We start from the raw sequence: 70,182 nt of genomic DNA, 5'->3' as shown, positions 1-70,182 counted from the left end.
AATAATTTTGTAAAAAGTATTATTTAAAATTTATATTTACTACATACTATTAACTTTTATTGATAGTTATAATTTTTTTCTACAGCAGCTATATCTTAAAAAATATTGCACATCAATCTTAATCAGGACTTAAGACTAAAGAGTCATGCTCAATGTTTCCTCACAATTTCATTTAGGGTGGCAACCTCAAATTTAGATCCATCCAATCTGACTTTGAATTGTTCGGGGTGAAACAAAGATTATCTGAATATAATCCGAACTTTAAATCCAATCAAATCTAATCCGGTTAAGTTTGGATCGAATGAATATTTTGAATTAATTTGGGTTAGGATCGGATCAAATTAAATTCATATAACAAAAATCAGTTGAATTTGGGGACAAAGTTGATATGGTTGCCAATAGCCAAAGAAGGCTAAGATTGTCAAGCCAAACTGTGTGCAGAAGCAGAATAATAAGAGCAATAATGAGAACAAAGCATTGATTTCCACCAAGTGTCAATCCTTCGAGTTCAATTGCCATATTTGGAAAAAGATTACCCAAGTTATCTCCTTCCAAGATCAAGAATCAATTAATAGAGCTATGTGTTCATGAAAACTGAAACAATTAGTCTCTCCTTCTTCCCAAAAGCTCAATACTGGCTGGTTTGTGGGTTGATGTGTATCTGTGGCTGCCGGCTGGGTTCGTGGTTGTTCAGCTCGTGGCTATTGGCTAGGTTCGTGGCTCGTAGTTTTGGCTGGGTTGGTGAACTTTTTCTAAGTCAAGTTAACTAGTTCTTTCTTCGATCGTGAATACTGAACTGAAAAGCATATATAATTTATTAGGGGTGTTAGAATTCAATCTAATTCCCTTAATCTGTCTGATCTGTAAAAATTTAATCCGTAAAAATTCGATCAGTGAATTGATGGATTAGATTGGATTGAAAATTTAAAAATCTACAATCGGTGAATTGGATATTGATTTATTTCTATGAATCCTCAAAAATTTACAAATCTGTAAAAAAATATATTTATTTAATAAAAAATTAAATTGGTAAATATGACATTTACTAATAAATAAATAAGTTAAAATATAGCTACATTAATACCATATTATATCTCATCCAATAATAATATAAAATAAAAATAATTAAAAAATATATACAGCTTCCTAAGCAATTAACTTTTATGTACTGATCTAAATAAATGAGATTTTTTCTTTTCTATTTGGGTGTGTTATATTTTGAAGTTTGAAGGTATTTTCTAGCTTTATTTAAAAAAGTAATTTATTTAAATCATATTTAATTTTAAATTTGATCGGTATTAAAATTATTTTTACATTAATTTTTTTATTTAATTAGTTTATGGATAGGACATGATAAAAAAAATTTAACCCGCAAATCAATCTACAAAATGATAGATTAGATATGGATTGAATCAAATCCGCATCCGATCCACAGGTGTATGGATTGAATTTGGGTTGAATTTCATTGATTTGTGGATTAGATTGGATTAAAAATTTATAATCCGTAAAATTATGTATCAGATATTAATTGATGTATAATTTACAAAATCTGATTTGCAAACACCCCTATAATTTATATTTTAGATATGAGGTCTTCGGGTTTGTGAACTTCGTATGAGGCGCGGTTGAATTTGAGTATATGGAACTTAGGTTTTGATTTTCTAATTTGCTTTTGTATTTTAATTTTTTTATTTTAAGCGTAATCCGATCCGATTGTTCGGATTATACAAATATTATCTAATGTGATATTGGGCAATATCCGAATTCGCTTTAAACATGTTTGCATTGGATCGGATTGATTTTATAGGAATACGATCGATGCCAAACCCTAATTTCGTCACTGAAGCTGACAAGAACCTGAGCGGCTGGAATCGAAACCTTACATGCTAAGAGCCTCTAGCCTTGGAAAGCCCAATAAAGAAGACTAAAAGCCCAAGACTGGTGCTTGTCCCATGAACTCATTTCATGTGCGCTCGTTGCATGTACATTAAATGAACACGGCCAATGTAAAAACAATTTACACCCGTTTATTAATCTCAGAAAACCCCTCTTTCTTCCAATTATAATAAGGGTGGATTATTTGCATTCTAAAAATATTTTAATTTTAAAAAAATTATTATAAAAATTATTATTATTATTATTATGTGAATTACTATATGAGACAATTAATTATAAGTCAATATTACATAATTATTTTAAACATTCATACAATACACTTATTATACAATGTCTTAAGTCCTAAAAATTTTATTTTTAACATTTTAAGCCATACTTAGATGAACAATAAAGAAATCAATGCTTTGAAAAAATCTTGACTACAAAATATGTGCAATACTTTTATTTTTCAAAAATAAAATAAATATGGGCATGATAAAGAAGCCCCTTTTTTAGATTGTGTCCTTTTTTCTTTTTCTTCTTCCTCTTCCATTTTTTTTATTTTGGTTGTATTTATAGAATATTTTTTATTACTTTGTTCTCATTGTAAGTTATTTTAAGTACAAAATCCAGTATTGAACATAAATAAATAAAATTAATAACTAAAATTGTGTTAAATAATTTGTTTGCAGCTTAACTTGATTATTATTAAAAGTGAGTGTTAAATCTCTTAAAAATTTAAGGGTGTTTTTATAATTAAAGTGAATGTTGATAGCAACAATAGATTTTGCGTATTAATCAATGGGGTTTACTTAAAGACGGAGTTTCAAGAGATATTTGAGCGGTGACAATTCTATATAAAAGAGATCCGCCATATGCCTGGATGTGATCTGAGCTCAACGTTGCTCATCCAAAATGCTAAATGATTTACATGTCAATGCTAATTTCCGTCAAGTTTACCACAATGAACTTGAAAAGTTCATAGGCAATGGTTTAGCATTGCTGAACTAATGCCGATATCTTCGAATTTTGAAAATTTGTCTTAAAAGTACCCAATGCAATAAAATGACCGCGTAAGATGATACCAAACAACAATTTGCTTCTACTTGATTTGTGACCCCAAATTTCCTCCAAGCAATATTGGGAAATAAAGCTGCACCCAAGAGCAACATCTTATAGTTGGCTATTTGTATTACCTTGTGTAGTCACAAGTACAAGTACAAGATTTTCTCGGCCCGAAGAGAGAGTGACGAATCTGTTTAGCCGTTGATTGTCCTAAATTAACCCAATTAAAAAAAATGTAAATATATATGTTGTATTTAAGAGCTAGTTCGTTGGCAACCCATGCCTCCAATAACCTTTGGTGTATGGGTTCAGCCATTATTGGGAGCTTAACTGTCCTTTTAAGTAGGAATTTACTTGTTCCCGCATATTTAGAATAAAATAAATTTTATATATATATATATAAAGCTAGTTGTATATTTTAATACCATACTTGGACATCGTAGGCCCCCTAGGAGCGGGTTTTGAGACCATTATCTAAATAGATAACGTGGCAGGAGGTTATTTGCTTGTAACCTTGAATGCCTGGGTCAGCGGTCGCCATCTGCGGATTTAAACTTTAAAGTAAAACGAGGTTGGTAGCTAATAAGCCAGTGGTTTTAATTCACCACCTTTCTCAACCATATCCATATCTACTTAAGGTTTCATTTTAATTCACTGTTGTTGATAATCATTGTCGAGTAAATGTGAATCGTTGCACTATCATGCCCATCGTCTTTATTTTCCACCAACATTCGTAATTATTGCAGTAAAAGACCCCGATTCTTTTACTTTCTTAAAGGATGGGCACGTGATTCCTCTCTGTAAACTTGATATGACCGGCCCGGGTAATCCAATTTTGTAATAAAATATAAGTTGTTGTTGTTGTTATTATTATCATTATTATTATTTTAAATTAAAAACCACCAATGAGATGAGGGTTAAGCGAGATAACAAAAAAGTTGGGATCAGGATGTTAAAAATAAGGGTTAATTTTGTCCTGCCTTCAAATGTTTTAATATTTTTCGCCACGCACCCATATGTTTCGAAAATACTCACTCTACACTCAATTCTGTTATTTTGACCGTTTATTCTAACGGTCAAAGGGTAAATTTGAAAATTCATATCCTAAATATTATTTGATGACGATAAATTAAATTTATTTGATAATTTAATTGATGGAATTATTATTAATTACCTTTAAATAAAATTTTTTAATATAAACATTAATTATTAAATTAACATTTTATCTCATTTTATTTTTCTATAATTCAAGATAAGGGGTATTTCGGATATTTATTTAAATTTCAAATAGCTCCGTTAAACATAACGGTCAAATTAACGGAATTGGGTGTGGAGTGAGTATTTTCGAAACATATAGGTGCGTGGCGAAAAATGTTGAAACATTTGGGGGCAGGACAAAATTAACCCTAAAAATAAAGATTCATGCGGATTCACATTATCTTTTAGTTAAATTATTTATTAAATTAAATTAATAAAATATACAAGTTAAATGAAAAAAATCAAACATATATGGATTTGTGGTGTTAAACTTAGATATATGTTATCTTAATGTTTAATTCACATTGTAGTACTTTTATTTGTGAATTTACAGTGTTGTTGTATTTAGGTGTTGAGTTATTGATTGTTGAATTATGATTAGATTTTATTTGGTAAATTTGTTAAATTTTAAATGATATTTGAATTGAGTAATGATACAGCCACAAACTTTTGTACAAATTTATTTTGTACAAACTGATGTGGCATGATAAGATTGGTTGAATTAAATATCACTTGGCCCGCATGATTTGTTTTTATTAATTTATATTTTTATTCAACCAATGAATTAATGCCACATCAGTTTGTATAAAATAAATTTGTATAAGAGTTTGTGGCTGTATCATTACTCATTTGAATTTAACATCATGCAGATTTGGATACCTGGAAAATCCACCTGCAGTCTACATTGGTATTACTACATTAGAATCCACATATTTTTTTATGGATTCGGATCTCAAATATAAATGCATCAGGATGCTTCTACATTCGGATTCAGATCCGGAACTAGATTCTGCCATCTCTAGGTGAGACCCCTACTTGTAAAATTAAATAAATCACATAAGAAAATTCTAGATGAGAGATGAATCGAACCTCCAAAGAAAAGAATAAAAAGCCAAAGAAACAAAACTACGACTAAGTCCCCCCCAAAAAAAAAAGAAAAATCCCTTGAAGAAAAAAGGAACTAAATCTTGTATTAAGACCAATTGTCATTAGTTTGAACAACAAGATCCCAAAAAATCGAATCGTCATGAATCATATGCTCAGCAACCAAATCAAACTCAACCTGGACCTCAATATCCTACAAACTATCAACTGAGGCCACAGCGGGAGAAACAACAGGGCTCACAGGCCAATTATCAGCTATAGTATTATTACCCTGCAAATCTGTATCAAAACTCTTATCATGAATCAAAGGAGCTTGGGTAGAAGTATCTAAATCAGTAGATGATAAAAAATTAAGCCCCTGGGGCCGATTATCAGCAATAATAACAAATTGAGGGGCAGATTCCACTCTGGGTTGAACATTAGCAATACCCAATAGACACGAGCCTCTTCCTTTTATCCCAATTAACCCTATCCTGAATCACTCCTGCAAGCTGTTGGGGCTCATGAAGCCTAGGATTGGCCACATAGTATGCGATAGCAGAATGGCTTGGGTGCTTGAAGAAAGCACAATAATCGAAAACCCCTCAAATATAATATCTTGCTAAAAGCCAGAATCTCCCTCACTAATTCAATACACATTAACAATAGACACGACGCATCATACTTCACCAAAATTCTAGTAACTGAGGGCCTATTAATAAAGGCCATAACATAGTCTACTGTTAGAAGTTTACTAATGATACCAACAACATAAAATAAAGCTTGTTTACAGTGAATAAAATGAAAAAGTAAATAAGATAAAGACACTCAAACAGGCATAACAAGAGATTTCTCCGAGCAATAAAAAGTAGGCAACTGTTTAAAAACACGTATATTCCTGCAATTAATATACAAAGATTGTTAATCTAATTATGGGAATGATCATCTTCCATCTCAAGCTTAATTAAGACATGTCTATTATCAACGAAAGACACCTGGGAGTTCCCAAATGAAGAAGCAATGTCAGTCTGGTGTTAAGTCACATGTTAATAATGCCAAGTCAGTAAAGCTAACTGTCATAAGTGCCAAGTCAGAAAAGCCAGCTCAACAGCAGCAATCATGGCTTAACTAATTCTATTATGCATATTCTGCTCGTGTGCATTATGTTAGATAAGTTAGAATTGGCTGTTAGTAACTAATTAGTTAGCTTTACTTGTAATAAATATAGACAACTTGTATTTTGGATTGTTCTATTATGAATAAGAGATTATAATTTCAGTAAAAAAGTCAATTTTCTCTCATTTTCTTGGCTGCCAAACAGTAGCTTCTTCAATCGATTTACATTTCTTTCAGTATAGAGGATTGGTGCGAGGGACACAACAATATAACACCGCTGGCCGGTAGCTATGAGGGCTTGTTCATGCATCTGCTTCAAAAACGAGCAAATGTACGCTTCATCGCTTTATCCACATGCTTCACCACTTCATTGATGTTCTTGTCTCATCAATTTCACATGCTAGCTTCACTCGGTTCATATATAAAGTATAAAAAATTAGAAAGCAACTTTTATTTGCTTCATGAAAAGCCGAGATAAAAACATAGGGTAAAGAAAGAGAGAGAGCGAGGAAGAGAGAGAAGAAAACAAGAAATAAAATAAAAAAGGGAAGCCGAGAGTGACGAAAAAGAGAAAAAGGAAAAAAAGAGAAAAGAAATTAAGAAGGTGAGAGTGAAAAAGTAGTTGGAAAGAGGAATTGAGCGGAACTTTATAGAAAATGGAATTGAGTAGTTAAATTTATATTGAATGAATCAGTGAATAATAGATTTATGAAATTTCAGTAATTATGTTACAATTTTTATGATACATATAAAATTTTATATTAATTCTAATAATTAATCTTTAAACTCCATGCTTAAGAGAAATGAGAAATCCACATTCCCAATAATTAATAGAAGCCCCAATAAAATAGTAACTAAGCATCAATCTGTGAGTGGATTCCTATTATTATTATGTATTTCATGAAACATTTATGTTTGATAGCATGTTTAATTTAGTATCATGTTATGATTTTATGTATGCACATTATATGATTGATTAAGTCATAAGATATGATTGTTAGTCACCATATATGTACATTTCCTATGAGATACTTTATGTATGTGTATTGAGAGTTAAATTGCTCTGCCTCCACAATGATGTTAATTCTACCGAGTATGAGAGGCATGTTTCCTGCTCTGCTCGTTCAATAATGATCCCGGTGAGTATTGATAATTATTTCCTTGGGTATTATTTGACATAATTTGTCTGCCTATACAATGATGTTAATTCTACCGAGTATGAGAGGTATTTTTCTCACTCTGCTCATTCAATAATAATCACGATGAGTATTAATAGTTATTTCATCGGGTACTATTTGGCATAATTTGTCATGTATGCTTTGTATGATTTCATGTTTGCTTATATATTTTGATTAGTGCAGAGTTATCGCATATAATTATGTATACACACACACACACCCCACCCCATTTCTTAAGTTCCCACAAGATTTCATGCAGTATAGTTTTTTTTTATCAGTTAAGGATGGGCCACGACATGCATTGTTGCATGATTTGTATTTTGATTACGTTTATATTTAAGATGCATGTTTGTATAGTGAGATGTTAAAAATGCACATTTTGAATATGTTTTACAAATGAGACCCTGCGTCTCTTTATATATTTATAGTGGAGACCTGAGACCATTTTTTATATATATTAAGTCATGTTACGAGCTTTAGATACAAGTATGAAACATGTAATACAATAACTATCACACAATTCGCCTCGGATCACAATAGAAGGGTCGGTGCAGGTTTGGGTGGGTTAGGGGCTGCCGTCTGATGGAAAGGTAATAGGTGTTCAGGGGAGGGTCTGGTGGTGGCGGGTCACCACCACTGGCGGCTCATGTAGCCATAATCGGTCGGTCAAGGTGTGGTCAAGTTAAAAATTGAGATCCATCATTTAGTTGCATAATATTAGTTATTGACTTCAATGTTTCATTGATTCATTCCATACAATATAATGTCCTTTTTTTTTTTTTCATATCTCATTTTCCCCCTAGTTTATTTCTTTAGCTACTCAGCTATTTTCACTTCTTGAGAATTAATAACATGAATAATATTAAACGTACGTACTTGTAGCGAATGAACCCTTTGTCAACTTCGAGACGGAGATATATGAAGAAAAAGAAAAAGAAGAAAAAGAAAAGGAGGAACATAAACAAAAAAGTACTCTTCGGTCGGTCACATGCTGAACATATACATGATCAGAATGGAAATGCTTTAGGACTAAGATTCTCTTTTCAATCTTTTCTTGGCTATGAATAGTTCACCATTTGTTGTCCTTGTACATTTCAATTTCACATCACAAATCTCATAATATCTTATTGTACGTGTTGCCTATTTGGCGTTTACGCAACAAAAAAGTAAAAAATAAAAGATAAGCAATGGTAGATAATTTTGCGCACAAGCTCATCTCCCTGCATTAGATTTACTGATTTACAAAACCTATGCATAACAAATCATCATCCATGTTTTCTTTTCTCAATTTCAGCTAAAGTTGAAATCCATGATTAAATTGTCGTCTTGGTCTTGGATTTGAACTGAAGGAATTATATATGTAGGGTCATTTGATTTTTTACAAAGGGGTATTATTTCATTAAACAATAATTAAGTGGGGGACTACTTTAGTGGAGACAAACATTTTTTGTCTGCAGATTCTGTTAATCATTAATTATTCCATTGAAGAGGGCCCGGAAATGCTCTATATGATATCCAACTTCACTTGTAAAAGATGATAGGAAACTGTACCATGCTGTAGTTAATTCTAATAAAGTTATATAATTCATCTATCATCAAAATTAGTAACTGGTTGGGTTGTATAGAAGAATAATGATGTTCTCTCTTTCACCAATCAAGAATCAAAATCATAGAGCTTTTCGGAATCTTAAAAAGATATAATGTGCTGTGCGTGCACGCGCGCGCTTGTTTTATTACATAGGATGAGCTAAGAAGTTTCTGCATACTGAGATGATACAAACGTATGAAGGAAGGATATGAGATAAGTATATACGAATTCTTTTGCAAGCCCTTGTAGCAGGTATAATCCTTTGTGAATATTCGGCTCTGTATTTTAAAAAGTTAAGGTTGTGGATGGGAAGAATTGTTTGCCTTCAAAAGCACTTTTTGATATGATTATGATCTCATTGTGAGCCAATCTGGCACTTAAGGTTATTCTATATCTTTTTAGTTCATATATGTAATTATGGGGGCTCATTTTCAACTAGCTAACTTGTTAATGTTCGTGAACGTGCATGCCTTAACATCACGGAAAGCATTTTTGGATTTAACTCAAATAATTAGTATCACAATTTTTTATGTATAAGCAGGAACCGATATACAAATATTGGTGGGCACGCAAAATCTTTTCTAAATTATATGACTAGATATTTCAACAACCATAAAAAACTGGGGATAGAAATTCTTACGGGCAAAACTGGACCCATTTGTCAAATGTGGAGACTTATAAAGGAAAAAGAAGATGAAATCAAAGCGCACCGAACCGGCTTTCTGTTGAAAGTGGGAGCTGGCCCCACTGATATCGTCTCGCATTTTAATTTGAGAGCAAAAGACATCTACAGAGTACAAAGGTGTTTCAACCAAATTAAAGAAAGAGATTGCTTTGTGAAAAAGATCAGACTTTTAGGCATTCCCGAAGAAAGGAAAAAAATGGCAACACAATTATTGTTCAGCCTATATATTAAACATATATAGCTTCGATGCATTAATTTCTAGCAACAATGCACGTACGCAAATTATTTCAACTTATATACAATAGATATAATATGTGGAACACAATTAATATTCATATCCTCAGTCGTCGGTTTAGGGTCACGTTAGTAGATCGGGATTCTCCCTTAATTTGATCATGTCTTGAGCAAATAATTCAATTACTGATTATTAGTTAATAAATAAAAAAATAAAAAAAAAGTTGAATCTTATCCATACACTACTACTAAAAGACACATGACAAAAGATCTTACAAAATTCAAAAGAGATCAGATCAGTAGATGATCATTTTACCACGGTAGCTTGCATAATATCATTTAACACATAACTGACACAAGAGACAGGAAAAAGGGAAATTTTTTCAGGACCTACAAATTTACGTAAGCTTACAAAATACAAGTCTACATACTGACCTGCCGCTTAAGCAAACTCAACCAACTAAACAAGCTAAATGAACGCAGTCTATTAAAAACCCTCAAAATTAAAGCACACAACGAACCTTCTTATTAATTTTACAAAACTAGTTAGTTCTTGCTTCCACCCCAACCACAACGCGTAATAATGTTTGTGTACATATATAGAATAGAGCTATGCATGATGAGATCACTCAGTCTATAAGATCACATAATTGAGCATCCAGCAGTTCCTTCATCGTTGTCATAATAACCATGATCATCTTCAGTGAACTTATGGATAGGATCAGGCGGTATGTATCTGCCCGGTCGGTGATAGGAGGAATTATAATAGGCATGCATGGAAGGGGCGTAATACGATGTGCTAGCAGTAGGATATGTCGTATTGTAACTTACTCCATGCAATGGAGCTGGATGAGGTGGATAATACATGGGCGGGTGTTCCTGTTGCATAAATGACGGGGAGGGGTATTGTTGCTGATGACGTGGAATCGGGGCCACCTCCGATGGAATGGGATCTACAGCTGCCGCGACCGCCGGAGAACCAGTAATGCCTGCTGCGGGTTCATTGCCAACATTTTCGCCGCTGCCGCCAGTACCGGAGGAATTACCCTTCTTTTTCTTCTTTTTCTTGCCTCCACTGCCATTCCCACCCTGACCTTCTATGCCGGTTCCCGGTGGGTTGTCACCGGATTTTTCATCAGGCTTCTCTGCTGTATCCTTATGACGATCATCAAGTACTTCTTGGCCATCCTTGCTAAGTTCTTTTTGTTTGTCATTGTTTTTCGACTTTCCAGATGTTTTGTCCTTCTTCTCCGGCCAGAGCTCGGCGTGTTTTCCTGATCTCAGAAGCTTCTTAATGAGAGTCTCTGCGTCAACGTTGCCAATCACCGTAACCTTATGCTGCTGTGAATCTATAACCGCGGTATACACACCTGAGTATATATATCATCAAGAATCATATAACTGTAAATTTAAATCAAATAAATATAGAAACATGCACCTAGCTAGCTACTTGAAAATTGAAATATTAAAAGAGTACGTATTATATGGTAGAATTGTTATCTAATACCTTCAATCCCTTTAAGAATTTTCGTGACTTTTTTCTTGCAGCCTTCGCAGTGGATTAACACTTTCAACACCCATGTCTGTACGTAGTTAAAACAGTGGAAAGATTAGAAAGAAATTAATGAATGTTTGGTTTGAGAAATGAAAATTAATTTATTAACCTGAAATTGAAGCGGATGCGGATGTGGAGGCTGATCATCAGCTACTTTGGCTGCCATCTCAGGGAGTGAAAGAGAGCGCTTAACTGAAGAGGAAGGAAAGGGAAGCTGCCTAATTTGAGAAATTGAGTTTGTGGGCGGAGGGTTTAGAGGAATTGAGTTAAATAAATAAATAAAGCCAATCAGAAAGTATTTGGTGTATGGTTGCCACGTCATCTTGTCCCCTTGCAACTTGTTTGGATTGATTTATTTCTACCCCGTGAAATCTAACTAATTTTTTTATGGTTTATTCGAATTGAAAGATATAAATAAAAAAAATTAACAAAAAAATTTAATTAATTTAAACTTTAATGAAAAAATGATATTATCTCCATTTAAATACTTTGATGTATTCAAAATTGTTGAGTTGTGTGCTACGTTAACTATTAAAGGAAATATATTTGGGTTTATAAAGAGAATAGATCACTTCACCAAATAGATTAATATTTCAGATTGGATACCTAGAAATCTTAAGCTGTTTCGTCTGAGAGGGGCTAATAAGGGAACTTTAATTTCTTCCCCTCTGTAGATAAATTAGCTCATCATCCGATTGGCTATTATTTTTTGGTGTAGAAAAAATTTGAGAACTTTATGCAAATACTTTCTCCCACGAAATTTTCTCTTTTGCATGCTAAGCAAGAATCCATCAACGAGGAAAATATATATATATATATGGCTAATGCTAAGTTACATGCATGTATCTTACACCATTCTCATATGAATAGTGAATGATGTGGGTCCACTCACTATTCGTGTGAGAGGATTGTAAGGTACATGCATGTAACTTAGAGGGATCCTATATATATATATATATATATACATACATACATACACACTAATAGAAAATAGAAAATAGAAAATATCTATAACCTTTGCAACTCAAATTCGCTAGGACTATGCGTGTTGTGATGACGGTAGCTCTTAATGCCTCAATACAAAGTTGATACAAACCCCATCAAAACTTTTCAGTCATACACTGAGAAAGTGAGAATCTTTTTGTTTTTCCTCTAAAAAGACATCGTTTAGTACCTAATAGCAAGAGAACAGAGCATTTACATAGCAGTCAATTAATTAACACACACCGCGCCCCGCGCCGGCCCCCCCCCCCCCACACACACACACTTTACGATGATCACTTCAGTTTATTGGGGCTACTAACTAAGTGGTTCAAGCTATCACAGCTTTGACAGTTCAGCTTTCATCGGACGGTCCTTATTAAAACCTTTATGGCTTTATAGTTAATCAAGCTAGCTAGTTTAAAAATTATTACTTTTTCTGTTATCAGCGAAAATGATAAACTTGGCTCGTCCTATTGTCAGTAATAATATGGAAATGGGGCAGGGGAATCGTACGTGCTTGGAAAAATTGTGATTGAGAATTGATAGAGATTAAGAAAAGACGACTGGGGCATCTTCGAGCAAATGCTTTTGCTTCACTTTTTCAGAGCTTTAGTGGAATTACGGACTGGGCAAATAATGATTGGAGAAAATAAAAATTTAGCAAATGAAGAGTAACCAAGCATGGACAAGACCTTGCTCTAGTTATCTGACTTCGGCAATTTGTGCTTATTTGATTACAAATCTGATGCATGTATTTTCGACAGAGCAGAATTTCGGGTTAGCCTGGGAAAGTTGTAGAGCATTCATATATAAAACAGTTGAATGTCCCACCTCCGTTAAATTAAAGCAGCTAGCCATCCAATTTGTGGACATTATCATATCAATTCAATTCAGTCCAACTAATTGGTTCAGAAATTTAATCTTCCAACAATTCAATTCATGTTTGAAATCAATGATGATTGGAAAATTAACCAAGTGCGCATTATACAATTAATGTTGCTATACCATAACCTATTTCCATGATAATATTACTTGCCACACTTTGGTGTAATTTTTTTTTCCAAGGAACTTCAATTACTAATTGACCATTTCGAGTAATTAATTATTATACTCACCCCATTACGCAATTGTACTATGATGTTGTTGAAGCCAGAAGTTTAATGGACCAAATTAGAATATGTAAGTGATAAGCTCTCAAGGACATTTTATCTGCAGTTAAAAGGAGATAAAATAAAATAAAAAAAATTAGCTGTAGCTTCTTTGTCTGCTATGGAATAAAATCTATATTTTATAAAAATATATTAAGGAGATAAAATAAAAATATTTTATATTTTTACTAAATTAATACATAAATAATGTTAAATATTAAGGAGTAATTTTGTAGACTCATTTATTAAGTGATCAAATATTATATTAATGAATTTAATATTGTTATATCCTATATGATAATATATTATGATTAAATATAGCTTTTAATTGTATTATTTTAGCTCATTATAGGATGAACATTTTTATACGAACATAGGAAAATCTCTATACTCAGCCAAAAATATACAAGTGGTTATGGCTCATTGGGAGTTACTGTTCACTAATTCATAAACTTGGAAACAGTGTGGCATTCTCTCTTCTCTCTCGTTCTTGTCTTTTGTGGGTGTGCGCGCGCACGCAATTTGTGGAGACAAGTTGCAAACTGCGGTAGATCCGATCAAGGCAGCAGCAACTAGTTGAAGCTTTCACAGCAACCTTGAAATCTTTTCCATGGCTAGAGGTGACAATATAAGTTAGAATTTCTTTATTCGATTTGAATTAAATGGATTTAGATTTAAATAAGTTAATGTGTTTAATAAATTAGTTGAATTTGATTTGATTCGCTACCTAAATAAATCAAATATAGGTTTAAACTGACTGATTCGTTAGTTTAAGATTCATTATTGATTGATGCAATGAAAATTTTAAATTATGCAAAGAAGTCACTATGTTTCACAATATTTTGTTTGAAGATTTTAATTCTTACTATAACTTATTTTGCTTGATTTTTATTGTTTAGAAATTATTATTTGATATATAAATGTTATAGTTATAGATAAATGTATTTGAACAAATCTAAATTTGATTCAATTTAATTAGTGATTTTGTTAAATGAATCAAACTGATATTCATTTATGATTTGTTTAATAAATGAATCGAATAGTAATGATTTGTTTGAATTCAAATTGACAGAATTTGACAAAATTCGTTTAGGATTCGTGAAAATTCGATTTGAAAATTCGTTTTGCCACTCCTAGCCATGGCTTAAGCATGTGTCTGTTTAGAAACGCAAGATTAATGGCTCAAAACTTAAGATTTTCTTAAGCATAATATATATATCTGGAGAATAAATTATTATAGCCTCCACAATGCTTGCCAACTCCGGGCTGATGCTGGACATGGCTTTATTAAATGAAGCAGCAAATTGCTTGCTATCTATCTGTTAATACTTTCCAGGAGAAAGCCTCCATGTAACAACGAAATGGAAAAGCAGGATTAGATAAAAGATGACAATGAAATTTTCAAGCAAATGCGAAGACAACAAAAACTTAGCACTGAACTTTCAAGCTTATCTCCCACTTTTGTATAAACCAATGGTTTTGCCAAGCTTTTAGGCTAGAGTGAGATATGACAACACTTGCCACTTTGTATAACTATTAATTTATTTTCTTTCTAAATCAGTAAAAATATAAGAAAGGTATCCACATCTTAAAATGAAAAATGAGAGAGAAAAAAAAAAAAAAAAACAGAAGTTAATATCTGATTGCTGCTATGATCTTAATGCTGTACACAAGTAACACAGCCTTGTTTGAAAAGGACTTGGTTGACTAACAAGTATGAACTGGAACAATCCCGGAGTATTAACTGCCAAGGAAACGGTTCAAAATCTGCGAGGCGAATATCAAAAGTAAGGTTTAAGTTAACTTTGAATTGACAACCAATGCACATAAGCAATTGCTTGGAATATAGCCTGTATAGTTTCAAGCACAAATGAACTAGTAATTCATTTCAAGGAAAAAGGCTGCCTGCGGATTAGTATTCAATAGTAATTATAGAATGCAAACACCACGGGATACTGAACCAGCATTTATTTAACAACAAAATCAATCATAAAACCTGTTTTGAGCTATATATCTGTTTTTCATGAGTTAAAGGCAAATACAAACAATTAGTGGAGAATTATGTTAGTTACTAAAAGTTAAAAGAACTTCACTTCTCTTCATTGAAGAAAGCAGAGAAGAGATTCTATTCAATTCTGTCCAGTCTACGCTTCATTGAAAAGAATGAACAGAAGTGCTCCTCAATGATAAGAACTTTTTTCTTCATTAGACTTTCACTTAAACTGATACAATGGCATTTCATCTTGTGTTACTCAAGAAGCACATCATTAAACAGGTGTTTCACATGCACAGAATTTCTCACAATCATCTTATTTTTCAAAGACCATTTAGTACCACTAGTCTTCGTTAGTCATACACAATCTGGCTTGGAACTTAAATTAAAAGTCCTACGAAAGGGAATTAAAAGAAATTTCAGTAATAAGACCCACATAATTGAACAAATGGAAGCATTTTAATTTATTCAAGTGAACAAAAGAAGCACAAATCACAAGCCAAGACGGAAGATAAATCCTGTTGGAATGAAATTCAAACAAAATACAATGGTAAGTGTCAACCACTATAAGTTTGAGATGATCATCAATGGCGTAAAATATTACCATGAAACTTTTCTGAAAATAAGAACACCTACAACGACAGAAACAAGAGCTGATAAGGCTCCCTGTCTTGAAAGCCAGAATTCAGTCCAATTCAGGGGCCTCTTGATCTCAAATAATACCTTCCGGACCTGTTCATTCAAGTCATCAAGTGTTCCAGTGTTATTGATCACTATGTCCGCATTGTTCCTTTTTATATCTAGTGGCATCTGAGCATTTATCCTATTTCTAGCATCCTCCTCGCTCGTTCTATCCCTGGCCATAAGTCGCTGAAGCTGTGTATCAGGATCAACCCATACAACGACAATCGGCTTTGTCCACTTATCCATCTTGGCCTCAAATAGCAAAGGTACATCAAGGACAATTACCTTACAACCCTTAATCCAGAGCTTCAGAACTTCCATGAAGATACCCAAGGATATATAAGGAGCCAACAGCCTACAAATATGATGACAACAAAATTTTAAAACTAAGGCAGTTTTGCATTTCTAACAAATTGTTGCTACTAGTAACGACTTGTTACGATCTATTGGTTCATATAGAATCCATGTCCTAGGTGTATCAAAAAAAGGAAAATTATTCCCTAAGCGTACATAATAAAATACAGTCAAAGGGTCCACCCCGAAACCAAGGGATACTAACTAAGAGATCAGTCCACCTGGAAAAAGGATTCTATGGCGTCTCACATTATATAATTCATGAACCCTTAAATTTAACCAGTACAGTTCAGAAGAAAAGGCATCAGAAATTTAAGGGATATGGCTTCATGATTATAAGGAAACTTCAAACAATGGCGCCAAGTTTAATGCCATCAACACCAGGTGATTAAGAATTGAACTCAATATAGCACCATTATGAAAATGAATGCTAGATGCCGCTTTAATATAAATTCTAAGCACCAAAGGCAGCCGAGTGATTAATGCAGTGCAGACTGAAACTAGGATCCAGTTCGAAGTCACCAATTTGGAACTAAAACCAGTTTAACATGTCCAGAGAGAACTGCTTCAAACTAGACATACAGATTAGAACCAGTTGAACAGTTTTTTTTTTGCAGAATGGAAATCCATACCCATTAAGAAGCTGACGTTTGGAAGAATCGGAGAACACAATTTGACCGAGCTTTGACCTATCAACTTCTCCATTAGGCAACAATATATCCTCTCCGAACGCTGCAACAACCTTTTTCCAGCCACCAGTGCCTTTCTTTAACACATCCTGCCAACAAATGATTTGTATATTCAACAACCAAATTAACTCCAACCAGAACTTTTTCATAACACTTCAGAAAAGAAAAGAAGTACCAAACGAATAGAACCTCCTCTCCCAAAAAAGAAAAAAAATAAAAACTTCAATTAGTTGCAGAAAATTGAGAGGAAAAAAAAATTTACACGAGCGATGATGTCGGCGTCGACGACGGGCACATCATTGGCCTTGAAGAGATTGGAGACTGTACTCTTCCCAGATGAGATTCCTCCAGTTAGTCCCACTATCCTCATTTTTGTCTCCTGCTCGCCGATTTCTTGCTTGCCTCCTCCGCTTTTGACATTGGACTTTGACTTAATTGCTTTAAATAGCTTAAACGTTTGTCCTCGTACAACCCGCGCATCTGGTGTAGTGGTATCATAGTACCCTCCCACGGTACTGACCGGGGTTCGATTCCCCGGATGCGCATTTCATTTGTTATTAATATCTTTTGGCTCTGAAGATTACAAATTCTATATTTTCGTGGTTGATCCATCTTCTTATGATTTATTATTTACTTAAACATTCCGTTCTAATCAACGTTCATCAATGCGAGTAACAATTCCACAGCTTAACAGCCCGGCTGCTGAAAGAATCATCTACTTTTTAACCACCTGCACTTCCCCAAGTCACATTCACCAAATTCAAGCTCAACTTATCCTCCAAAACTTCCATTGCAACGCAACTGTTGCCTCCTACTTTATAACAGCTTGCCAATCTCTGAACCTCTTAAACACAGCACACTTGCTCTTCCACCAGCTGCACGTACCCCATGTCTTCGCTTGCAACTCTCTTATTAAAGCCTTCTCTCACTCCCAAATCCCTCACATTCCTTATTCTATATACACCCACATGCTTAGAAATTATGTTTTGCCTAATAACTACACCTTCCCTTTCGTGCTTAAGTCTTCGTCTGACTTTATGGAGTTTAAACAAGGGCAGGCAATTCATACCCATGTTGTAAAATTTGGTCATTTAAATGATATTTATGTTCAAAATTCGCTACTGAATCTTTACGCGTCGTGTCATGATATGGACCAGTGTCGTAAAGTGTTCGATGAAATGACTCAGAGAGATGTTGTCTCATGGACTGTGTTGATTATGGGATATAGGAGTGTTAAAATGTATGATGATGCACTGATTTCTTTTGAGCAAATGCAATATGCTGGCGTGGAGCCTAATCGTGTTACGATGGTGAATGCATTGGCTGCGTGTGCCAGTTTTGGTGCTGCTGAAATGGGTGTGTGGATACATGATTCTATCAGGAGAAAAGGTTGGAAAGTGGATGTGATTTTGGGGACTGCTTTGATTGATATGTATGGAAAATGCGGGAGGATTGAACAAGGGCTAAACGTTTTTCAAGGCATGAAAGAGAAGAATGTATTTACATGGAATGCAGTTATTAAAGGGCTAGCTCTTGCCAAGAGTGGGCATGAGGCAGTTTTGTGGTTTAATAAAATGAAGCAAGAAGGGTTTAAGCCTGATGAAGTGACTCTGGTTTCTGTTCTTTGTGCTTGTGGCCACTCTGGTTTGGTGGATGTTGGCCAAGAGATTTTTAGCTCAATGATTCATGGGAAGTATGGTTTTTCACCTGGTAAAAATCATTACGCATGTATGATTGACCTATTTGCACGAGCTGGATATATTGAAAATGCTTTCAAGCTAATAAACGAAATGCCTTTCGAGCCTACAAAGACTATGTGGGGATCGTTGCTGGCTGGTTGTAGAGATCAGAGAAGTTTTGAATTGAGTGAGTTTGTTGCAAAGAAGCTTTTGGAACTGGAGCCAGATAATAGTGCTTACTATATCATGTTATCTAATTTATATGCGGAAATGGGAAGATGGAGTGATGTTGAAAGAGTGAGGGAATCAATGAAAGGGAGGGGACTAAAGAAGGACCTGGGCTCTAGTTATGTAGAACTGGAACCACAAGAACTATTAGCGCAATAAGTCCCTATTTCATTTGCATGTTCAGAGATAGTAAACCTTTGGGCGGAGCTGTTTGCATAGATTTTATTGGCGTCAATCAAGACTGATCATGAATGTTGAAGTTATTATAAAAGGGGCTTAGTTTCTGTTTGCCGTCTTACACCCAGCAGATGGGTTACTCTTTGTAGCACAATACTGATGGACTGATAAAATTATCTAACTAACTGTCATCATTTTGCGTCAGTGGACCTTCGGTTGCCTTTTGTTACTGTATAGAGGAGGGCAGTGCAGTATGTCCATATCTTCTCAGCCAAAGAAGCCTGCTTCAACATTTTGCCTACTTTCATCATTAAGAGTTGAATCTCAGGCTAAAGGTACTCCATATTTTCAGATTATAATTTTAAATGTATGTAATACTGATGACGAATTATGTATGCTATGTGAACCTAAAATACAAGTTCAGATTATTCAAATTCATTCCTCTGGTCATACTTTGCTCTCACAAATAAGTATCATGGAAATGGGCAATTGTTTGTTTAGCTAGAATTATGGTCTTGGAACTAGCAACTTTTAGGTCAACACAGCCTGCATAGTCTCATGATCATGGACATATTAAAGCTTGACCATTCTCTCTACCAGGGGAGGACCTCAGCCTTGCCAATAATTGGCTTCATAGCTAAATCCCACATTGTCTTTGAAGCTGTTGGTCAATCACTGAGATTTAATATGGCCATCTGTTTGCCTAGGCATTCAGCTGGGTTCATTCATCAGTATAACCCACAGGCTGAGAGATCCAAACCCGATGCGATGTGACTTGGGCAGTTTTGATGTAGGACAGGATGTGACTTGGGCTTTTTTTTTTCTTTTTTTGTGCTTTATTTTAAGTTTTTTCTAAAATTCTGTCTTTAGAATTTTATTATGATAAAATAATTTGAATCTACCCAGCTTGGTAAATTCATGTTATTTAGGATTTTAGTATAAAATGGGGTTGAATTCTATTTATTTGGTTGGTTGATTCATAATAAAAGAATTCCTTTAGAGAAGATTCGTTCTTCTTTACTTTCGTTTTGCATCAAAACCTTTGTCTTCAAGAAGCGAGAATTGACAGTTAAATGGCTGATCGCCTAGAATAAAGCTAACCCAAGAATCATTAGGCATGTGCCTATATCAATGGTAAAGGTGCATATCACACCCTGGTTTTCATTTTGCATTAGGAGCTTCAGCATTCAGTATTGGCTATTTGAAATGACCAGTCGCTGAATCCAGGGGTTCGTGTTTTCTTGTCAACCAAAACATACACAATCTTAGGGTCTCTTTCAGTGAGAAAAACGAAAACCTACATTGTAAAATTTAAGAACACACTTCCAAGAAAGTAAAAAACTGGGAGGTTGCCTTCGGGAGGAGGATATGTGAAAAGTTTGACAGGAACTTTATCTTTTCTTGATATAGAGAGCGTTCTCCCCATGCTATATTCTAGGGGATATTCCCCTGGAATATAAGGTGGAGAGCAGCTGCGTTCTGGCAGCGCAGCTGCCCAAACGGACGCATAATACCCTTGCATTTCCATGATATGACAGACCAATCTAACAGAATGATCAAGTTTTGATTAGCAAACAATTTTTTCCCCCAACGAGCACTCGAGTGCTTAAAGTATGAGTGATATGATACATACAGTTATTTGTGCGACATGCAGGATGTTGGCTTTTGGATGTCCTGATGGAGTACTTAATTACACTTGAAGCTAAGAGCTGCAGTAAGAGCCATCCCGTCCAGTTTCATCATATCATACATCAATGGCATAGCTTGCTGATTTCAACTGGCATCCTCAGTTAAAGGGTTTTCAACGCTCCTATGTCAAAACACGCTCTTCAATGATTTGTCTTCAACCCAGTTCCGTATCCACGTTCCGTAACAAAGAAAATCTAAGGTGTTGAGATTGAAGAATTTTTATTTCTTATCTTTTGAAAGGGAGCCATTGCATGGTCAAGATCTTGAAACAGAAATTGATAAACCCATTGGGACAGTCGTTCATTGAATACTAAATTTTACACACAGGGCCATACGCAGAATATCTCCAGCTTCGTTTTATTAGGGTACATAGATAAAATAAAAACCTCAAGCCATCAACATCAAAGTTGAATATGAGGCAGTGCTGTTGAAATACAAAAGCGGTAGTACAAACTACAAAGCATCAATATTCTGCAGAATATTGATGACAAACGCCAAACAAGAGAATACGAACTCGAAAACCAGCCTAATAGGTATTACAAAAGATAAGTGACCACCGAGGAGCGACTAACGTCTAGTAGGTAGCGGGCAGAGTGTTCAGTGTTTGAGCAAGGCAAGGACCTTAGCCCAAGCCGGTCTGGAAGTGATATCAGCTGCCCATGCGCTAACATGGGGGCGTGCATCAAACAGCTTCTTGACAGGCGTCCCCAACAACAAATTAATATTGGGGAGATGATGCAAATCGACCAAGGTGAAGCTGTCGCACGCCAAGTATTTGGACTGAGACAAACGGGCCTCGTAAACATCTAAAATTTTGGCAAGCTTAGCTTCATTTTCTTCAACCGCAGCTGGATCAGTGGTCATTCCAAACATTGGCTTGTACACGAGCTCCCAGTTGAGCTTCGATGATGGGGGGTCGAACTGGAGTGCCTCCACCTCCTTCCATACCAATAACGGGGCGATGGGCTTGCCTGGGCATGTTAACTGGGTGCCTTTGTCTGGAAACTCCTGGGCGATGTATTGGGTGATTGCCCTTGATTCTGTACATCATCCAAAAGAACTTTTAGTACTATGCAATCTAAGTAAGGAATAAAATTTAGCACCCACTAATTAAGCAGAAAACAATAATAAGTATGAGTGAGTGGGCGTACCGAAGAGCTTCTGGTCGCCGTGTTCAAGCACCGGAACTTGACCGAATGGCTGCATCAATCAATTAACGAAACTAATGAGTATAAATTGATTGTGCTCCCATATCCAATTAATAGGAGGATCTGAGTTAGTAGTGTCGGTATTAACACAACTTACATTCAAAGAAAGGAAGGCCTCCTTTTTGTGTTCACCAGCCTTCATGTCTACGGGGACAAGCTCGTATTCGAGCTCCTTCTCGTAGAGGGATGCGAAAACTCGCTGCGTAGCAGTTGAGAAAACAGAACCGTGGACCTTGATGCCTGCCATCTTTGGGTCTTCCTTCCCTCGCTTGTTATTGTGAGTTGTGACTTGACTTGTGAGAGGTGCCTAAAGCCAGAATACCTTCAACATTATTTATAAAGGAATGGAGTATTCACAATTCTAGAATGCTCTAATTGATAAATAATAAATAAAGCCGTAGTTGCTGGCAACGACGCCGTAGGGTCCAACTGGGGTAATTTTTAAAAACTTCTCCTGAGGTTTAAGCTTGTTACAAATAGATGGCGAGAATCTGTTTATTTGTAAAAAAATTTCTACTGTTAATTAATTTTAACATTAACCGTTAGTTGACTGTACAAAGATAATATTACCCTTAACAACAGTTTGTAGATTGACATAACTAAAAAAAAAATTAAAATTGTTGGCGCGAAAAAAACAAACCCTATTTTTTGACAATTTTATCATTGTCAATTCTAAAGATTTACAATATCATAGGTAAAGATTATGACTATTTTATTTTTAAGTTTTTAATTTTATCTTTCTTGTAGAAACTTTAAGGAAATATCAATAATTTAAAGAGTATTTTTTAAGTTTTTAATTTTATCTTTCTTGTAGGAACTTTAAAAAAATATCAATAATTTAAAGAGGGTAAAATAACCAACAATTTTAGTTTTTTTTAGTTATTTTTGTCTACAAACTGTTGTTAAGGGTAATATTATCTTTGCACAGTCAACTAACGGTCAATGTTAAAATTAACTGACGGTAGAGAGTTTTTTTATAAATAAACAGATTTTCACCGTCTACTTGTAACAAGCTCAAACTTTAAAGGAGATTTTTAAAAATTACCCGATCCAACTGTTCCTTCTCTATCATTTATTTAATCAAAAGTTGTGCACTGGAAGTGGGTCACCAGCTGATGAGGCATTCTTTTGATATTAATCATACAATATACCAAGGGGAGGTCACCAGTTGATATTAATCATACAAATCAAACGGGCGCCCACCCCTGCGAGTAAAAATTTAAGTGGCATAGAGTACAATTAATTAGGTTTATTACAAACAACGAAAAATTTAGTTATATACTAACAACTAAGCATAATTTCTAGATTATGCCGATTTGATTGATTTTACGTAAAGTCTTACGTCATGCACTTGGGGATCTCAAGATTTTTGACATACCCTTCGTTCCGTAAAAAATGTTACAATATATTTCTCCATTTTCTAGAATAATAAAATAATACACATTCCACCGCATTTATTTAAAATGAGGGATAGTGGAGAAGTCAAAGAAGAGTAGCTACCGAGCTTGTTCATGTGTCGGTCGAAAGTCTGCCTCAGTCATCGTTGATCTTATCATTCTACACGTTTTGGTGTTAGATTGGTCCGCAGAGCATTGCGAACAAGCTGTTGCATGTAGATAATTTTAATCAAAATTGTTACATGATGAACAGGTGTTTGAGGTCAGATAAAGCAAGTCGCCATCATATGCAAGTTCGCAGTAGACTTTAAACTTTAAAGTGACCCGGTCTTTGTTTAATGAAATATAGGAGTTGGTTACACATAATTTCAAAAGATGGATGTCTGGGTGCCGATGCACGAGCTTGTAATTATGTGATGGTTACAGTGGAGTTGGTTGTTTAATATTTTAGGTCACCAGTGTGAGTAATATTTAACACAATGACGGTGCATGTTACTGAACGTCATTCGCGGCGACTTTTGAGGGGGACAACGCGAGCCAGTCTCAATTTTTTTTTTTTAATAATAAAAATGAAATAGATTTTTTAATTGGCAATTGAAAATGGGCTTCTTAAAACCATAAAAAGAAAAAGAAAAATAAAGGGGGGTATATATAAATTTGCTAAATTAATTTAATGACATAATTTCAATGAAATTCAAAGTTTCCGAACTTACTCTTTATTTTTTTTAATTATTTGTCTTGCGATTCACTGTCTTTAATTCCTCTGTTCTCTCTTGAGTTTCATTCGCCACACTGCCTCACTGAGGTTGCTGAACAACATGAATAATTGGATAACTATGCATGACAGGGTCAAAGAATTTCAAGAAATTAATTATAAAGGCCTGCTAGTTAAATGCTACAGTTTTGCATTTGCATTAGCAGCATATCACCATTTACAATCACTACTCTCTCCTCCTACAGAAGAGTTAATTGGATTGATACTGAAATCTCACTATTCGTTCTGTTAGATTGAAGTTAACCTCCTAATTTTCCACTTTATTACATCACTTCACAATTTTCTTCCCACAAAAAAATTATCTCTCAAACTAGATGCCAAATTTACATATGTAATCAATTTCAAAAACTTATTACCAAAAACAATCATACAGCAAAATTTCTCACATTCTTAACCATTTATACTCATTTTGAACCAAAACATCCTTAAAGCAAAACAATGGCTTCAATCTCCCATGTTAAAGTCAAATATGGACGATGGCACCATTCTACCTGACGATGGTTCCATCTCGTGCAACCATCACTTGGGCGATGGCACCCATCTATCAAGCAATTGTACCATTATTCATTGACATCACTTGGGTGATGGTACCATCATCGTAGCACTGGTAACGACAACTGTAACAAATTGAATAAAATAATATCAACAAACTTCATTACAAATAATTTTAGATTGAATATCACAGAGAATGGCAGCACATTAAACCACAACAAAAAAAAAAAAAAAATCTTAGAGACAGTTTAACAAACATTTATTGTGTCATATTTAACAAACACCATTATGATAAAGTAATTATAAATCCTCAAGTAAAAAACAAATCTATTGCTCATCTATTATTTTAAAAAAAAAAAAATCTCCAACAAGCCATTAAACAAGATTTAATCTTAAAAGCAAACGACAAAAAATGAAGAAAATGTAATGCTTTGTTAACCAATTGGACATTGGGTGAAAGAGACGATTGGGCCAATGAATTTCTGAGCAAAGGGGATGGGACTGATCGTTAAACGAGACGTTGTTATGGGTAATGAAACTTACGTGGAATTTGGATGTTGATTAGGATTGTTTGAAAGGTATTTTAGATTAAAATGGATATAACTGATTAAGAATGTAAAAATTTTTGATAAGTTTTAATAATGAATTTTTTAAATTGGTAACACAAGTAAATTTACAAAACTAAATCCCTCACTTCTGCTACCAATCTTCATGTATTTTGATTCATCTTAGAATTTTTATAATAAAGAGTTGGCTTTAAAAAAATTTGTATAAATGCATCTTATATGGGTGCTACAAAAATTCACGATTTTTCTATTCAACACAATAGGGGTTTTTTTATTTCTTCTTGTTCCTTTGCGTGACATATATTACACAACATGGAATGTGTCAAATTGTACGACAGTTTTATTTTGAAATTGCAATTTATCATTTCCAGACGGTGTGATTTTGAGGGCAAAAACTGAAATGGGGTTGAACAAGATTATTACGCTTAACTAATAAATAAATAAAATGTGTACAGAGAGAAAATAATTTTGAAATTTGATGGTTTAGAAAAGTCAAAGAAGAATAGACATCTTAGATTGCTCCACTTTGATCTTCGTTCATCGCGATTTGAAATTTAATGTGAATACGACAATCATTTTGCCTTGGGGTTGTTCAACTAAATCAACTATTTTTTTCTTTTTTCTTTCTAAAGGACCCGACCAAATATATATTTAAAAATTCACACATTTGATGCAACTTTTATCTTTGGATGAGTATTTATACTCTAAAAAATTATTTGGATACTTTTTTATTGAATAAATTCTATGCAGAAATTTTAAAATTAAGTAATTATTCAACACATTCTTAAAAATTTTAAAATAACCCCATATTAAATCATTATGTACCATTTTTTTTTCTCTTTACACCCTCATTAAAATCCAATCTTTTTCTCTTCAACACTTAATCAACAAGTAAAAGAACATGCTCTTCATTTTGGTTGATTTTTTTATATATAATCAGAAGGATAAAAAGCTAAATAACAAAATCTGTAAGCCATAATCAAAAGCTATTTAATACAATGAATATCCAGGATCTTAATTTTATGAAAAATATCGATATACCAAAAGAAACTAGAAACCGTCAATTTTCCACACTTTTGATCGATAATTAATGAAATCAAATTGTTCGCCATGAAAAAGTGTACGTAATTCTAATAAAAAAAAAGTGTACGTAATTGTTAACTAAAAATGGATTTAAAAATTGGTGGTGAATTCAAGAAATTAATTTTTTTAATAATAAAAGAAACCTGGATTAAAGTATAATAAAAGAAAGCTGGGATGTGAGTTGCTAAGATTAAAAAGAAGAAAAAAAATAGAGTTTATTAATAAATTGTTGATGAGTGTAATGAGTGGGTGTCGAGAGTATAAATTTCATTTAGTTATCATAAAGCTATCCTTAAATAATAGTAAATTAATAAGTGGGTACTTTGGTGATTTAAAATTTTATTTGAATATGATTGTGCAGGGTATTTTTTCGAGTGAGAAGGCTTTATCCTTTATCGATTTACATTTTTTTTTTTTTTATCGTTATTCGATTTGCTTTATTTTCTTTATTATTGCTTTTTGCTTGTATCTGGTCAGGGGAATAGCATTATGCTTTCCTTTTCTTTTCTTTTTTTTTCACTTAATTTTTTAACAAATATATGAACACTCAAGAAAAATAATTTACATTGATGATCAAGTACAGTTGTTGAAAAGTGTTCTACCGTCACCACAAGCTGTCGTAAATACGGAGGTTGAAAATGCAATTATTTTTCTAACAATCATCTTAAATGCAATTATTTTGAATGAAATTTGTTATCACGAATAGATTAATGCAGATAAAAAATCAGCATACGACTAATGAATGATATTTATCATCATTTTGAGCCGTTAAAAGTATTATTTTGGATATGCAATATAAATTTCAACTAACAAAAAACCATTGAAAACATATGAAGTTTGATGGGCAAGCATAGTCGAAAAAAACTTTTAAAAAAAAAATAATAATAATAATAAATTTTAGTTGGAAAAAATAGTAGCCCTAATTGATTACGTTCAACGATACTATATGTAAGGCCAATATAAATATGTTACTACTTTTGGATTACAAATAATTTTAAATCCTATGGACCGAAGATGGATGCATGTTAGAATAAGTAGACCAGCCGTTCCGGTAAAAATGGATACATGTTAAAATAAGTAGATGGAAAAAGAAACATGTTAATGGACAGAAAGTTCATAGAGCTAGGTAGGAGCAACATCTTGGTTAATACTATTAAAGGTAAGAAACAATTTTCTGCACCGTAAGGGCAAATAGTAGGTTAAAATTAACTTAAAAGGTGGGAATAAATAGTTGGTTAGCAAGCTGATTAATATATTAATTTTTGTTCCTAATTAATTAGCAAAGCATCTTATTTAATTGGAAATCACAATTCTTCACTAAACAATAGAAACTGTGATTTTATCGTGTTACTACAAAAGAAAATTATTTCATTTCTTTCATTGATGAATCCTCAAAATTCTAATTACAATTACTCAAATCATGCAAAAGGAAAAAACTGTGTGAGATTGACTCTAAAAAAAATAAATAAAATAAAGAAATAACAACTCAACCTTTACAGTATACTGGAAGTCACGAAAACAATATTTTTGAGATTGTCCCTTAAAAATTAGGGTAATTTTTAGTTTCTGCCCCTGAGCTTTGGGTTATTTGTACTTAGATAGTGAAGATCTGTTAATTGGTGAAAACCCCCCTGCCGTGTCGTTAGTTAAGTTTGAAGTCAAAAAGACTAAAATACCCCTCATTGGATTTTCAAGAACTTACACATCTCAACATTTGGCGCCAATACCGTCAGTTTGTTATACCCTTTAAATTTGGATTTATTTACAATTGCATTGAAAAAATAAAAGGATAATTGTAACCCTAACAATGAGTGTGATGTGCTTATGATTTATATATTATTTCAATGCTGTCTAACTTAATTTTATGTTAAATTATATTTTGTAATATTAATTTTTATCTTATTTTTATATTTTGTTATTGTAGGATTATATTGGGAAAAAAAGTTTAAAAAGAAAATAATCAAAGAATAATAGAAAGAGTCAAAGATCAAGTAGGAAGCATTAAAGAAACTAATAATTAAAGTTTTATTTTCATGATTAATTTGGTGGCAAGCAAAACACATATTGTAATTTATGTGTTTTACTCTGTATAATGGATGTCATGAATTAAACGAAAGACAGAGATGTGCCTATGTGATTCGTGCAGTTTTATCTAAAAATTTCCACTGAGATTAATGAATCGTTGCATATTTAAATTTACATAGAGATATGGTGGGTTAATATGTAGGGATATTTTTTATGTTACTCGAGAGAGGATATTAAATAAGTTAGGGAAGTTCACTGTCAACATGGGTAATAAATTTTAATAGCATAGATGGAGGATTAAATTGGATTGGTGATGGTGAAATTAGATTTTCTAGTGTCTTAATCTTGGTGATTTCTATTATTGCTTACATCTTTATTTAATTTTTAATTTAAATTCACTTATTTCATCATTTAAATAAATTAGGCTTACAATAATTTCAGTTGCTAATAGAATATACAATGTCTGTGGGACGATACTCTACACTTTATTATATTACTGGTGCCGACTAGTACACTTGCTAATTTATGCAGCAAAGTGCTTCAAAATTATGCTTTTTAGGAACTATATGCTTCATTAAATGCTTTAAATTTCAATTTTTCATAATGTATAACCTTCATTAAGACCTAAAAAATTCAGGCCTTTTCAAACTCACTTTTAAAATGAATAAATAAAAGTACGTCATGGGCATCGCATAACATAAATCAAATGCAGAATCTACCACTGTATAGGCTGAAACCATATGCTTGCAAAATATCTAAAATAAAACATATTTTATTTTGTAAAATTTCTTCTCAATTTATACTTCATAGACAAACCTTATCAAAACTGTATAAATAAACAAAAAATCAAGTAAACTAACTTGACATTTTCCACTCACAGTAATACCAATAAACTTTAAATGAAGCCAAAAAATAAAAAGAAAGAAAAAAGTTTTGTTCGAAATTAACCTATTATTGGCTTCAACATAGAGATTCCAGTCTTTGAAGTGCCAGTAAAATTCATAACGAACATGATACAGATCTAATGTTTCTTCTTCAATTCATGCAGGTAATGGATATTGATTTGCTAAGAACAAAGATTTTTTTTTTTACTTATAATCAAAAGCTCTCAGCCAAGCTTCATAAAAGAAAAGAATTCAATTTAAGAAAAAAAAAGAAGAGAAATGTGACACAATTTTTTAGAATACTTTTTACAAACTTTAATACTTTGAATATTTAAAAGAAAATTATATGTTTGACACAATTTTTTTAAATGACTTGACAAGTCACATGCTCATGTCAACCAAAATGTGCAAAGCTATTACTTGTCAAATTAAATAACCAAATTGTCCATAATTGACTAACAAAATCCTAACATTTGGATTCTGTAAAAGGGGTTTTCACTAATAAATAGATATTCACCATCTAAGTGCATATAGTGCAAAACTCAAGGGAGAAATTAAAATTTACCTTGGAAAACTGTTATTATTACTTTTTTTAAGGAAAAAGTATCGACCTCTAAACATACAATTTTTAACAATACATAACAATTGAAAATATATTTATATAATTTGATTGAGATACAATTCAATTTGTCCAAAAACATTTCACACTAAAAATAAAATGTTATTATATTATTTTGAATAAGGATTATAAAAAGATCAAACATCATTGAAGCCATTTGAATCAATCATCGTCTTCTGAATTAGAATCACCACCACCATCTGATTTTGCATCACCATCGCTTTCTGATTTTGCATCACCATCGCCTTTTGATTTTGCATCACTATCGCCATCTGATTTTGCATCTTCATCGCCATCTGATTTTGCATCATCATCGTCATCTGATTTTGCAACATCATCTCCATTTGATTTTTCATCATCTTCACTATCTGATTTTGCATCACCATCACCTTCTGATTTTGCATTACCATCATCGTCTGATTTTGCATCACCTTTGCCTTCAGATTTTGCATCACCATCGCTATCTGATTTTGCATCACCATCGCCGTTTGATTTTGTATCACATTTGCCTTCGGATTTTGCATCACTATCGCTATCTGATTTTGCATCACCTTCACCTTCGGATTTTGCATCACTATCACTATCTGATTTTGCATGATCACCATCGTCATTCGATTTTGCATCAGTATCATCCTCTGATTTTAAATGATCACCATCGCTATCTGATTTTATATCACTATTCTCATATGATTTTGTAGCACCATTTTCATTAGAATTTGCACCACCTTCGTCATCTGAATTTGTACTAGTATTGTCATTTGAATTTAAAATCGATCTACTAGTTTGAACCTATAAAGAAAAGTTAGATAAATGAGAACTATTTTCAAATTAAGAAAAGAATGAGTTACAAATTATCTAAAAACAAATAGTGTACATGAACATTATTACCATCAAAGGTGATGCTGCCACAATAGGCTGAGAATGAGATTGTTTTGCTTCTAAATATTCCATTTTTTTGGGTGAAATATCTAGTTGCTCCTGCATAACTTGGAATTTGCTCGACCCAAATTGCTCACTTTGTATAGAAGTTTTTTTGTCGTAAGGTTGGCTTGAAATGGATTCATGTACATTCTTGACACTTCCACTTACATCAACTTGGAATTTACTTGACCCAAATTGCTCACCTTGTATAGAAGTTTTTTTATCGTAAGGTTGGCTTGAAATGGATTCATGTACATTCTTGACACTTCCACTTCCATCAACTTGGAATTTACTCGACCCAAATTGCTCACCTTGTATAGAAGTTTTTTTGTCGTAAGGTTGGCTTGAAATAGATTCATGTACATTTTTAACACTTCCACTTACATCAAGAGATATGTCTCTTTCTTTTCTCAATGAGACTTCATCACTTAACTCATGCAATTCGTTTGTCTTTGATATCATTTGTGCCTTAACAAAAAAAAAATGAATAAAATAATTTTACAGAAACAAAAATATGCAATAATGATAATACGCACTTTTGAAATCATAACATATAAAATAACATACACTTTCCCTATCTTTTGTACAAATAAAAGTTTAATAAAAACTAGTCTTTGTGCGACTCTACGTTATTTATGTAACACAAACACAGATAAGCTTTTTTTTTTTTATATCTATTCTATATATATAAGTACTTATTGTCATTTTCTTTTTATTCCATTTTAAATTTAAAAGCCAACTAATTGTAGAAGAAAAAACTTCTCAAGGTATCTCCCTATCTCACTCTGCAAATGATAGAAACAGAATGATTTGTAAGTAGTAAACTGACTAATTGATTTTTCTCGTACCCTAAATCCCACCCCATGTCCCCATATTCAGGAATTTCATTTTTTTTTAAAAAGAAACATAATCATACTATTTGACTCAGAATAATAAAAGGATAAAAATTTACTTTTTGCATGGCAATGACCTTAGTCCAAGCTGGTCTAGCAGTAATATCTGCTACCCAAGCACTAACTCGGGGGCGTGCATTAAACAGCTGCTTGACTTGTGTCCTCATCAATAAATTAATAGTTGGAAGATGATGCATATCGACCAAGGTGAAGGAGTCAGATGCCAAGTATTTGGACTTGGTCAAACGAGCTTCATAAACATCTAAAACTTTGGCAAGCTTAGCTTTATATTCCTCTACCATAGCTGGATCGATGGTCATCCCAAACATTGGCTTTAACACAATCTCCCAAGTCAGCTTTGATGCTACAGGGTCAAATTGGTGTGCCTCCACCTCTTTCCATATTAGAAACGAGGAGCTGGGCTTGTCTGCACTTGCTAACCTAGTGCCCTTTTCCGGATACTCCATAGCAATATATTGGGTGATTGCCCTTGATTCTGCGCGCGCACGCACACACACACACATCAATTATTAAATGTGTAGTTACGTAAACATATCAGTAGTTAAACAAGTTAACAATTTGAAGTATTATTAATTGTAAGGTATGATTTTCTTTACCAAAGATCTTCTGGCCTCCATGTTCAAGAGCTGGAACTTGACCAAATGGCTGCATCAACAAATTAATTAATTTTTCATTAGGTATATATAAATGCTAACTAATTGAATTCTATATATCTAATTACTCATGTATTACTTACATTGAGGGAGAGGTATGCCTCCTTTTTGTGTTCACCGGATGCCATGTCTACAGGAACAAACTCAAAATTGAGCTCTTTCTCGTAAAGGCAAGTGAAAACCCGTTGAGCAGCTGTTGACATAGCAGCACCATGGACCTTGATGACTCCCATTTTTTGGTCCTTTTCTTTGGATTGTTGTGATCGAAATCTAGAAAACATCACGAAGATAGATTGATATATATATATACGTATGCTACTTATACAGAATCACCTAGACATGTAAGAATTTATAACCCTGAATACTTTTTTTCACGTATATAGCATTAATGCTCTAATTATACCTTTGTTTTTAACTACATGGTGGCGAAAGTGTCGGTAGATTATTATGCTATTTATATACAATGCTTGCTAAAATTAAAGCTACCCTGTCAAGACTTATGCTTGTAACAAAATTCGACCACGCTTCACGGGGAGACTTGGTTGAAAGTTTCTTCTCTATATGAATGCCACTCCCCAATGCATTATTTATGGATTGGTCCACCTCAATCTTCGCAATTTGAGGTTAAATTTCATTTTCATGGAGATTAACTATTGTATGTACAATTTGGAAGTTGGAAAATTAATTAACTATACAAAATCCACTTTCAATCAACTTAGTATTCTTTTTAAGTTTAATTATCTAATTATTTATTAATTAAAACTAACATCATCAATTAATAATGTAACGCTTTCAATATACTATTTCATTGAATTTGTCTGATAAAGTGTTTCATTTTAATTAAACTTAAGACATAAAATTAAGATGCATGCATAAACAGGTAATTATTATAAGCAAGAATGACTACTTATCAAGATTCGAGGCTTAGTATCTAGCGACAATTTGGATGACCTTAGCCCCAGCAGGTCGAGCCATTATAGCACTACAGCCGGCACTAACACGTGGTTGGTCGTCGACAAGGCGCTTCACCGACTTTCTCATGATATAGTACAAGTTAGCAAGGTGAACTCATCACCACCCAATTATTTAGAATTTGTTTGAGATTGCTTTATACTATCAAATAACCACTTATTTAATAATGTAACATTTTAAAAAATATTTTTAAAATGGATGATTTCAAAAATTCAATTCTTAAATAGTTTATTCTTGTATTAAATATGAAGGTTCTATTCGAGATTGAGGTTGAAACTCAATAAGCGGTTTATTTTATAATTTTTTTACAAAAATAATATTTTATAATTTTTTTAAAGTTGCTTATTTCATAACCTCAATATTTTTCAAAAAATAATTATGTCTTATTTTCCTATAATCGCTAATATATAAACTGTTAAAAATCATAACACCACCACAATCAAATTACATTAACAAGAATTATGTCATTACAACTATGACATTACACAATTATATAAAGCGGCATGCACGAGATCTTCAATCTTTGATGAAGGAGTAGAAATAGATAACGGCACTCAAAAAGCGTATCATAATATTAATAACCTTAGATCACAGGAAATTGTAATTTTGAAGAATATTATTGCAATAAGTTTAACTTAAATGTAATATATATTACTTTTTATTTTATTTGATTATGTATTAGTATGGTTTTTTATCGTATTTTTTATAACATATTATGAAATCCATTGGATTTTATTTAATTGAGTTTTTTTTACTTTATATAATTTACGTGTTTTAAAAAAGAAAAAACAAATTTAACAATTTATTAAACATACTAAAAAAATAAAAAGACAATTTAAACTTATGTATATTTTATTCATTATATAATAAAACAATAATTTCTTAATAAAATTTACCAAATGCATGTACTATATTTTTTAAACTCAAAACAATCACAACAATACAGTTCACCAAACATTACGTTGCTTTTTAAATCAGCAGTGTGTCTCATCTGCACAGCAGAAGCAACTTATTTAAATCACCATGGCCTCCCAATCTGACCCTAAAGTTATTGGGAATAGCACAATACCAAATTGATCTTTATTTTAACAACACATTTCCTAAAATACCCCTACTATAAAATAAGATAATTTATTAAATCTAAAATTTTAAATTTTTAAAAATTACTAAAGCAACAGAAACCATCACCGATAACAGTAATATCTTTAGCGTCATTGTTGGTGATCAATGAAATTACTTATGATAAAACACTTCCAATACTATTAGACTCAAAACTGCATGATCTACACAATGATGAGTAAAATACCTCCAATACTATTAAACTCAAAGTTGCATGATCTACACAATGATGGTGTTGTCATCGATAGATGAGATATAGTGGCAGTACATGCACTACCAAAATAATGGCAACCGCCACAAAGTTGCCATCAAATGAAGGCAAATGGAGGTGAACCGCCACTTCCTTTGGCCACATCGGTAACCAATGACTGGGAATCAGATGATTACCCCCTATTTACCGGCATCATTGAACGATTGCATAATTGTTTCCTCTAACACTTGGAGGCCCGTGCTCTTCCTCAAAACCTCCAATGTCGATATATGTGCCACCATTGAGGGGATCACATAATTTCCGTTCTGATGGTATCTTATTTGTGGATGAAAGTTGATATTTCTTATCATCGGCGACATTGACATCTATGATGCCGGTGATGGAACAAATGTTGAAATGCAATTTTTTTATATTAATATCATATTTATTTTAATAAAAAAAATATTTTTATTTTTTAAACAATTTACTTATCTAATTAAAATATGTTATATTTATAACTAAAGGCTGTACTTTTAGTAGTTTAAATAAATAATTTGAAATTTTCACTGAAATCACTTTCCTTTATAAAAAATGAAGATATTTTAGTCATTGTATATAGACACAAAAATCTACTGACAATAATTGAGCCATTAAAAAAATATGGCTTAATGTAAATTACATAACTTAGCAAGACCCAAGTAGGAATTGATTATAATGATTGTTTCAAAATCTAAATTTATCAAACATGTTAAGAAATTATTTAAAAAATTGATTATTTCAAAATCTAATTACGAAGTAATTATTTAGTAATCCAATGAAATGTCAAACATACCCTCACAATCATTAAGCCTTGCTCCTACACATCCAAAACCTTTGCTAGCTCGACTTTCTTGTTCCCGTACCACAACTTCATCTCCTATTTTTGGCTTGTCCACAAGCCCTTAGAACATCACCAAAAGACTATTTCAATTTAACTATTTAAATATTTGTTTGCTTATTTATGTGCAAATTGAAGAGTGAAAAAATACATCATCTCCCAAAAAAGTCTTTAAATAAAAATAAGTTTATATTAATTTAATCAATTTTTTTTCTCTATAACAATTATTACACTTCTCTTTCTTCAAAAATAATGAGATAAAAATAATACAATACTAAATTAAAGACTTTTGAAGAGAGAAAAAGGACAATCTTATTTGTTGCATATGAACCTGGACTTTGGAGCTTTTTAAACCCCCTTTCGATTTTTTTTTATAAATATCCTTAATTTAATTTAAAGAATACTAAATTTATATATTAAAAATAACCATTTTGTCATAAAATATTAAAAAATCACCCTAAAAAGAATATTTCTTTCAAGTTTTTATCTATAAAATACATAAAATTCTTAAAATTTAGATTATTTTCTTTTCATTTTACAGTTTATCTTCATGACTCTAAATTCTTAAAGTATCTCAAAAAAATTAAATTTAAAATATAACTATAAATATTTATAAAATGCAATAGGTGTAAAAGTGTTCTTAAAAGAATGATTTATTTCAGCGTTTAATTGAGTTTTTATTTAAAACAAAAAATGAATTAATTTATCTACAATCACTTAGATAATATCAAATAGAAATGAATTTTATGAGGAGTTATTTGTCAAAAACATACTCTTTCATAGAAGCGGGTCACAAAACTTCTATTACTTTTTTTCTTGCACAATATCAAAGTTAGGCTCAAGCTCATCCAATTATTTCTTACGGTATTTGGTCATCAACCATCTATCCGGATGTGATCCGGTCACTGGTTCCACTCAGCCGCCGTGTTTTTAACTTATAAGCACGTGTTCCAGCAGCCCATGTGTGTGGCATTTTAGTTTTCTAATGACCCAAACCAAAGGCACCAACACACGGTGGTGGGTGCATCTCGCAAGCTTCTCTATTCGAGGTGGTCTTTTGGGAAACTTTTGGACATATTGAGCGTCTATGTTTTATTTACGAGGTTCTAAATTTTTGGTATTTTGGTACAATTGCCGTCTAAAGTCTATAACTCAGAGCTTGCTTGTACATTGCTACTTTGCCGTTGTGTTAAAGTAAACCTAAGCTTGCAATCTACAATTTCAGAGCAGCATTTTGTTGATCTCAATTCTTTTATTTGTTGATTATTTATTATTTTTGCAACAAATTAAATCATGAATGAATTAATATATAGGGAGAGAAAGTGAACAAGGCACCGCAATTTTTCTAATTTAAATATTCCATTACATCAATGTAAAATCATCACGCAACCAATTTGTGGATATTACACTACTACGGTACCCCATTTTTCTTTTTCCTTTTTTATTTTTCACCAAAATTCATACCCTCGGACACTTTCTTGAAAGCAGGCCTAGAAGAAATATCCTCCCACCATGCCTTAACATGTGCGCGTTCACTGATGATTGAAGCACAGGGAGTCTTCATAAAATAATAAGTGTAAGGTAGATGGTGCAAATCAGCCAAGCTGTAAAAATCACCAGCCAGATACTTTGCGCTACTAAGCTTGGCTTCATACACATCAAGCACTTTGCTTAGCTTTTCTAAGTTGGCATCAATGACACCTTGGTCAGGTGATTTGCCTTGAATAGGTGCCACGAAGTATTCATAAACAATTGGAGCGATTGCTGGGTGGAATTGCTGTGATTCTACTTCAATCCATACCTTCACCAATGCAGCTTCTTTCAGGTCGTGGTGCCTAATCAGATCCGTGCCTGCTTCTTTGAATTTTTCAGCCACGTATGCTGTCATTGCTCTAGATTCTGGTAATATTAATATATACAACAGATATGGTTATCATTTCCACACAAAAAAAAAGAAAAAGAAAGAATCATTGAGAAAAATAGACGAAGGGCAATAGCAATGCATGAAATTGAAAGGGTTACCAAATAAAGTGAGATCGCCATCTTCTAAAACTGGAATCTGACCGAAGGGCTGCAATTACAAATGAAGCTATATCAAATTGCATGCTATATATACTAATATGCTGAAAAAGAAAAATGTACATGTAAATAGAAATAGGAGGTAGAAGTTAAAAGATGCATTATTAAATAATATTGGATATGGTAGGGTGACTGTTACATTCTTGGCAAGAAAAGGAGGTTGCTTGTGCTCGCAGGAGAAAAGATCAACCGGGACGAGCGCGAAATCGACGGCTTTCTCATGGAGACAAGTCATCACACGCGCGGTGCATGTGGACACGGGAGCTCCATACAGCTTGATCAGCGTCGTCATTATTAGTGAGAAAGAGAGGCAACTTATTATACGTTTTAAGAATATTGAGTATTGTTGAAAGAGACCGAGGTCTTTTTATAGAGCTGTCCCACTAGAGTTATTGTTGTTACTGTGTCCTATATTTAACTAAGCCTCTTGTTTGTATTGAAGTTGAGCAGTAATAATAGCACTGAAGCATCTGTAAATATTAATAGCTGTAGTCTGAAAGGCTAAGTTAAATACTTAAAGATCAACTGCTGGAGAAATACCTTTAGCAGTTAATTCTTTTAATAGTAAAATGGTAATATATAAATAAGTAAATATCTGTAGTAGTTGATTTCATATAATCATACATTTATGAAGAAAAATATATAATGTATTTACTCTTTTTATCAAATTATTTATTTAAAAATTTTAAATTATTACACACTATTAATATTTAATTCAAACTTATGTATGTGTGTGTGTGGGACAAAGTACTGTAGTGAAATAGACAACTTATAAATATTGTAGCTTTGCATTTGTGTGGATGTGCAGGCTTTCTTATTCATGGGAAAAGCAAACCTGCAGGTTTATTAAGAATCTTGATGACTTGGTGACATAAGTTAGGCATATATTGACTTGGTCTTCGCCCCCATGAGGTTCAATTTCATAGAACTACTCATTTTACAGAATCGCATCCCAGTGGCAGTAACACTGATGACTGCAGCTCTCTATGTATTGATTAATATATTTAATTTGAATGCATCTGGCAGGTACAACTTGACGAAGAGTACTCTCGATATCATCCCGCATCGCTCCTCGAGGCTTAGGCCATAGAGGATGTATATATGGTGCATGTGCAAATGAAAACTATCCTCATCATCATGATAAGTGATATATTCCCGAGTCAGAGTTCTTTTAATGTCAAAAAAAAAAAGAAAAAGGAGAAGGTTTAATTTGAAATAATAATCATTATTACATCATATACAAGGCTAAAGCCCTAAAAGGGTTTCGGTGTTATTAAAGTGGTGGCGTGGCCCTTGTAGGTCCTAGGTCGGGGTTAAACAGATCAAACGATGACATCAGCCCCACATGGTGGGCAGAGAAATGCATGGACCCTTGTTGCCTGTTCCAAGTTCCAACCACGTGGGTGGTGGAGCCAAAAACAATACTTACTTGCCCATGCATTCAAAATTACATTTCAGATATGATCCGGTCAAATCACAATTCCCGGTACATCTATATGTTTCTAATCTAAGCTAATTGAAAACGTTTTCGTCTTGAGATTTGTTCTTCTTAAATCATTCAACACCAATGTAAACGATCACTATAAATTTAACGAGAGTCTTAATCTCCGATGACCAAGTTGCAAATATAAAAATTACAAACGACAGATTCTTCCACGGGAACTTGTTGTGATCAAGAATAGGAGATGTCACGCCATGTGACGGTTCATTATTCTTTGATTAGTTGATTCCCATGTACCGCATTCAGATGGAAGTTTTGAGTTCACAAAATCTGAGTAAGCGCGTTTTATTACACATACATTATATTATTGTACGCGATAGTACAATTAATAAAATCTTAACACGTGACCCATCGATACGCACGATGGCTCACCCTTATGACGACCCTTAGCGTTTGTTTGGTTTTAATTATATATAATGGAATTAGACAATTTTAGTATAAAATAATTCTTATATCACGTTTGGTGTAAAAGAAGTAGAGGTAAGATAACAATAATGAACCCGCCATTTAATCTCCAACAGTGGCAAAATTCCATCTTAAGGGAACTCTTAGGATTATATTTTCTAAGTTAAAATTTTATCCTCAATTGTTCATGGGATTAAAGAGAGAAAAATCCCTAGCTTCCTTTACTCCCTCCATCGTGCTAACTCTTCCCGAAATCTCTCTTGCTCATCGCCATAATTTCCTCTGTTTATGCAGTAAGACTTCTCGAATCTTGACGCAAAAATTTAATTTTTGTTAAATATCTTTTCTATCTCTTTATTTTTTTGTCATTTTCTTTTATATCTAATAGATATGTTCTTAGTAATTGAGTGTTTCTTAGTTTCTATTGATTTTCATGTGTATAAATCAATTTTTTAGGGGTAATGTTTTATGGACATTGTGGAAATTGTTTCTTGATTAATTCTGGAAATTTATTATTCCTTATAGTGAATTTACTTTACTGCTTGCTATCTAATAATAGGACTTCATCTTTGTGCTTTTAATTAAAGTTTATCTTGTCATTTTATTTTTTAGTGAATTTCTTCTATTTAAAAAAAAATAGCAATTCTGGAAATTGTTTCTTGAACAATTCTGGAAATTGTTTCTTGAACAATTTTAGAAATTTATTCTTACTTATAGTGAATTTACTTCACCACTTGCTATCCAATAATAGAACTCTGTGTTTATGATTATTTATAATCAAATCCAATGTTTCACCAAACATAACATAGTATTATATATAATAATATAGTATCCAATCTAATTTTATTTTATCCAATCTGATCTAATCTAATTCAATCCAATTCAGCATACGAACCGAGCCCTTGACATCGTAGTTCAAACGTGGCAAATTGTTGACTAAGAAATTGATATTTAAATCGGGTCAAATCCCAACTTCCTCTCAAAACGCACCGTTTAACTGGAGTAATATCAAATTAAAAAAAAAAAAAAGGGACAACACTACAGCCACCGGTGTCCAAAATCAACCAGAAAAACCACAGCCATCACAACTCACGAAGTGGCACCCCAACATCAACCAAAACAGATTGTGACCCGCTGTTGCACCCATCGCCACCGACTGCTATCACCCAAGATTCTGTGGCCTGGCAGACACAGGGACTCATCAACGAACAGAAAGCACAAGTTGCAACGTCGCTAAGGCTTGGCTATGCGACGATGCAACTGGTTTTGATCGTGAGTTCGAAGATGGATTTTGATCATTTGGCTTCTGTTGCTATAGAATCGTGGTTAAGGAAAATGGATTTTTATTCTTGTTTTTTCATTTTTCAAATTATAAATCATTATGTGGCATTTGTGGTTTTATTTTCAAAATCAAAACTGCGTCATTTCAAGAGTTAGTCGGGGTTTGACTCCGTGAAAGCATCAGCGCTCATGGTAACCATCATATAACGGAGAAATGAAAACTACATAAATCGGGCAACTACTGATACTACATTTGGAAATGTCATAGAAGCAGTACTTCAGCGAGCAAATGCCAATTGCCAAAGTGCATAGGAGAAACAAGAGGGAATTATAAAAAAAAGGGAGGGCGGGGGGAAGACATGGCATTGGGATTCCATATAACGATGAGGTTTCTCACAATTACAGGGAAAACCCTAATAAAAAAATTGCAGCTTTGCGACTCCCTAAGTTGGCAATTTTCACCAATCCCAAAAGTCCAAAAATTTGGCATGTACAACATCTACGACACATTAAATCGCCCAGGAAACTAAGAAACATCCAGTTCATGAGAAGGGAAAGAATTTCCCATGACATGTGAAACCAATTTTGCTATTCAATACTCCTCTCAGATTTTAAACTCATTTCTCGAAATGAGATGAGATGGAATTAAATGTACAGATGGACACCTTAATTACATCCCCCCACCCCCCTCTCCCTTTCTCAAGTTATATATGTCAGTTGGCAAATTATGCACATATATATACAACATGTAACATTATGTCACAACCCTAGATTACATGCAATGGAGAAAAGGAGAAAGAGTAGAAGAGTAGTATATATGCTGCCATAATTCAAAATGTATAAACTTCAGAAGGCTGCTTCTGGCTTCAAGAAGTTGTTGTATTCAAGCTGAGTCATCTCTCCACCATTCACAGGGTCAAACTGACATCGATAAAAGCTGCATTCATATCCAATTGTGTATTAACAATTTAATTGCAAGTACAACTACTTAATTGCAGCACAAAACAGGTCAAAGGAAAGGGAAGGGGAGGAAAAAATATATATATATTGACGCACACTCTTAAGATCAAACCATTTTCCAATATAAAAACAATGGTAAACAAGTTATACAATGAGCTTATTTTTATGTTTGTTGAGAGTATTTCAATCGTAATATCATAAGAACCATTTTTAAGATTAGTAGTTCAAGACTTGTAGCTTAAATCATAAAATACAAGTCATAAGGAGACTAAGATTAAATGCACATTCAGCTACCTTCAATCCCCATGTTTAAGATGTGTTTGCGGATCATGTAAAAAATTGGTATTTCAATTCTTAAGTGTAGCTCATTTGCTCAATCAATGTCCTCACTGAAAATTATAAACTTTCTACCTCACAACACTTTGTTTTATTACCTTCCATCCATGCCAAGAATGACCACTGTGTTCTTTTGATGACCAAAAGCTACAATGTACGGAGAACCCTCAACCAAGCGGAACTGAGCCACAGACCACTCTGAGCTGAAATACTTGGGCAACACTCCTATAATGGAAAAGGAAATTAGATCCAGGCAGCATTGAAAATAGAGTTTTATTAGATACCTTGCATGTACAATATTCATCAAAGTACTCAAACAGTGGGCATTTAAATGCGAATTTATATAATTCTCCTAGTTGTATAAAAATAACTTACAGGAACGATATTCATCAAATACGCAATAACATTTTCCAAAGCAAAGCCATGAAAAAAACAAAAAGGCAACAGGGAAAATTGTAAAAACCAAGAGGAATTGAGAAGAAACTAAATTATATTACCTATTCTCTCAGCATGGTTTTGTTTTCTATGACATCAATGAAAAAAATCTATTTTGTGACCTCTGGAAAAATGAAAACAGTGCCATGCTTGACATTAAGGGTTCGGTGATGGATGATCCATCCATAGGATATCAGAAAATATTCTTCATAACACATATAATCTATCTACTCAATTCATATGCTGGGGGAACAGTACAAAAATGGTTCAAGTACCGCCAAATTTCTCACATAGCCTCAGTGTTTAACACTGACTATGAAAGCAAGTGATTTCCAACATTTTTTTTTAAAAATAAAAATGGACTCTTCACCTTTAATGAAAGACAGAGATGATGTAGGCAATGTAGGGTCTGATGTGCTTCGTGGCTCACTTCTGGCGGACCCAGAGTTAACCTTAAGGTTGAAAACATGGACAGTGCCCTTATCACTGGAGACTGCTAGCCACTGGGCATTTGAAGAGAAGGCCAGACTGTAGATCTCTGCTCTATCAGCACCCCTTCTCACCTATATTTGGTATTTGTTTAGTACCAACCTTTCTGGAAATTTTGTACCATAAGAAAACATAAAGATATACATTGAACGAATTCATAATGAAAAGTCTCAGTGTCCAAAGGGACATGATGAAACCAAAGAAGATGTGATACTTTATATTTTGCGGGCACAAATAGGAAGGCAACGATTAATGGTTCAACTTAAAATCAGTTACAGGCAAAGAGCAAAGACACAACAAGCCAAGAACAGGCCTGAAAAGAACAAATCTGCAATAGCATACAGCATTGGAATCAGCAAGCAATAAAAAGCATGATAGAAACAAAATAAAAGGTTGAAATCGTGTTTAAGCAACGACATTTCGCAGTTTCCAGATCTTTAACTATGCTACTGTGCATTTCATTATTGTTAGGACATGCTGAAATTAAAAACAAAAAAGAATATTCAAAAAGCCAGTATCTAGAGCAGCTCAACAGATATAAAGTAAGGCCGATCACCATCTCAAGATTTTCATGCCGCAAATGCATAACAATGAAAGCCTCACTTTTTCTACAATGGTTCATTCTGCTTGGCAGGGCTTCTAGCTTACCACAAAAGCATCGATAACTCATTTCAGAGAATGAAAAACCAAACACTAAAAGAAAGCAAAACACCAAGAACCAGTAGACTTGAGAGCACTAATTCTTATTAGCTCACATAACAAAACTTCAAAACAGTCAGCAATAACCCAAAGATAACAAAAATTATGTCACAAGACGAAACGCATACCTCTTGCAGCAAGGTACCATCAAGCGTGTTAAAAATACGAACAAGAGTTCCTTTGGTACTGGACGTAGCAAGCAATTGACCATCTTGAGTCAACGCAAAACACGCAATCCTTGAATCATGAGCCATAATAAACTTAGTCCTTTTCGACGCGTAATGCTCGACCCTAACCTGGCCCTTTTGCAACCCGGGGCACACCAGCACCAGCGATCCTACCCCCTGCGACACCGCGCATAGTCCCTTAGGATTTGCAATCGTTTCAATCTGATGCAACAGCTTCAAGTCCGCGAAATTGTATACGAATATCTTCTGCTCCAAAACGACGATGATTCGGTCGCGCCGAAGCTTGACGGATCGCACCTCTGACCTAAAGGAGAGCTCGCCGATGCATCGGCTCTGGTGGTCGTCCCAGATCATCACTTTGTTGAGCGGGTACTGCGGGTCGGGCCCGCCGCCAACGAGGGCGAGTATGTTGCATCTGAAAAGCATCTCGACGACTCCGATCCCTCCCCCGCGTTCGAAATCTCGGCGGAATATCTCGCGAAATGGATCGCAGTTGTAGATCCGGAAGCCGTGGTCGGTGCCGGCAGCGAAACAGCCGTGGTCTTGGTTGAAGGAGATGTGGAGGAGGGTTGGTGGTGGGCTGGACGACGTGGATTCAGCGGGTGAAGGGAGCGGCATCTGGTAATTCGGGTTCGACTCCGGAATAGAAGGGGAGAATGAGTCGGGCTCGTCCTGAGGCATTGAAGAGAATGACTCGAGGGATTGGAGTTGGTCCGTTTGGTCCTCTGACGACACACCGCAACTAGTGTTAGAATTAGGGTTAGGGTTTGGATTCGGATCTGGAGTAGGCTCCGGCCAAGGAGACGAATAGGCGGAGAGAGTCGCCATGGGCGGATGGGAGAATCTAGAAGGAAGCCTTTTGCAGAAGCTTACAGGAGGCGATATGGCATCGCTGATATTACGAAACGATAAGAATGCAGCCAAATTACGATGTTCTCCTCCTGATTAAGGAATAAAGAAGGGGAGGGCAGTCGTGTGCGTGTCAAGTGAGGAGGCTCTGTCCCTGCCCAATAAAATTATATTATTCGAGTTATTCGGAGACACGTATTGAGTTTAGATGCATGACGCGTCTCGACAAAGCTATTGCTTCTTCTCCACGCTAATTTTTATTTCATTGGATGAAAAAGTGGAAAAGTCATCTGTTTTTGCTTGAACGCAAAGCGCCGTCCCTTTGTTCAATCAAATTACAGCCCAAAAATAAACAAACGGACATGCTTTTATGTAACTACGGAGGGAGTGCTCTCCGACCATCGGGAGGTAGGACATTCATCGTTCCATCAACCCGTAGGCATCCGTCCATTGAAATGGGGATTAGCTAGGCTATGTATCAGTCCATTAGAGACAATTCAAACGAATTTTACGTAAGCAATTCACTGCGCTATTGAAATCTTATCGACGAGTGAAAAGAAATATATTGACGAGCGAAAAGACAAATAGGGTATCATGATATCTACAACATGTATTCACATCAACGTACACATAGTGCATTGTAGCTCTGTAAAAAATAAACCTTAATTTTTTTTAATAACCTCTGCCTCCAGTCTCAGCTCTATCAACTGATAACGCAATAAATCAATTTTTTTTTAAAAAACTCATATCAATTTACAAAAATAATAAATCAATGTAAAATTCAAAAAAAAAAAAAAAACTCTTGAAACCACCTTAGATCCAGATTTAAACGGAAACAAACTATTATACAACTAAATCTACGGAAATCAGAGACAAGAAAAAAAAAATCTAAAATATGGACATTTGAATAAGACTAAAGTAGTTAAATTAATCGTTGCATGGACATTTTCTTTCCTTTTCTATATTCTAGATAAGAATATTAATCAGGTTATGCTAAGTTAGGTTATATGTAAAACTCGTGAATTGTACCCAATTATTGAAGTATTGTTTGATTAGATGCATATTTTGAATTATTGGGTTTCAACTCTTAGGTTGGATGTAAATTATATAACAAATAGGTCATGCATATATATAGCCTATCACCGAACTTGTAAAGAAAGTTCGGTTCACCTTTTTGTTTACCGGAAGCTTTCTCGTATGACTGGCCAAGTCCAACTGGGAACGAGCCATGCTTCGCATTAGGTTGAGTTCTTTGACGGCCACGTGGACTTCCACAAAGAATAGTGAGGTAACTTTCGATATTGAATGTGATGATTAGATCATCGATGTTTTAACTATTGTAGCTGAAGTTTCGTCGATTTTGAACTTCATGCAATGATTCCGCTTTGGGCTGGCGCCACCGTCTATGTCTATTGGAGTTTTTTGCTCAGTGCATGGCGGTGATCGTCGGAGATATATACATACACAATTCATTAGTATTATTTTGATTAATACAATTGTGTCATGTTAATTTATGCAAAGAGTTCATAGCTCTACATTTCGGAACTTTTGGTGAAAGGGAATCGATTGTGATTACGTAATTTTCTTATGAATGAGTTTGTTTGGGTGGTGTAAAATCTGATGCATCACAATGTCATAACCCATGTCACCACTTTCAAGGCTTTCGCTGGTTAAAACTTAAAAGGTAAAAATAACAAGTAAAGATGACAAAATGCTTGAATCGGATTTGTGAGACTCAGACCTTTTATTAGGTTTGGATTTGTGGATTTGACATGGTTCTATGGAATTCAGTAAGATTCTCAAATTATATTCCACGTTCAATTCTGAAATAAAGAAAGAGAGATTTTTTTTCAACCCCCCGAAAAATCACATTTGGAGTTGATTTAAATATGGGCTGATGTCCTCACGGACATGCTGATTAAAGCTAGTGTGGATAGATATTTAATTATACCATTATTAATGTTGGATCAAGAAAAAAATCAGACGCGCGGCAACTACAATAAGTGTTCATGTGCCACGTTGGCACTTAACAAAACATATTTGAGGGAAAATAAATAACACATGGTTCCAGAATAATTTACCGAGTAGCTCGCATATTTTACAGTCTTGTCGCTCCTTTGCTTACTAGTTAATTTCTTCACGGAAAATCTTTTTTTTTTACCATACACTTTGTAAAACTCAAATATTTCCTCATGACTATCAAATAACATACCAAAAGTTGACTCATATTTTTTCAGTTGCACATCTTCAACTGCACGCTCATTTTTTAAAATTTTCATTTCTACAAAATAATTAACATTTGTATTCAGTTTCTAAAAAATTAAATTTAAAATAAATTAATTCATATTATTCTTTTAAGGTCACAACATAAACTATAACAACTCCATAAGCACACATCTAAATTCAAAATTACAAGAAGCCATAATTGAAACCAACTTTCCCAAATTCCCAGCAATTCTACATCACACTAAACCAAAATTCAGCAATTTTCACACAAATTAAACCAGCTTTTTAAATTTTTCACAAAAACCAAATATTTCATAGAAATGTCAAAACATAAATTCGAACATCAATTTATTTTTCAGTTATTTTCGAACCTGCAAAAGAAATGTAAAAAAATTAAATTAAATTCTAGAAGCTTATTACACAAAATCACAAAAGCTTATCATATCTTGCATTACTTAAATCCCATTTATTTATTGTGTTGCCAAGAAAATGCAAGAAAAGTAAAAGAAAAAGAAAAGTTGAAAAAAGGCAACATTTTGCTTACTTAATTTTTGCCAAGAGAGCCGAGAGAGAGGGGGAAACAGTGCTGCTTGCCGTGAGAAGGACACAAAATTAGTGCTGCTTGACGTGAACGATGATGGTGATTTTTCATGAGGAGAGACAAGTGGATGAGGAAGCGTGCTTTGTCATGAGGAGTGCTTTGCCGTGAACGATGATGGTGCGTCGCTGTGAGCAGTTGTTGTCGTGAACGATGATGGTGATTTGCGTGATGAGAGAGGAGAGTGGAAGAGGAAAGCTTGGCTGGAGATAAGCCGTGAGCAGTTGTTGCCGTGCATGACAATGGTGATTTGCGTGAGGAGAGAGGAGAGTGGAAAAGAAAAGCCTGGCTGAAGATAAGGTTTGGATTTCAATCTACACGCACCCATTTCTTTATTCATTTTTTTGATTTTTTTTATTATTTCAATGGGAGAGAGAAATGAGAAGTGAAACGGCAGTAACTGCTGCCGTTTCTCTCTTGGTTCTCTTATTTCTCTAGCTCCCTAACATTTTCCAATTGATTAGTGCCTCACCATATGTAGTTTTACCTTTTAGTATGTATGAAGCAGTACTTCACATACATACTTTTTTAAGTTTAGCAAACACACAAGCATGTTACTAATAGGCTTGTGCCCTAAAACATTCACTCTCTTGGGAGTAGAGCAGATTTCACTGTAATGTATGTATTTAGAAGTAGATTTCGTATTGTGAACTAATTAAAGAAAAAAGCATGTTTAGGCAGGCTGCCCAATCTGTCCTTTACCACCAATGCAATCTAGCTACGCCTAGAATGTCGATTTAGTTACCAGAGATGCTTTTATCACAATCTTGGTCTTCCATTAGTGGCAGAAAATGACAAAAATAAACAAACAAATGAAAAAAAAAAAAACAAAGATAGTATAATTAGCATATATTAAAGGGATATTATAAGAATATTAAAGAAAAATATTTACAGGAAATTAGTTCTTACTTTTTTCAGGGAAAGATATTTGGCTTTTACTATTTACCGTGTTCGTTTTTCTTTTTCTTTTTAGGTGGGACCGCATCGGGAAGCCCATTAATTTTTCTGGTAAAAACCTTTAAAATCATATTTTATTTGCCACTAAAGGGTAGAGCTTACATATAACGCAACATAGCGCTCTATATTACACGTCACCAATTAATTGCTTAAATCAACCATGAGGATGTCAAATCCGTCTATCATGACGTATCGCATCAACTTGTACGGTGACGATTAAAGATCCAAATGGTTCCTGGCCCCTCTGATTCTTGCAAAGGAAGATTTTGAATCGTCCCGCGCAATTTGAAAAGTGTACACTTTTCAAATTCCCCCAAAAAGAAGACAAAAAAAATTCTATTTTTATATACAAAGCAGAAAATAGAAAGCGGCAGTGAGAGAGGGACTGGCAGATTCATGAAGAGGAGTAGGAAAACCCAGAAGAAGAGCAAAAGAGAGGAGAGTCAAATGAAGGGAACACTGGCGAGACACTTTCAGGTTCAGCTAGGGTATTCTTCTTCTATCCAGAACCAATCATTCTCTTCCACGTCATCCTCCTCTCGCTTACAGAACCATCTAGAATCCGTCTCCCAGGACGCCACTCTCTCTGCCGCCGATGTCGATGATAAAGATTTGATTCTCACTCAAGATTTCTTTTGGTAAAATATCATCGTTTCAGAGAAACTGATGCTTAATTCGATCAAGATTTGATTTTACTGGTTTTCTTTTTATTGAAATTAAGATGCATTTGTGAATGCGTTTTGACTTTATTTTTCTGCTTTTGGTAATAAATTAAATCGCGGTCTGCAGCACGCCGGATTACATAACGCCGGTTAATCAGAACTCGATGAGCGGTTTTGATTGCAACAGGGTATGGTGAGATTGTAGATATTAGCATAAACAACAATACAGTTTATGCGAAAATATGCATTCTTCTAATTTCATTAATTTGTTTCGCAGGAAAACATTCCTTGCCCAAAATCACCCGAGAAGCTAAATACCGTCAAAAGCAAAAAGCTTCGGCAGGGTAATAGCAGTTACTTGAGTTAATTGGGTGATGTAGTGGGAAGGGCACTTTGCACACTATTGAGAATGATGCAGCTTGTTAGGAGAGGATAATTGTTAGAATCATAGAAACTGTATGAATGATTAATCATGCTAAATAAAGATTGTTTGATTGGTGCTATGTGTATTTACCAATTCATGACTATATTGTTGATTTAATTGTACTCTTTTCTTCTTCTTTTTTAAAAAAAATTTTAGAAATTGCATAAGAGTATAAATTTCCCTCAGTAGTTATGGGGTATAACAGTAACAGTAGTTGTAGATTCTTAAATTATTGTCATTTCATTTATGTACATCTCCGAACACGTAATAGTTTTATCCAAATTTTGCATCTCATGCATTTACTGCTTGTGCTTCACACTTTATAATGCTTGTATGTACTTTTTTTTTTTTCCCTCTTGCAACTGAATATTCATTCCTTTTTCAGATGGATTCTTAGTAAATCCCCTTGATCCTACTTCATATGACTACCAAGACACAGTGGATCTTGCAAAAGATTCATTTAGTACAGATGAAGTTCAGTTGACCAAAACAATAGGATACACAACACAGAAGACTCATAATTATGTCCCGCAATCAGCAGTTGCTTTGCGCTGTCGGGTTATGCCCCCACCATGCATTAAAAACCCTTATCAAAAAGATGCTTCAGAAATGGACATTGATCGTTTTGGAAATCAATGGGCAAAATGTGCTGGTGTGGTTCTAATATTTATGTTGTTTTCCAGGAACTTCTGTTTTATTTTTCCCCTTCTCCTTTTGAGGCAGATGCTGCCCCAAAAAAAGGTCATAGGTATTCTTCGTCTTGAAGTTTTAATTGGATAGTGCTGAAATCTGCAGGTCTGTTCCCTGTAATTACTGGAGGTGATGGCCTTTCACGCTATTATACAGATTTTCATGAGATTGAGGTATCCATCCAAAGTCAATAAAAACTTGGGTCATGTATTAGATGTTGCTTTTTTCTTTTTGTGAAGTGGTAGTAAGCCTTCCCTTTGCAGCAAATTGGTGCCGGAAACTTTAGTCATGTTTTCAAAGTGTTGAAGAGAATTGATGGTTGTTTTTATGCTGTAAAACATAGCAAAAGACAGTTGCACCATGATGCAGAGAGGTAAGTCCATGCTATTTTTATTTATATCCTTGATCAAGCATCGTGGTCATGCAATAATCTTTTCACTTTGTAGGAGGAAAGCTTTACTGGAAGTTCAAGCTTTGGCAGCTTTAGGTGTGAGTTTGTCTTTATAATTCTTCATATATGTGAAACTAGAGCTATTTTATTTTACTCTAGTCTTACCATGTTGCCCCTGTAGGGTCGCATGAAAACATTGTTGGATACTACTCCTCGTGGTTTGAAAATGAGCAACTCTACATTCAAATGGAGCTATGTGATCACAGCTTGTCTGACAAAAAAGCTTCACAATTCTTTGCTGAGGGAGAAGTATTGAAAGCCCTGCATCAGGTGAACATTCTCAAGCCCCTTTCGAGACTGCTGTTCTGTGACAGCCAAGCTCCAAAACAGGGCTTAATTAGAGCATTGCCTTTACTAATCTAACATTTGTAGCTTCATAACTGGTAGCTATTTGGCATGCATTGTGCTATGTGAGCAGTGGCGTAAAGTTGTTACTCTGTTGACTGCAGTGAAGAGTGTCTGAATATCCAATTTAGGGCGCTTTTAAATAAATTCTGTTATAAATAAAAAGAAAAGATACATGATTATGAATTCAAATTGCAAATGGGAAAGAAAAAGCTATGCTATTGACCGACCCTTTCATTCTTATTGCCCTGGGTTTTGATCTGTATGACCCCCGGGCAGTAAAAGTACACCTCTTCCATAGAGAAAGGAAGTCTTCAGACTGACTTTAAGGGTCTGTTCAAGGCACTCTCCTATCTATCAATGGAAGGATCTCCCTCTGCGGCGTGATAAGGAGTCCTAAAAAAGATCGATTGAGCCATGAAAGCTTTGGAGCATTGCTGGTGACAACATAAAGGGAAAGAGAAGTGCGACTAAAGCACTTTATCATAAGTAATATTAAACTAAGCATCCTGTATATGATCAATCAAAATCTGTGCCATAACATCGAAAGATCCTCTGCATACGTCTTGCAAGTGAAACCTTTTCATTTAGCTTTCGGCAATTGTTTTGTTTCTACATCAACTGAAACATCTCTCCTTGTCATGGGCATCACCGCATCAGTGCGTCTGGAATGTGATAATTATCATTTTTCATCTTTTGTTATTTTTTAAGTACTCCAGTATGAACTATGAAGTAAAGCCACATTGCTATTGATAGCAAGGCTTAGTATTATGATCTTCCATTCTAATAAAAGTTGTGCAAAAACTGACAATTACTTTCTTATGATAATTGAAAAGGAAACTAGGCACTATATATTTAAGGACCTTGTCTTGTCAAATTTTATTTTTCGTTACTATGTGCCATTTCTGACATTAGAAATTTTACAGATTGCACAGGCCTTGCAGTTTATACATGAGAAAGGAATAGCTCACCTAGATGTGAAACCTGATAATATTTATGTCAAGAATGGTGTTTACAAGCTTGGTGATTTCGGACGTGCAACTCTCCTCAATAAGAGCCTGCCAATTGAAGAGGGTGATGCACGGTATATGCCTCAAGAAATCCTGAATGAAGATTATGATCATCTTGACAAAGTTGATATCTTCTCATTGGGAGCTACTATGTATGAGCTAATCAAAGGATCACCTTTGTCAGAATCAGGACCTCAGTTTTTGAATCTCAGGGATGGAAAGCTGCCCCTACTTCCTGGCCATTCATTGCAATTTCAGAACTTGCTCAAGGTAGCATCTCTTACCCATGTCAATCTCTTTTGTTGACTGTAAAGTAGATTTGAAGAATAATTATTACGGAGCATTGGAACAAAACACTAGAGAAAATGCTTTCAGTTGGCACTATCCTCTTTGTGTTCCTGTTTTGTATTTTCTTTCTTGCTCTGTGTCTTGCAATGTTTATGCCCATGTAATTGGGCATGGAAGAAAACTAACTAAAGTGTTGTATGCTAAAATGAATCTAATAAATAAATCTTTGATTATATAAAGCATTCTGTGATAATGTTTGCCTCTTTTGCATCATGGTTGATTTCTTTTGTTATTATGTCCTGTCAGGTCATGGTGGATCCGGATCCTGTTCAGCGGCCTTCTGCGAAAGAATTAGTAGAAAATCCAATATTTGATAAAATTCAAAAACACAGAAAAACCTATATGAAACCATAATTTGATTTTGACTTGGATTTGGAGATGTTGTATATGCACGAAAGCAGCTGCTTGTAGCTCTCCCAGCAAGGCATGGAAGGGAAAGATTACTATTGGGCAGGTTTAGGATGAGCCCTTTTTTCAGTTTCTCTAATTTATTGCTCCAAATTTTCTCCAAGGAATGGAGCAAATTTTTTAAAGTTTAAAGGAAGCAGTCTTCAGAATATTGTATTATGGACTGGACTGAAGGTATGCTTTGCTAATGATGAGCTTTTTTGATCTCAGATGTTACAGTGTCATCTTATACAGCGTTGATTATAATTATTGAAGATTAAAAATTTGATTTGTGTACGTATGTTGGCTTGAAACTCCCACCCTTACAGTTAGTAAGACAAATGAAATGCATATTGACTTAAAGACTTTCTGGTAGCTTGTGTATCATGTTTGCATGTGTACAAAACCTGGCATTATTAGTGTCGAACATGTGGGTTTTTCCAATGAATTACTGGCTTGAGTTCTTAACCTTTGTAAACGTGAGAAGCCTACAGTTTTCCTGTATCTTGAGTGAAAGCTTGTTCAGTCAGACGTTGGGGGCATGGTTGATTTGGCAACGTGGTTTTCAGTTTCACTGCTTGCCTTGTTGCACATGGTGTATAATTTGTAAGACAGTAATTAGCAATTACACAACTAGAATGATGCAAGGCACAGGGCATTGATGAGTTGGCTCATTATTTCTTTTTATTGCAAGGCTTTTCTGTTTGGCGGAAGAAAAAATATAAAAGAAAATTGCCTATTAGTACTTTGTAGCTGCAGCAGTTGTTTGGCTCTTTGGTGTAGCTCACCTGTGAAACTGTGAATGTGCTCTGTGGCCATGGTTATCTGAGTTTGAATCCAACAGTAGATTAAAGGTTAACGCTTACTGAGTGGGATTTCTCATTTCAGTCCAAACTTTTTGTCTTTTTCAAAGTCTGAAATTGCGGCCAACGCGAATTCAACATGGGATGCTGTATTATTTGTATATAACAAGGCCGGTGCTAGTATCAGTTCTTTTGAGTTTGAGAAGATTTTTCCTAAGTTACAAATAAGTCCAAGATTACTTATTTGAACACTCAAGAATCAAACCCGTATCTTCTAAAACCAGAAAAATTCTAAAACTAGGCCTGAGCAGCTGGCTTGAAACATAATGCAGACTGAAGATGTTCTACTGTTAGCATAGTCCCTTCATTATTAACTGACTCTCTGCATTTGGAGTTATTCCTAGTTTTGAACTTGGTATTCAGAAGTGGGAAGCCACACATGCATTGAAAACATTAAGAAACTGCACCAGAAATGTGTTGAAATAGCTGTCCACCTTACGTTTACAGCTCAGTTTGTGGCAGCTTTCGCTATTAACACCATTTTCTCATCACAAACTTATCAATCCAGCTCTCAGATCCCAACATTCTGTGTGCCAGGGCATTAGAGAGAGAGAGGTAGTGAATACTCAAGAAACTCCAGTTCTGTTTGGTCATCAACATAATTTGGTTATCAGTTTCTAGTTTAAAATATATATATATATATATAAAGGAAAAAATTGTCTGCTAATGATGTAGTAAAGGACCCAACAAAGGAGAACCATGGAGTAGTCTCTGAAAAGCACGAAGGAAAGGAATTATCATGTGAAATGTTGTGCAAATACGGCATCGTAGATGCCGAATCCCGCACAGTTTCAAGTCATCACGGCCATGGCGCCAAGGCTGTGAAGTGGTCTGTGATTTTGCAGTTAGCATTTCAAAGCCTTGGGGTAGTATATGGAGATATTGGAACATCACCTCTCTGCGTGTACGCAAGCACCTTCACAAATGATATAAGACATGTGGATGACATATTGGGCGTTTTTTCTTTGATCATCTACACTCTCTCATTAATCCCTCTCATCAAGTACGTGTTCATAGTCTTACAAGCAAATGACAACGGAGATGGTAAGGATATATGACAACTTTTAGTTTTTGCTACTCTTTAAAGTTGAAGCATATATCACGTCATTGAACTTGTAAATAAATGCATTTAAATGTTGCTGGTTAATTTTTTTTATCATAAGGAATATTTGCCCTTTATTCTTAGATCCCGAGTGAAGAAGCTGCGGACTGCAATCTTGAGTTGCCTCGCAGTCGCGGAAGCCGGGGGACTGCAATGGCATTAAGGGTCAAGCATAAGCTTGAGAACAGCCAATTTGCCAAGCCATTCCTATTGATCACGGCCATGCTTGGCACTTGTATATTGATCGGTGATGGTGTCGTCACTCCTTGCGTCTCAGGTTCACTCGTTAACTCTAGTTTCTTTCTTAGCTGTTAAATGCTAGCTGCTTTTCATTAATGTTTGCCTCATGTTCTTTATTTTATTTTTTCTTTAAATTGATGTGATTAAACAAATTAAAAATTTTAGTAAGGAGAAATTAATCTCTGAAAAACCAATGGAACTGGCATAATGTGTTAAGTAAGCATAGCATTATTGATGTGTTTAATTGCACTGAAGAATTCCGCATCTCTTACATGTTTCATGTTTCATTATAATTTTTTGTAAATCCTTGCAGAATATAAATTTAGATTTTCTTGTCTTATTTTTCTCTCATTTTTTTAATATAATTTTGGGACAGTTATATCAGCTGTGAGAGGGATCAGGGAAGCTACATCAGCAATGACAGAAGGTACTCAACAACCATTAACTTAGTTAAGTACGAAGATTTGTTCTTTACTTTTGAGTACCTGTCAGTAAAGAAATGTATCTGCTTCAGAGTTTAATGAAAGTAATATGACTGAAAAAAAAAAAAAAAAACTTATATGATAAATTACAACAAGCAAGTTGATCATCCTATTGATTCTACTTTCCTATACAGAGAGGATTGTGTGGATCTCAGTAGCCATCTTGGGCTGCCTTTTCATGATTCAACAATTTGGAACTGATAAAATTGGCTACATCTTTGCTCCAATAATCTGTGTTTGGTTTGCACTCATTGGTGGCATTGGAATCTACAACTTCTTCAAATTTGATCCAACAGTGATTAAAGCCATAAATCCAATTTACATCATTGAGTATTTCAGAAGGAACAAGAAAGAAGCTTGGATTTCACTTGGTGGCGTTGTCCTTGCAATAACAGGTACTCATCATTTTCTTTCTGCTGCTCCATTGCTCCAATGACTATTGTTAATTTATTATGAATAATCTTGAATAATGAGTTGTAAAATTCAGGATCCGAAGCATTGTTCGGGGATGTTGGTCATTTCACTGTTCGGTCTATACAAATAAGCATGTGCACGGTGACCTATCCGACTCTCGTTTTGGCATATGTTGGCCAAGCGCCTCCTTCCTTCGCAAGAACAAAGATCTTGTTAGCGATGTCTTCTTCAAGTCCATTCCAGGTAAAACACCGCATAAAGTTTTTGCTGTCACTCAATCTATTGTATTGACCAATTGACTTATTTGATTAATGGTGAAACAAAGCAGGTCCTCTGTATTGGCCAACGTTTGTGGTGGCCGTATTAGCAGCAATCATAGCAAGTCAAGCCATAATTTCAGGGGCATTCTCTATAATCCAATAATCACTTTCATTTGGGTGTTTCCCTAGCGTGAAAATCGTGCACACATCAGCAAAATTTAAAGTACAAATTTACATTCCTGAAGTCAATTATCTACTCATGTTGGCTTGCATGGGAGTTACTCTCGGTTTCAAGGACCCCAAAAAGATTGGCAATGCGTATGGTAATTATCCACATTTCAATCACTTTCTTTTAGCATTATCTAAATTTGGTTGTGTGAAGAAAATCAAATGATCAACTGATGAATCTATCACTGGGATTGCTGTTGTGGTTATAATGATACTAACTTCAGCCTTGCTGGTACTCATTATGATAATTATATGGAAATCCAGCATGTTTTTCATACGCACCTACGTTCTTACCATTGGCTCTGTGGAGTCAGTCTACTCAAGTTCAGTCCTTTACAAATTTAACCAGGGAGGTTACCTACCGTTAGCCTTTGCTGTGTTTCTGATCACTGTAATGTACATTTGGAACAACGTGTTCAGAAGAAAGCACTTTTATGAACTCAAGCACAAGGTTTCTCCTGGGAGGCTCAAGGAGATAGTGGCTGACACGAAAGTTTGTCGAATTCCAGGGCTCGCCATATTCTACTCAGAGCTTGTTCAAGGTATCCCACCCATTTTCGAGTGTTACATGTCGAACTTAGTGTGTTTCGTTGTGTTGTGAGATACGGATACAGAGATTCATGCAATGGGGCGGCGGATCGCTTTGAAGGAACGTTGATCGAAAAATTGAAGGAGTTCGTTAGAGAGGGTTATTTTTGGTCATTTCAGGGAATCATGAATGAGGGAGACGTTACTGAAGTTGATGAAGAGAGTGGACATGAGAATGTGAAGTTGGTTCCACAAGAGAAGCAAAAGGAGGCATTGGAGAGGGAGATCGAAATGGTGGATGAAGCGTCGCGCGCTGGTGTCGTCCACTTGATTGGCGAGAGCGAGGTGGTTGCGGGTAAGGGAGCCAGTATTGGCAAAGAGGATTTTGATAGATTATGGTTACAATTTCTTGAAGAGTAACTCGAGACAAAGTGACCAATTGTTCGATATTCCCCGCGAGAAAATGCTCAAAGTGAGAATGACGTACGACCTTTAAAAGGCTCTGCCACCCTGCAATGAGTTATGAGACTCGAGTGTTGACTGTTTGACTGCTGTATAATTATGGGCTGATCTCTGACGGGTTTGGGCCTTAGTTAAAACATGAATAGGCCCAAAAAATGATTAGCAATAGTAAAGACTAACAAATGGAACTTACACTAAACTAAATAAAGACTAGAGATGGCAAAAATATCCGTCCGGTCCGGACTCGGATCGTACCCGGGGGTTGCGGGCCGGATAATACCCGGTCCGGGTATGAAGCCGGGTCGGTCTTGGGCATCACTTGATAAACCCGGAATCTGGATTTTATTAAAAAAATTATTAAATATATATTATTTTAAATATTTTATATTTATTTGACTCATTTATTATATATATATATATATATAATTTTAAACACTTAAAGTTTATATTTTCATGTCAAATTTTATTGAAATAAATTTAAAACTTATAAAATTACCAAAAAATAAAAAATATATACACATAAAATATTAAAAAATATAAAATTCGGGTACCCGGATTAAAATTCGGCCCGGACCCGGACCCGGACCGGTTACATCCGGGCAGAGTCCGGTCATGGCAATACCCGGACCCGGCCCGGGGTTTTGCCATCTCTAATAAAGACGGATTCACGTTTTGACATGGTAAAATATTTGCTCATCATCTTTCTTTCAGATTCAGTCATTCAGAATCTGAATTCTAGTAATCATTTACAATAGAATAGGGAAAGAAACGTACTTTTGTAGATAACCATTGTGTCAACTTCATTCCACGCGTTTTCTATCACGTATGTAAATACAATTATGTAAAAGCAAAACTACTACAGCAACAGCTGCTTAATTCATGAGAAAAAAAGTTAACCATAACATCCAAAGGTTCAACACTCAGCATTAGCTTGCATGATGATGATTCAAATTTCCTTGTTTCATATGTGTGTTAAGTTTTCGACGCCATACAACATACACGCCAGCTTCAATTGTCTTCAAACTGGAATATTCTGAGCATATGACATTGTTGACGTGTGTTATATATAATATATAGGAAGATTGTTTTCTTAACAGTCAATAATTTCTTTGATTGTATAATTTTATAGCATTATTTTTATTTTCAAATATACTTTTATTTATATTATTATAAAATTAAATAAACCCTATATATGTAAATTAAAATTAAAAATTATATATATATATATATATGTTTCCATGTGAATAAAAAATTAATAATAATAATCATATATTATTTAATTTTTTTTAACGTATTTCTTATAACAAATGTATATTTTATATTCCCATGTAATTATCAAATAAATAATCTATTTATCTTTCTTTTCCTATAAATTTTTTTGTATTAGGAGATTTTGTGATATTATGAAGACGGTAGGGATATTTAACTTAATATTATGATAGGGTTTTTTTTAACTTAAGCGAGGTTTGTTGCGATAATCCAAGACCTGACAGAAACGGAAAGTACAAAATGAACACAAACTAACGGTCATCAATCAGGTTAAGAAATTATTACATTTCTTTTCTTCACCGACGGATCATTTCATACAATAAAATAATTAATGAAGCAACACATGCCAATTAGTATTGCGCCAATAATTCGACTGTTGCGATGGCTTAATTTTTGTATTTTCTGGAGTCCGATTCTGGACCAACAAGCGCTGGTTTCAAAAGATTCTCGGAAACAACTTCGGATTAAATTATTGTAGTTGTTGGTTATCATTTGCAATGTGCGGCAAGCTGCCGGTTGTTGGTTTTTGCGGAGAAAATGCAAATTAATGATCTAAACTACATTGTAAATTAACTTGATTCTTGGAATATTCCGTGCCTGGTGATTCTATTTCAAAAAAAAAAAAAAAAATTTAAGTCATCAAGAATTAAAGTCTTTGTTGCAAACTTATGAGTTGCGGCCGTCAAAGTTGATTTTATGTGTACATACACACATGACACACCCCCATCCAATGATGATGTTGAAACATTAGTACTTTGTGTTGGAGTTTTGTTGGCATTTCAAAATACTAATGTCTCACATTTGAGGGTAGGTGAGAGCAATTGTCTTTTTTTTTTCTTCAATTTATTTGAAATTTCTTATGTGTTTGATTTAATTACAAATTATAGTTAGAATAAGTCAAATCTAGATGTGGTTTGAATTATTCAAATTGAATTGAATTATAAGACACATGTAACTCAAATTAATTTCAGGAAGTGAGTGACCAATCCAAGTTGAATTAGAAAGAGGATTATATATAGAGGGTTTCTTAATAAAAAAGAAGACATATAAAACCTTCAAGGTACTTTTACTACATCTAGTTCTATCTCATAATTTCTTCGTCAATTTTTCTTTTTAAATTGTTGTGGTTGGAGTGCAACCTCACAACAGTGTCATTGAATACCGGAGAGTCAATCCGCTTTATTTGTGTTATTTTTGCATTCGGAAAATAGGAGCTGAAATTGATCTTTAGCTTGATGAATTTATAATTGTTGCCGGGTTCACATTGTCGTAAATAGCATTGGAAAAACAATAAAGTTAACAATGATATAAATAGTAACAACGACTATTGTTCATGGAATTTTATTCTTCACGTTTTATATTTATCTCAAACTATTATCTATTGATAGTCAACATTTTATTAATGTTACTATTCTCACTGGTATTTAAAAAAAAAACAAAAACAAAAAAAATTGAATCACGTTTCCAATACTTTTGGACGCGGCTTCCACCGTTCTACGTGTGTTTTTTTTCACTCGAACTCTTGCAAGAAGCCAATTCTGAACCGTCTCAACTCAACTTTGAAGTCATTGTTGAAATTTCGTGATGGAACACGTGGCGGCTGGGTAATGGGTGTTTACAGAACACTTTTGACGATGAAGGGGTAACTTCAGTGGTCCCCCACTGGCTTTACCTCAACGATAACGCCTTCCCGTGATGTTGCAAACGGCATTCACACGTGACACGTGACGATGATGACCGAACCGTGCGGGATGCTTTTCCTCTCTGCCTCGCAGTCGTAGTGGAAACTGGAAACCACCGGCAATCGTCCATTCATCGTACTAAATGACAAAATAATGACAATATGGTGTGGCCAGTGGGGGGCGTAGCCTACCATCAAGAAAGTCAAAAAGGTGCCAAACAGAGGACGACACTTGGCATTAGAATTAATGATACCACAGTCGTCGATCTGATGCAATCAAGATCTGTGCGTTACTTTCAACCCTTGTGCAGGCTGGAAGAAATACTCTTTCCGTCTTTCGTTTTACTTGTAAAACAAGAGCACGAGCAAGAGATGAGATCTTTGACCTAATGCGATACGAGATAACTGTTATGGGCACTTCACAGAATTTTGAGCATTTGTAGTCACCAGAAGCAAAATGGGAGTATTCATATAATGCATGCATTATATTTGCCCATTGTTCCCAATACCATATTAAATATGGTGGTTAATTATATATATATATTTTTAAAAATACTAGTCATCCATTTAAAATTACCTCGTTATTAAAAATATGATTAAATTTAAATTTATTCTATTTTACACCCATTTTTTACATTTTGTATTTGTATTAGCTATTCACCTAACATTAACACCGTTAAAACAAACTAAATATTTTATCTTTTTTTTTTTTTTGGCTTTGCACCACTATAATTCTGTGAGATAATAAAATGAAATTAGAAAAAAGAAAATATTAAAACAAACGAACTCATACTCCTTTTTTCGGTTTTTCAATAAAGAATCACAAATTTTGTTACACTCGAAATAAATAAATACACTCAATTTTTTTAAAAATAAATAAATACCCAATAACCCAATAACAATAAGATGCAAACTCTCAATTTCCAGCCATTATCCACCAACAGCCTGGCTATCGTCATAATCGGCCCCAGCAGCCTTTGCCAGAATCGGTTTGGTTTCTGTGTTTTTGCCACCAAATCCCACAGGTGGTGGTTGCGCTAGTTCGCTTGCGATGGCTATCACCACGGCGTCTGTACCACTAGTGTTGCTGCCGTAATGATGGGGCAGGAAGGCAGCAACAAGCAGCAGTACTCGAATGGAGAACAAAGGATAGAAGGAAAATAATAACAAAGAAAGTTTATTTTCTAATTCATTTTAGATGTCCTGAATGGATAGATAAAAAATAATTTTTTTAATTTTAATTTTGATTTTCATATTTTAAAATATTTAATTTATAAATTTAACACGGTTAAATGTCTAAATTACTTTTGTGATGTCATTGATTATAAATGGAAGCTAATGATAGGTTGAACGGTATACAAAGTATAAATTACATGTGTAAAATCGAATAATTAAATTCAAAATTTTATAATATTTTTTATAATGGATGATAATTTTCCTTTTTTGATTGCACTTAAGTCTCTTAAGTCCAAAGACTTAAGCATTTTAGTACTTAACAAACGACGAGAGAATAACTGCCAGTACATAATAATTGGCTTTTTAACTGGCCTTATTTTAGTTGATCCAAAATTAAAGATTCTGCATGCAGCTTCAAAGACCAATAAGCTACCCAATATGCATGTAAAAAAAAAATTATTACGATATTATATGGGAATGGGAATGGGAATGGGAATGGGATATATACATAATTAATTATAGAAAGTTGATATTTCAATGGAGTTTGGGATGATAGTATAGAGAGCTAGATATTTTAATTAATCAGAGAAAGCATTTATACAAAAACAAAAATGTTAAGAAGCAGAAATTGTTGACATCAATTTATTACAAGATCCTATAGGGGACCACCATCAGCATTTTAGGCCTCGGATGTCTCGCTGGGCATTTTAAACGCTTTAGAAAACAAAACAAAAGCTAACCTTTTGAGAATGTCCAATACTTCATGAGAAACAAAACAAAACAAATGTCTTAATATATATTTTCACTGCTTTATGATTGATAAAATCTTAAAATATATCTATAAATATCAAAATATACGATATACGATAATATGGTGCACAAATCTCATGCAAAACCTTTTTTTTTAATATATATTATAAGCAGATTTGTTACTTACAATAAACTCAAAAGTCATTTTTTATGACTCCTTAATTACTTGACAAATAACAATTGAGTCATTAAAGAAAATTTGATTTTGGGTTAATATATCATATATTTCAAAGAACTGTGGGAGTTGCTAGCTTCTCCAGTTTCTTTGCATATAAATACTACTCTCCATCACCCCCACCAATTAAAAAGTGAAAACCCTCCACACCCCAGCATGCATCTCTGTTACCTTTGAGTTTATAAAGAGTTTTGTGAGCGAGAGTTTGAATTCCAATTAGATTTAGACCCAAGAAAAGCAAAAGAAAAATGTCGGGGGATGTCGTAATTGAACCAACAAAAGAAGAAGAGGAGGCGGTTTCCGTACAACTCCAAGGAAAAAAACTTTCATGGCAAAAATTAGGAAGAAACGACTCCTTGGACATGGAATCCCGTACAGTTTCCGGTCACTACGGCCGTGACTCCAAGGTGAATTCTTTCTGCTTCCAATATATATATATATAATCAATGAGATTTCCGTTTCTTCTTCTTTCTTAATTATTGTTCTGTTTAATTAATTAATTAATAATTAGCAGGCTGTGAAGTGGTCGGTGATCTTGCAATTAGCATTTCAAAGCATTGGCGTAGTGTATGGAGATATTGGCACATCGCCCCTCTACGTCTACGCAAGCACCTTCACTAATGGTATTAATCATATTGATGACATACTTGGGGTGCTTTCTTTGATCTTCTATACCCTCACCCTGATCCCTCTTGTCAAGTACGTGCTGATCGTCTTACGTGCCAACGACAACGGTGACGGTAATATTTATTTTTTCTTTAATTATGTGTGTATATACTACTGTTAACTAAATTCGGCTTCGGCCAAAACCTATTTTTATCCAATTTAGGGTGCGTTTGGATGCATTTGATAAACACTAATCGTTATATCTTGAAAGTTATATTGATATGATTTTTTACTTGTATAATGAAAAATCGATTATATCTTTAATGATCTTATCAAAATTATCATTTAAAATTTATATTTTACTATATATTATTAACTTATATTTTATAATTATATTTTTTTTTTCAGATGCAGTTTAAAAATTACAGTACCTCAATCTTAAAAATAAAATGACCTTAATTAATGATTCTTTTTATTTTGGAGATAGTCGCTGGGGTTTCTTCCGGTGGTGTGCCAAACTCCAAATTGTGGGGCATGTATGACGTATAATAATATTAAACTAGTATATGGTGCAATGAACTGAAAATCATCTCGGGAAGAAAGAAGAAATTAACTTCATTTAGTCAGCAGGTCTTTATTTGTTTATTGGAAATTACTAGGTATCAGTTTTAGGACAAAATAATTAAACAATTTTGTTTTTTTTTTGTTTTTATAAAAATGCTTGTAATATTATGTATATTAAGTCCAAAAAGAAAAAAAAAATCCCTTGCGTTCATGCATCGACTAAATTCCCGAATGATCCCGATGGTGGTGACGAAAAGGGATCAATATTTCTTGTGAGTTGTGAAAGAAAAGTAAAAGACTAAAGAGTAGTGGGTCATCTTATCCCAAGACTTTACCGTAAACTAATTTATTTACATATGTGCGGTCAAGCAAGTGTGCGGTCATCTAAGTCAAATTAATTTTAATTTATTTGTGGCTTCAATCAATGGGGATAGCGTCTGTCTAGCCAATAGTGAATAAAATAACATGTATAAAATTTCAGGAGGAACGTTTGCTCTTTATTCATTGATATGTCGATATGCAAAGGTGGGATTGATACCAAGCGAACAAGCTGAGGACTGTGATGTATCAAATTTCCAGCTCGAATTGCCGAGCAAACGTCTTAAAAGAGCATCAAGGCTCAAGTACAAGCTTGAGAACAGTCAATTTGCTAAGTACTTTCTTTTAGTCGCCACCATGCTTGGTACTTCCATGGTCATCGGTGATGGTGTCCTCACTCCGTGCATCTCAGGTTTATATATACAATTTCAAATTTTCAACTATTTTTTGCTGGAATCTTGGTGAATCTCAATAATGCATCCACATGGGCTCTGATCAGGGCTTATTTGTTAATTAATTAACATTTAATTATTGCTTAGAAATTATTAATTAACATACAAAATGATCATATTCACATTGGCTAAGATGAGGTTAATTGACTTCACCAAGGAAAAAAAAAATCATTTGTAAGACTTTTGACGATGTGCAAATCAATGGCAGTTTTATCAGCTGTGGGAGGCATCAAGGAAGCTTCAGCTGGAATGACACAAGGTAAATACAATAATATATGTGCTTTTGTCATACAAGAATTATAATAATACAATTTTCTTAGTTTTAACTGTTAAATTACAGACAAATTTGAAGATTATATCGTGGCTTTAGCCAACAGATTTTGGACATATCCCTAGTGACGCACGTTAAATTGGAATCATTCCCCGTCTTTTAGGACGATTAGAATTAATAAAAATATAGAACCTAGACTCCTAGAGAAACAAATGACCATTAAAATATTGATTTTGCAGTTTTGTATGCCCATCAAAATTAGAATTTATGACTCAATAACCAACGATAGCGTCCTTAGTTCTTGTTGCTCAATTTTGAATAAACTATTCGTTAATTACACAATTACAATATAAGTTGACAGGGAATGATAAAATTTACTATTGATTAAATTAATGAACGCTATGTAGTATCTAAAAAACATGACATAATTGTTTGTTTGTGTAAAACAGACAAGGTTGTTTGGGTATCAGTCGCCATCATTGTTCTGCTCTTCATGGTTCAAAGATTTGGAACTGATAAAGTAGGCTACAGCTTTGCACCAATTATTTGTGTTTGGTTTTCTCTAATTGGTGGAATTGGTATCTACAACTTCATCAAGTATGATCCATCAGTAATTAAGGCCATAAATCCAAAGTACATCGTTGATTATTTCACAAGGAACAAGAAAGATGCTTGGATTTCCCTCGGTGGCGTTGTTCTTGCCATTACAGGTAGGACGTAATTAACCTACTCCTTGATTAATTTCAAGTTAATTATATATATATTGACTGACGGCAGTTTTTTTTTTTTTTTTCCTTTTTTGTAAAAAAATAATAATAATAAAATTACAGGAACCGAAGCATTATTCGCAGATGTTGGTCACTTCACAGTTCAATCAATACAACTAAGTATGTGCACTGTGACTTATCCAGCTCTCATTTTGGCGTATATGGGACAAGCCTCCTTCCTGCGCAAACACAGTGAACTCGTTAGCGAAACTTTCTACAAGTCCATTCCACGTAATGAATCGATTGATCAATATATGGTTTAATTAATCAATTTTATAATTTGCTATCTCCCATGCCTGCCAATTTTTATTAAGTTATAATAATGAAACGATGACGCTCGCATTACTACTGCAGATAGTTTGTATTGGCCAATGTTTATTGTGGCCGTGATGGCAGCAATCATAGCAAGCCAAGCGATGATTTCAGGGACCTTCTCTATAGTCCAACAATCCATTTCATTGGGCTGTTTCCCTCGCGTCAAAGTCGTGCACACATCTGCTAAGTATGAAGGCCAAGTTTACATTCCTGAAATCAATTACTTGCTTATGATAGCTTGCGTTTGCGTTACTGTCGGTTTCAGGACCACTGAAAAAATTGGCAACGCATATGGTAATCACTAGTCAGTGGATCGATCAATCAATCAATCAATCCTCCGTACCGTAACTCTTATATTATATTCATTTAATTAACTTCTAATGCTAGTTGATTACTTACTTAAGTCTAGCTAATTGAGTTTCACTAATTTATTTGTTTTTAAAAAATAAATGCAGGGATTGCAGTCGTATTTGTGATGACACTGACGTCAACGTTGCTAGTACTCATCATGATAATGATCTGGAAATCCAACATATTTTTGGTAATCGCTTACGTGCTTGTCATCATGTCAGTGGAGTTGGGGTATTTAAGTTCAGTCCTGTACAAATTTGACCAAGGTGGGTACTTACCATTAGCATTTGCCGCGGTTCTAATGACCATCATGTACATCTGGAATAATGTGTACCGGAGAAAGTACTATTTCGAGCTTGAGCACAAGATTTCTCCAGAGAGAGTCAAAGAGATTGCTGCTGAAACAAAATTTTGTCGAATCCCTGGCCTCGCGATGTTCTACTCAGAGCTTGTTCAGGGTATCCCACCTATCTTCAAGCATTATGTGGAAAATGTGCCTGCATTGCACTCGGTTCTTGTTTTCGTCTCCATCAAGTCGTTGCCAATCGGTAAGGTGCCAGCAGAGGAGCGATTTCTTTTCCGGAGAGTGGAACCGAGAGAGCTTAATGTGTTTCGATGTGTTGCAAGATACGGGTACACGGATGCACGCAATGAGGAGGAGCCATTTGAGAGAATGTTGATTGAAAAATTGGAGGAGTTTATAAAAGAGGATTTATGGCTATGTCAAACAACCATCAGTAACATGGAGATTGCTGAAGGTGATCAAGTGGATGAGTTGGTTGATGGAGAGACTGATCAGCTTGATGAGAACTCAAAGTTAGCTCAACAAGAGAATCAAAAGAAGGCAGAATTGGAGAAACAGATTGAGACACTGGATCGAGCGTGGCGGGCTGGCGTTGTTCATTTGATTGGTGAGAGTGAGGTGGTTGCGGGAAAGGGAGCTAATATTGGAAAGAGGATTTTGATTGATTATGGTTACAATTTCTTGAAGAGAAATTTGACACAAAGTGGTAAAGTGTTTGATATTCCTCACAAGCGCATGCTCAAGGTGGGGATGACTTACGAGCTTTAATTACTTTGATTAATTATCATCAGGAGATACTAAACAAGTAAGATGGCCTGGATATTTAGATTGAGTGCTTTATTTCGAAGTTAAAATGATGCTTTTTGCCCTGAAGAGCTAAAGATGTATAGCAGTGAAGGCAGTAAAATTCAGCCCTCAAGGAAAAAAAAAAAATCCAAGTAGTAATTAAGGAATAAATTAGAACCAGCTACAATATATCATATCATATCATATCATAAGAGATGGCTAATTCCTTCGGTGTATCATATAATATTTATTTTTCAGTTATGTTATCTATTGTGCAAGTAAAATTCTAAAATTATGCACATGTTGACTTAGCATAAATTTTCGTTGAATTTGATTTTTCATTTATAATTAATAGCTTCATTTTCCTTAAATCGTCCATTTCTAAGATGTTAATTACGTCATAATAATCCCAAAGAGGGATTATTAATGACTAAATTAAGGGATAGTCGGACGAACTCTGCAAATAGTTGGGATCATAATCTAAACCTAAACAAAAAATAATGCAGATGAAATAAAACATATATTTTATTTTCGCCCACTTTATTCTCAAATTGATCTTTATTATCAATTAAGGATGCTTTATGAAATTGCTAAATGATTGAAAAATAAATAAAAATCTCTGTGGATACTGGATCATATCACTATCATTAATTCCTGTCAATGTAAGAAAATTATGGCACTACTCATTCACTTCACTTACACATATCCCTGGACCCTACTGTGAAAATTGGCACACTTTGATTGTAAAAGTACAGAGAAAAAAAAAAGGCAGCATTTTAAACTTCAAAAGTACATAAAAATTTTATTTATTTATTTTTCCCTGAATTTAAGTAATTTTCAAAATTGATTAATAAGCCGTAGAGTGTTGAGGTGCTTTTGAAGTAGTACCTAGATAAATGCTTTTCTAATGCAGCATTTTTGAAGTAATCGTTTAAAATTTTAATTATACTCTTGAAGAATTTTTAACTTTTATTCTAAATGATGTGATATTCATAAATTAGATTATAATAACACAATTAAATTATTTTTATCTAGGGGTGGGCATTCGGTTCGGTTTTTTCGAATCGAATCGAACCAAACTGAAAAATTTCAGTTCGGTTCGGTTTGGTTTTACTAGCAAAAACCAAACGGATCAAAACCGAACTCAACCGACAAACCGATCGGTTCTTTCAATTAAAATTAAAAAAAAAATTTATACACACATAAATAGCTAAACAAAACCTAAACCTAAAATCAATTACACACTCACTCATCTTTTCTCACCGCCGGCAGCACACACTCACACCCTCACTCTTTCACACTCTCATTGGCAGCACAATCCATTTCCACCACCGGTAGCCGCTCGTTTCTCTGAACACACACACAATTGGCAGCCACATTCTCTCACACCATACACACAGCTGGCAGCCGCTTCTCTCTCTCACCACAGCCACTGTCAACCCTTAGCACAGCTGCTCATCAGCCACCGATAGTTCGTCATAGCCCCCGCAAGATCCATCATTTACCCTCCTTCGTCACAAGCCCTCGACAATCCCACAAGAATTCTTATTTTCTTCTTATTTCTCTCGCTTTTGTTTTTTTATTTTATTTCTATTATAGATCCATTTCTTTGTTTAAGTGAAATAACAATATTAAAATTTGATTTTTTTCTTTTTGCTTTTTTTTGTATTTGTTTATTTTTTTGGATTTGGTGTTGCAAATCCGTTCCTTTTGCTGTTTGGACCATTGAAAGTGTATAAATTTGATTGGTTGTTGAAATAGAACTCGTTGGAAAATGATGATGATTACTTGGGGAGTGATATGCTCTTCTCCATTGTGATCACAGTAAAATTAATTTTGAGAAATTTTTTTTTGGGTCTTTGTTGCAATTGCTGACTTGCCAAATTTTGGTGACATGGCCATGCTTGGTCATTGAATAAATGTTGATTTTGAAGGCCTTGTTGGTTATTACAAATGGTTTCATTTGAGATTTTTGGTGTATTATTATTATGTTAGAAATGAAAAATTTATTACGATTTTTTTGTTATCGTCAATTTCTATTTCTGAATCATGTTTTTCTTTGACTTATGAGTTTTTATTTTGCTAAATTTTATCATGTTATATAAAATATTGGTCTTAATTGTGCAGTTCAATCAAGGGAGAAACTTAAAATTGAAACCGAATAGAACCAAAGCGGCCCGAACCAAACCGAAATTTAGAACCTTTAAATTTCGGTTTATTTTCGGTTTCAACTCATTAGAACCGATTGGTTTTGGTTCGGTTCGGTTTAGATAAAAAACCGAACCGAACCAAATAGTGCCCAGCCTACTTTTATCTCATTAAAAATTATCAATCATTTAATAAATGAAACATATCATATATTATATTATTTGAAATAAAAATTTTGAGTAATGATATTTAACTTCCTTAATTTATCAATGACTATTTTTTAAATAATTCAATTATTTAGACAATTATCCTTATTAAAAAAAAGACTATTTTGTTTTCCTTTCTCTCTCACATTTGCTCTCTTTCTCTCAAGCATCACCAGCACCCCCACCACCAATACATCACCTTGCAGCACACGACTGCTAAAAACAGCCATCGCATGATGATTGAAACAGAATCCCCAAGATAAATCTCTCAGCATAGCAGGTATTAAAGCTCGGTTAAAAGGATAGCTGGAAATTATAAAAACTCTCAATAGTTATGATACAGGTTT

The 70,182-nt window shown here is 34.2% G+C and overlaps 9 protein-coding genes, 1 non-coding gene and 1 pseudogene across 10 annotated transcripts; 5 read left to right on the top strand and 6 right to left on the bottom strand.

The window, feature by feature from the left end:
* Positions 1 to 10,173: 10,173 nt before the first annotated feature.
* Positions 10,174 to 11,665, bottom strand: LOC18048993 (heavy metal-associated isoprenylated plant protein 36). The gene is made up of 3 exons (XM_006444214.2): positions 11,527 to 11,665; positions 11,370 to 11,445; positions 10,174 to 11,232 (listed from the first exon to the last, which is right to left on the bottom strand). Exons 1-3 carry the CDS (start codon positions 11,581 to 11,583, stop codon positions 10,505 to 10,507), a joined length of 861 nt encoding a protein of 286 aa, XP_006444277.2. The 5' UTR covers positions 11,584 to 11,665; the 3' UTR covers positions 10,174 to 10,504.
* A 4,384-nt stretch (positions 11,666 to 16,049) lies between these two features.
* On the bottom strand, positions 16,050 to 17,672 carry LOC18048992 (dephospho-CoA kinase). The gene is made up of 3 exons (XM_006444213.2): positions 17,532 to 17,672; positions 17,213 to 17,358; positions 16,050 to 16,581 (listed from the first exon to the last, which is right to left on the bottom strand). The coding sequence occupies exons 1-3, from the start codon at positions 17,637 to 17,639 to the stop codon at positions 16,143 to 16,145; spliced, it is 693 nt and encodes a 230-aa protein (XP_006444276.1). The 5' UTR covers positions 17,640 to 17,672; the 3' UTR covers positions 16,050 to 16,142.
* Positions 17,673 to 17,743: 71 nt separating this feature from the next.
* Positions 17,744 to 17,814, top strand: TRNAG-CCC. The gene has a single exon. It is a non-coding gene; the product is annotated as a tRNA-Gly (tRNA).
* Positions 17,815 to 17,887: 73 nt separating this feature from the next.
* LOC18048991 (pentatricopeptide repeat-containing protein At2g33760) lies at positions 17,888 to 19,689 on the top strand. Its single transcript, XM_006444212.2, has one exon. It carries the CDS (start codon positions 17,935 to 17,937, stop codon positions 19,333 to 19,335), a length of 1,401 nt encoding a protein of 466 aa, XP_006444275.2. The 5' UTR covers positions 17,888 to 17,934; the 3' UTR covers positions 19,336 to 19,689.
* Positions 19,690 to 21,317: 1,628 nt separating this feature from the next.
* Positions 21,318 to 22,576, bottom strand: LOC18047913 (glutathione S-transferase F6). Its single transcript, XM_006444210.2, has 3 exons — positions 22,348 to 22,576; positions 22,194 to 22,242; positions 21,318 to 22,082 (listed from the first exon to the last, which is right to left on the bottom strand). The coding sequence occupies exons 1-3, from the start codon at positions 22,495 to 22,497 to the stop codon at positions 21,640 to 21,642; spliced, it is 642 nt and encodes a 213-aa protein (XP_006444273.1). The 5' UTR covers positions 22,498 to 22,576; the 3' UTR covers positions 21,318 to 21,639.
* Positions 22,577 to 30,253: 7,677 nt separating this feature from the next.
* LOC18047912 (clumping factor A) lies at positions 30,254 to 32,959 on the bottom strand. The gene is made up of 5 exons (XM_006444209.2): positions 32,663 to 32,959; positions 32,523 to 32,571; positions 31,965 to 32,401; positions 30,980 to 31,480; positions 30,254 to 30,880 (listed from the first exon to the last, which is right to left on the bottom strand). The coding sequence occupies exons 1-5, from the start codon at positions 32,858 to 32,860 to the stop codon at positions 30,254 to 30,256; spliced, it is 1,812 nt and encodes a 603-aa protein (XP_006444272.2). The 5' UTR covers positions 32,861 to 32,959.
* A 4,104-nt stretch (positions 32,960 to 37,063) lies between these two features.
* LOC18047911 (glutathione S-transferase F13) lies at positions 37,064 to 38,235 on the bottom strand. Its single transcript, XM_006444208.2, has 3 exons — positions 37,956 to 38,235; positions 37,760 to 37,808; positions 37,064 to 37,636 (listed from the first exon to the last, which is right to left on the bottom strand). The coding sequence occupies exons 1-3, from the start codon at positions 38,106 to 38,108 to the stop codon at positions 37,179 to 37,181; spliced, it is 660 nt and encodes a 219-aa protein (XP_006444271.1). The 5' UTR covers positions 38,109 to 38,235; the 3' UTR covers positions 37,064 to 37,178.
* A 3,007-nt stretch (positions 38,236 to 41,242) lies between these two features.
* LOC18047910 (autophagy-related protein 18a) lies at positions 41,243 to 45,118 on the bottom strand. Its single transcript, XM_006444207.2, has 4 exons — positions 44,051 to 45,118; positions 43,105 to 43,297; positions 42,398 to 42,524; positions 41,243 to 41,940 (listed from the first exon to the last, which is right to left on the bottom strand). Exons 1-4 carry the CDS (start codon positions 44,936 to 44,938, stop codon positions 41,850 to 41,852), a joined length of 1,299 nt encoding a protein of 432 aa, XP_006444270.1. The 5' UTR covers positions 44,939 to 45,118; the 3' UTR covers positions 41,243 to 41,849.
* A 3,812-nt stretch (positions 45,119 to 48,930) lies between these two features.
* Positions 48,931 to 53,343, top strand: LOC18047909 (wee1-like protein kinase). Its single transcript, XM_006444206.2, has 10 exons — positions 48,931 to 49,378; positions 49,530 to 49,590; positions 49,680 to 49,746; positions 50,212 to 50,478; positions 50,622 to 50,689; positions 50,780 to 50,889; positions 50,963 to 51,003; positions 51,089 to 51,237; positions 52,239 to 52,592; positions 52,917 to 53,343. The coding sequence occupies exons 1-10, from the start codon at positions 49,137 to 49,139 to the stop codon at positions 53,022 to 53,024; spliced, it is 1,467 nt and encodes a 488-aa protein (XP_006444269.2). The 5' UTR covers positions 48,931 to 49,136; the 3' UTR covers positions 53,025 to 53,343.
* Positions 53,237 to 57,931, top strand: LOC18047908 (annotated as a pseudogene).
* Positions 57,932 to 62,771: 4,840 nt separating this feature from the next.
* On the top strand, positions 62,772 to 67,694 carry LOC18047907 (potassium transporter 5). Its single transcript, XM_006444204.2, has 8 exons — positions 62,772 to 63,154; positions 63,262 to 63,487; positions 64,399 to 64,647; positions 64,896 to 64,946; positions 65,408 to 65,668; positions 65,789 to 65,956; positions 66,080 to 66,334; positions 66,496 to 67,694. Exons 1-8 carry the CDS (start codon positions 62,996 to 62,998, stop codon positions 67,461 to 67,463), a joined length of 2,337 nt encoding a protein of 778 aa, XP_006444267.1. The 5' UTR covers positions 62,772 to 62,995; the 3' UTR covers positions 67,464 to 67,694.
* The last annotated feature ends 2,488 nt before the right edge of the window (positions 67,695 to 70,182 follow it).

This window comes from Citrus clementina, unplaced genomic scaffold (assembly GCF_000493195.1).
Source record: "Citrus clementina cultivar Clemenules unplaced genomic scaffold, Citrus_clementina_v1.0 scaffold_3, whole genome shotgun sequence".
Classification (NCBI taxonomy): domain Eukaryota; kingdom Viridiplantae; phylum Streptophyta; class Magnoliopsida; order Sapindales; family Rutaceae; genus Citrus; species Citrus x clementina.
The sequence above is the reverse complement of the archived record's forward strand: the minus strand, read 5'-3'. Positions and strand labels throughout refer to the sequence as shown.

Coding starts and splice junctions, on each gene's coding strand:
- LOC18047911 (XM_006444208.2), bottom strand. CDS start 38,108: ATGACGACGCTGATCAAGCTGTATGGAGCTCCCGTGTCCACATGCACC. Junction 37,809..37,955: donor CTCCTTTTCTTGCCAAGAAT/GTAACAGTCACC, acceptor TTGTAATTGCAG/CCCTTCGGTCAGATTCCAGT. Junction 37,637..37,759: donor TGGCGATCTCACTTTATTTG/GTAACCCTTTCA, acceptor TAATATTACCAG/AATCTAGAGCAATGACAGCA.
- LOC18047909 (XM_006444206.2), top strand. CDS start 49,137: ATGAAGAGGAGTAGGAAAACCCAGAAGAAGAGCAAAAGAGAGGAGAGT. Junction 50,690..50,779: donor CAGATTTTCATGAGATTGAG/GTATCCATCCAA, acceptor TTCCCTTTGCAG/CAAATTGGTGCCGGAAACTT. Junction 51,238..52,238: donor TATTGAAAGCCCTGCATCAG/GTGAACATTCTC, acceptor GAAATTTTACAG/ATTGCACAGGCCTTGCAGTT.
- LOC18047907 (XM_006444204.2), top strand. CDS start 62,996: ATGTCGGGGGATGTCGTAATTGAACCAACAAAAGAAGAAGAGGAGGCG. Junction 64,648..64,895: donor CCTCACTCCGTGCATCTCAG/GTTTATATATAC, acceptor AATCAATGGCAG/TTTTATCAGCTGTGGGAGGC. Junction 66,335..66,495: donor AAAAATTGGCAACGCATATG/GTAATCACTAGT, acceptor AAATAAATGCAG/GGATTGCAGTCGTATTTGTG.
- LOC18048991 (XM_006444212.2), top strand. CDS start 17,935: ATGCGAGTAACAATTCCACAGCTTAACAGCCCGGCTGCTGAAAGAATC.
- LOC18047912 (XM_006444209.2), bottom strand. CDS start 32,860: ATGTTTTCTAGATTTCGATCACAACAATCCAAAGAAAAGGACCAAAAA. Junction 32,572..32,662: donor AGGCATACCTCTCCCTCAAT/GTAAGTAATACA, acceptor TTGTTGATGCAG/CCATTTGGTCAAGTTCCAGC. Junction 32,402..32,522: donor TGGAGGCCAGAAGATCTTTG/GTAAAGAAAATC, acceptor GTGCGCGCGCAG/AATCAAGGGCAATCACCCAA.
- LOC18047910 (XM_006444207.2), bottom strand. CDS start 44,938: ATGGCGACTCTCTCCGCCTATTCGTCTCCTTGGCCGGAGCCTACTCCA. Junction 43,298..44,050: donor ATGGTACCTTGCTGCAAGAG/GTATGCGTTTCG, acceptor TACCAAATATAG/GTGAGAAGGGGTGCTGATAG. Junction 41,941..42,397: donor ATTCTTGGCATGGATGGAAG/GTAATAAAACAA, acceptor ATATGAATGCAG/CTTTTATCGATGTCAGTTTG.
- LOC18048993 (XM_006444214.2), bottom strand. CDS start 11,583: ATGGCAGCCAAAGTAGCTGATGATCAGCCTCCACATCCGCATCCGCTT. Junction 11,446..11,526: donor CGCATCCGCTTCAATTTCAG/GTTAATAAATTA, acceptor AACTACGTACAG/ACATGGGTGTTGAAAGTGTT. Junction 11,233..11,369: donor AATTCTTAAAGGGATTGAAG/GTATTAGATAAC, acceptor ATATATACTCAG/GTGTGTATACCGCGGTTATA.
- LOC18048992 (XM_006444213.2), bottom strand. CDS start 17,639: ATGAGGATAGTGGGACTAACTGGAGGAATCTCATCTGGGAAGAGTACA. Junction 17,359..17,531: donor ACGCCGACATCATCGCTCGT/GTAAATTTTTTT, acceptor ATTTGTTGGCAG/GATGTGTTAAAGAAAGGCAC. Junction 16,582..17,212: donor AAACGTCAGCTTCTTAATGG/GTATGGATTTCC, acceptor TCATATTTGTAG/GCTGTTGGCTCCTTATATAT.
- LOC18047913 (XM_006444210.2), bottom strand. CDS start 22,497: ATGGCAGGCATCAAGGTCCACGGTTCTGTTTTCTCAACTGCTACGCAG. Junction 22,243..22,347: donor AGGCCTTCCTTTCTTTGAAT/GTAAGTTGTGTT, acceptor TGATTGATGCAG/CCATTCGGTCAAGTTCCGGT. Junction 22,083..22,193: donor CGGCGACCAGAAGCTCTTCG/GTACGCCCACTC, acceptor GATGATGTACAG/AATCAAGGGCAATCACCCAA.